This window comes from Rhinolophus ferrumequinum, chromosome 11 (assembly GCF_004115265.2).
Source record: "Rhinolophus ferrumequinum isolate MPI-CBG mRhiFer1 chromosome 11, mRhiFer1_v1.p, whole genome shotgun sequence".
Lineage (NCBI taxonomy): Eukaryota > Metazoa > Chordata > Mammalia > Chiroptera > Rhinolophidae > Rhinolophus > Rhinolophus ferrumequinum.
This window is the reverse complement of record NC_046294.1, coordinates 1,423,790-1,484,737: the sequence shown is the minus strand read 5'-3', so window position 1 is coordinate 1,484,737 and position 60,948 is coordinate 1,423,790. Positions and strand designations below refer to the sequence as shown.

The 60,948-nt window shown below is 60.9% G+C and overlaps 3 protein-coding genes and 2 long non-coding RNA genes across 9 annotated transcripts; 3 read left to right on the top strand and 2 right to left on the bottom strand.

Moving 5' to 3' along the window:
• Window positions 1-8,922: 8,922 nt before the first annotated feature.
• TH (tyrosine hydroxylase) lies at window positions 8,923-15,986 on the top strand. Its single transcript, XM_033119573.1, has 13 exons — window positions 8,923-9,034; window positions 10,414-10,626; window positions 11,482-11,656; window positions 11,975-12,060; window positions 12,296-12,363; window positions 12,619-12,669; window positions 13,004-13,149; window positions 13,243-13,378; window positions 13,614-13,683; window positions 14,139-14,195; window positions 14,379-14,474; window positions 14,728-14,861; window positions 15,626-15,986. The coding sequence occupies exons 1-13, from the start codon at window positions 8,945-8,947 to the stop codon at window positions 15,783-15,785; spliced, it is 1,482 nt and encodes a 493-aa protein (XP_032975464.1). The 5' UTR covers window positions 8,923-8,944; the 3' UTR covers window positions 15,786-15,986.
• On the bottom strand, window positions 9,595-12,021 carry LOC117030023 (uncharacterized). 2 transcript variants are annotated; one of them, XR_004424323.1, is made up of 4 exons: window positions 11,943-12,021; window positions 11,551-11,675; window positions 10,865-11,027; window positions 9,595-9,876 (listed from the first exon to the last, which is right to left on the bottom strand). It is a non-coding gene; the product is annotated as an uncharacterized LOC117030023 (long non-coding RNA). The 2 variants fall into 2 exon arrangements; XR_004424322.1 differs by lacking the exon at window positions 9,595-9,876 and adding an exon at window positions 10,539-10,611.
• Window positions 15,987-16,735: 749 nt separating the features above from the next.
• INS (insulin) lies at window positions 16,736-19,052 on the top strand. The gene is made up of 3 exons (XM_033119578.1): window positions 16,736-16,809; window positions 18,122-18,325; window positions 18,880-19,052. Exons 1-3 carry the CDS (start codon window positions 16,788-16,790, stop codon window positions 19,023-19,025), a joined length of 372 nt encoding a protein of 123 aa, XP_032975469.1. The 5' UTR covers window positions 16,736-16,787; the 3' UTR covers window positions 19,026-19,052.
• Window positions 19,053-29,829: 10,777 nt separating this feature from the next.
• On the top strand, window positions 29,830-44,888 carry IGF2 (insulin like growth factor 2). Of its 4 annotated transcripts, none has more exons than XM_033119574.1 (4): window positions 29,830-29,913; window positions 41,768-41,930; window positions 43,863-44,020; window positions 44,329-44,888. In XM_033119574.1, the coding sequence occupies exons 2-4, from the start codon at window positions 41,774-41,776 to the stop codon at window positions 44,566-44,568; spliced, it is 555 nt and encodes a 184-aa protein (XP_032975465.1). In that variant the 5' UTR covers window positions 29,830-29,913; window positions 41,768-41,773; the 3' UTR covers window positions 44,569-44,888. The 4 variants fall into 4 exon arrangements, with proteins under 4 accessions (XP_032975465.1, XP_032975468.1, XP_032975467.1 ...); XM_033119577.1 differs by lacking the exon at window positions 29,830-29,913 and adding an exon at window positions 36,946-37,143 and having other exon boundaries at window positions 43,872-44,020; XM_033119576.1 differs by lacking the exon at window positions 29,830-29,913 and adding an exon at window positions 38,218-39,049 and having other exon boundaries at window positions 43,872-44,020.
• LOC117030022 (uncharacterized) lies at window positions 44,729-47,790 on the bottom strand. The gene is made up of 2 exons (XR_004424321.1): window positions 45,604-47,790; window positions 44,729-44,899 (listed from the first exon to the last, which is right to left on the bottom strand). It is a non-coding gene; the product is annotated as an uncharacterized LOC117030022 (long non-coding RNA).
• Between the last annotated feature and the right edge of the window lie 13,158 nt (window positions 47,791-60,948).

The following is a 60,948-nucleotide window of genomic DNA, read 5'->3' as shown; positions in this document are numbered from 1 at the left end:
GCGGTGGATGGTGGTGACGGTTTTACAACAATATGAATGTGCTTAGTGCCTGAACTATATACTTCGAGTGGTTAAGATGGGAAATTTTATGTTATTTATGTATATTTTACCACAATTTTAAAAAATAAATAACTATTTTTGAAAATCAATAATATGAAGAGCGGTTGGAATGGGGAGGGTGGGTATAGGGGACATGGCAGGGGACAGCTGAGCCAGCAGAGGCACTGGGGCCATCCTGAGGGACCTAGGAGCTCCCCTGCCCCCGGGGGAAGGGAGCTGGGTGTTGGGGTGCTGAGAAGGGAGGCTGGGCTGGAGCAGGTGGGAGGCCTGTGGGTTCACCCCGTCTTGGACCTTCAGCCCAACTGCCCCCTGAACTTTTCTTTGTTCATTTAATAGCCGCGTGGGGTCCGCCCTGCAGGCACTGGTGCAACAGAAGGGCCGGGCGCTTCCATGAACTCCCTCTATGCTCGTAAAGGAAGCACTTTACTTAGTGAGTCACACAGAGAAATGAAAGTTGCAGCTGTCCAGGGAACAGGGAGGGCCTGGGCCCCCTGCCTGTGTGGTGGTCTCCCCAGGAGGTCAGAGGAGGGGAGCGCTGTGTGGGATTAGGGGCTCTGCCTGGCCCAGGAGCTGGCTGAGGGACCCCGGCCAGAAGGAACCCAAGCCACAGTGAGAGAGCAGGGTCCCCAGCTCGCAGACCCCGGCCACCAGGGACGCCCTGCCTGCATTCTCCTCCCTTCCTTGCTCCATGCCTGGTCCCCTCACTCCCAGCCTGACTACATGGGGTGAGGATCCCCCATTCCCTCTCCCTCCTGGGCAGTTACGTTGCCTCCCCCAGTGGCAGTTTCCCTGAGGCTGCTTTGTTCCAGGCTGCTTTTCTTCCCCTAGGGAAGCAGTGGGACAGAGAGGCAAGGCCCAGAGGACACCCTCACCTGTGTAGGGCTCCCCAGGCTCCCAAATCGGGGGACCTTGCCAGAGTTTGGAACCCTTTCCCAGAGACCTGGGGGTGAGGGGCGTGCACCAGAGTGCCACCATTCTCGCCTCATTTCCCTGCACCCTTGTCCAGTGGTGCGACCACTGGCCTCTCCCTGGAGAGTGCTGGGGTCTCCCTGCCCCCCACTCCTAACTCAGCACTCAGCCTGAGGCTGGTCCCAGTGGCCTCCCAGGTGGGGTTGGAGGCCATGGACGGTTCTCACTAGCATTGTGGGGACCTCCCATGGGTCTCTCTCACCAATTATGAGATTCTCCAGGGGTGGGGCCCTGTCATTTTCAAAGGGCACCCCGGGAAATGCTAGCTGGGTGAATGAATGAAGGGAAGAACGAACAAACGAATGAACGGCTTGCAGGTAGGTGAACGAATGCAGCAGGCCTCTCCTGACCCCCATGGAACCTTCCCTGGGGGGCCAGGTGAGGAGATGGAGCTACAGCCTCACTTTGGGGGCCCAGCTCTTGGGACCAGCCCTAGTAGAGAAACCAAGGCCCCATCCAGCATCCCCAGGAAAACCTGGGCATAGTTCTCAGTCTGTTCCAGGTGGAGACCACGGAGGAGGGAGTCAGCCCAGCGGGGACGAGTTTATTAAAAACAAGCTTGGGATCCAGGCGGCCAGCGAGGTGTCAGCTGAGCTCATCTGGGGCCCCAAAGTCATCAAAAATATGTAATCACAGATGAGCCCTGTTTAAATGTCACGGCAAGCCGGTCGGCAGGGCACAGCCTGGAAATGTCAGCTGGGGGCAGGGGCTCATCTGAGCCCCAGGATTAGCGGAAGGCACCTGGAATGCTTGTGCCATGTCTCCCTCCTGCCTGAGACCTGGGCCAGGCACCTGGGCAGAGTTCAGAGGACTGCAGCTGCCAGGTCTCTCTGGGCTGGGGGTTCTTCTTTTAGCCCCCCAAGTTCCTGAGAAGGATGCCAGCTGCAGGAGTGCGGGGAGGCCCTGCGGGAGGAGGCTGAGAAGCCAGAGCCGGGGGAGCACACCTCAGGGCCAGACCAGGAAGGGAAGGGTGGCAGAGGGTGTGACGAACAGCCCCAGGGAAAATGCTGCTTCCAGAACATCCCAGCGGGGGAGGGGAACTAGCACGGCTCCTCGCTCACTGTCTGATGGCAGCACATACGGTTTCTCTCTGAGCCTCAGTTTCCCCACTTGTACACAAAGGTCCTGCCCTGCACGGTGGGGGTGGGAGGGCAGGGGCGGGGTGACGCTGTCAGACGTGGAGAGCCAGGGCCCGCCAGAAGGTCACCCCCTCTCTGTGCCTTAACTTCTCTCCCTGTACATTGCACTCGGCTCCTGGTGCTCTGGTGTCCAGCTCTGGGCTTACAGAGCCAGAGGGAGCAAAGTGTGTCTCAGGACAGATGGTAGAAAAGAGAGACATTGACGGACTCGCTGTACCCGCAGTGTCACTGAGTCTCCTGCAGGGTCAGAGTGCTTCCTGGGGTCCCTTGTTCCAGCAGGGGTGAAAGTTGCCACCACCATGATGTCCTGAAGACACTGGTGTGGGGCCATGGTGGGACTTTAGAGCAGCTCCCGTGCCTCACTGAACTGACAGCACCCAGGAGGCAGGGGCGGCTCAGCCCTCCCCGCCAAGCGGAAAGACGGTGAGGCGGGCTGGACAGACAGGGTGGGTGGGACCCAAAGGGGCCTTGGTTCTAGCCGGCTGCAGGCAAAGGTGCAGAATCCACTGAGGAGGCCAACTGTGGGCCGGGGTGCAGGTGGCTGGCCCTGCTTGTCTTTTCCAGTGGGCAGGGCCAAGGAGGGCCAGGGAGGCACAGGACGGCTGGGACAGCCATGTGACGTGGAGCCCGGAGCCTCAAGGATCACACACTGTCTGCCCGGATGTTCAGCTGGCATGGTCTGGCCCACACTGAGCAGAGAAAGGCTGTCCCCTCCCGGCTTTTGGCAACTACACCTCTGCTAATGCAACCCAGAACCATATAGTCTCACAATGAGGGGAATGTCAGATGCTGGAAGCCAGGCTGTCCCGTAGGTCGGGAAGGGGGTCTCAGGGTGAGGACAAGAGTCCCGGGAGCTCAGAGCAGTGGCACCTCCCTGTCACAGGGACAGGTGACTGGGACCCAGGCTCGTGGCACCCCGGCTGAGTGGAGGGGGGACTGGTCTTGCAATTAGACCTGATGGCTGTCAAAACACAGCTGCCGTGAGTGACTAATGAGAACTGAATGTCGTTCTTATTGCTTTTCTCCAGGCTAAGTTGTCAGACACTGAGAGAGCCAGGGGAGGGGGCGGTCAGGCTGAGTCACTGGACTGGGGGGAGGCGGGGGTCTGGAGAGGGACCCCAGGAATCAAAAGCACCTGGCAGGAACCCTCAGCCTTGGCCATGTCATTGTGTGAGGGACATGGCGCCAGAGGTCACCCTATGTGTCACCTACCAGGGCCAGTTAGGCCTTCTGAGCCCCGACCGCAAACCACAGGCACACACTTGCACAGACAGGCTCACATACATTCACACATGCTCATGTGCACACTCACACACACGTTCACACGTGCACACACATTTACACACATGTGTATACATGTTCGCACATGTACACACATAGTCACATGCATGTGCACTCACACACTGTACACATGTCTACACACACACACACACACACACATAAACCAATAAAGCGACAGGTGGAGCTCCCAGCCCTGGGCTCTGAACCCGCCATGGCTGCTTTTGGCAATTCCAGCATCTCAGCTCCTGGATCACCATGTCTGGGGTGCGGGTCTCCAGGTGTGGGGTGGCCCTTCCACCCTAAACCTCTGCTCCCTCAGCCTGATGTGAGGTTGTCATTCTGCCTGCTGAAGGCATGTGGGCAGTCAAGGGGATGCTTTGAGATTTGGGGTGCTCGGAGGGTTGGGGACATCTGCCCTTCCCCCAGGTGAACAGCTGGTCATCGGGGGCTACGAGACCTCTCATTGGCCAGGGCGTTCGAGGCCTCTATGTCCTGACCCTCCACCCTGTCCCTTCCTCTGCCTTTCCCCTAACCCCCCGCTGCTTGGTCCTACGGGGCCCTCTGGCCATCTGGTTCCTCTCACCTGGGAGCAACACTCCTGGCCCTTTCCCTTGGTGATTTTGAATCTCTCAGACACTCCCTGCCTCTGGGGCGGATCTGGACCCACGCAGTTGGCCTTGCTGCATGGTCCCTTCCATCTCCGCACAGTGGAGACCAGCCTGGCCTGCCCCATGCCTAGTGCTGGACAGATCCACTGAAAGGACCCGAGGATGGAGGCCCTTGGGGAAGGTGCGGAGAGCTTTACGGAGGTCTGAGAGTGCCAATCTCTGGTGCCCCACTGAGGGGTGAAACGACGAAGCCAGGACCCCTTCCCTGCCCCCCAATGGTGGGCCTCCAGCACTGAGTCAGGGGCCCAGCCTCCCACCAAGGGCAACTCCCACCCACAAGGGGTCAACTCTGGCAGAAAGGGAGCTCAAAGAGAAGGCAAGAAGGAGGTCTGCCTGGAGGAGGGGGCGGCGGCCACCAGGCCTGAGGGTCTGGCAGGATTCAGTCAGGTGAAGGGAGCAAGGAGGCCCCAAGTGAGGGTGGGAGTGGGCGCTCTCTGAGAAGGGGTGGAGGTGGGGGGATGTGGCCCGCTCCACTGTCGCTCTCCTGCAGGTCTGGCTTCCAAACAATTATCCCTGAGTGCAAACCATCGACCGACCGGCGCCGGCCTGGTCTCACTTGTCGATACTCTCTGCCCGCGTTCTCGCCCTGCTGCTGGGCTCCATCCGATGGCCTCGTTAGGGCTAATTGCTCTGACATTTCAGCTATGACAGAGCCACGTGTCAGGGCATCTTGGGCCTTCTTCCAGCTCGGGGGAAGGTGGGTGAGTCCTTCTCCACCCCTCAAATGCTAGGGGCTGCAAGAGAAGGCCTGGGCACCAGGCCTGGGGCAGTCTAGGTGGGGCCTCTGTCCCTTAACCCCCCAGGTGGGGGTGTTCTCTCTGCAGGGCCTATGGAGCACCTCCAGGAAGGGGTGGGAGGGTGGGGGGTGCAGGGCTGGAGGCAGGCCTCACAGCCCCTGCAGCACCCGGTGGGGAACCATGGGCCCAGGGATGGGCGACCCCGGGTGACGTGACGTTCTGAGTGCCTTTAAATCCCCAGACTTGTGCATGTATGTGTCCATACAGGCTTGTCTCCTGGTGAGAGGAGATGCTGGTTCCAGGCTCCGGGCTCAGTGCTCTGGGTTCTGGGGGCTGTGAACAGAAGTGTGGGGTAGACCTGGTCAGGTGGGCTCTGTGTGTGTGTGTGTGTGTGTGTGTGTGTGTGTCTGTGAGACACAGATGTGTGCCTTTCCCAGGACACAACTGGTGACAAAGACCTTCACCCTGCTCGTTACATGGAAGTGACCTCTGACCCCCAGACTGCCGGGGAGCGCCTTCCCTGACTGTATGTGATTTCTGATGGTGGGGCCCTCCTAGGCCCCCCTCTGCAGCTTGTCTCTGGGCCCCTCCCGTGGGCGTGGGTTATGGCAGGACAGGAGGGGCTGGGTTCCCCAGTGGATAAAGACGAAAACCGGGGAGCAGCCCCAAGGACTTGGAATGGGCCCTGCGGCCATGAAGCCAGCAATGAATGTGGCCTGCGCGGCCCTTGCCCCGCACCAGGCGCCCTGTCCCGATACCAGGGGTGGGCATACTGTCATTACGGGCACTGAGTCCCCTGCAGCCCTCCCACGGAAAAGGCTGTTGAGAGAGCCGACTGGACTCAGTACCTCCTAATTACACGGCACGCAGGGCTGTAATTATTCAGTGTGACTGTGAGGGGAGGGGGCGTACCAGGGAGGGGTGCAGGCAAGAGGGTGAGAGGCCGAGTGAGGGAGGTGGGGACTGGGGGATCTGGCCAGGTCTGGTCTCAGCCCAGAGCAGACGTGGGGGAAGGGCTGTGGGAACCCTGGCCGAAGCCCCTCCCCCTAATCACCCCAATGCCCACCCCCCTGGGCCTCTCCTACGCTTCCTACCAAGAACCCATTCCAGGCCAGCCCCCCTTTTGAGGTCCCTGCCCACTCCAGACCGGGGTACGCTGGCAGCATCAGCCCGTTCTATGTCTGTGCTTTCTGCCTGGGGCCCTGGGCCACCTCTATCCCCAGGCACAGACTCTACCCGGCCACTGAAATAACCATGTCTCAGGAATTGGGCAAGACTGGAGGCATGACCCAGAAAGCTCACTCACTCAGTCTTCCCATCTGTGGAATGGGTCCATAAATGCCCCAGCTGTGGAGGCAGACACTGCAGCTCACCCTCTGAGGGTGCCCAGGAGGTCCAGAATGGAGGGGACTCTCGGGTGGGAAGGGGAGATGAGGGGCCAAGTCAGGAGAGGATGCTGGCCAGGCAGACTTGGGGGTCCTCCCCGGACCCCTGGCCATCTGGGGTGGAGAAGGGGCGCAGCACGTGTGGGGGCAAGGCTGGAGGACCAGGGAGCACTTCTGTGCACACAGGGGCCCAGTTCCCTTCCCGGCATGGTCAGCCAGCCCTGGATCATATGGGAAAGGCTCTCCAGGACACACAGACAGATGGGCACGTGAATGGATGGCTGGTTGGTGTGGGGCTGGAGGCCAGAGAGGCCAGCTCACCTCAAAGGGCGTCCACTGGCTTCGGCCTGGTGGGGGTCGCCTGGCCCCAGGAGAGAATTGAGAAAGCTTAGCTCCCACCCAGCTCCCCTCTGGCTCAGGTAGAAAAGGAATTAAAAAACAATATTGTGTCAGCAGGAGACATTTGCGGAAAGATTAAATCCACACGGCAGAGGCCCCCCTCCTCTGCGGTATTTAACGGATATGTCAGCCCCCGGCCCTGTGCCCCCTTTGAGCAAACGGCAGGCCATGGCAGGGCTGGACCCATGTCACTCAGGGTCCTCAGTAGTCCTCCCTGGAGGGGGCGGGTGAGAGCCCAAGGGGGCAGGGCGCCTGTCCAGAGCTTCTGCAGGCCTGGAGGCTGGGCCACCGGCAACCATGGGGACCAGTGGGTCAGCTGCAGCCTGGGGCAGTGGAAGCCCACAGTCTCCCTGTCAGGCCCCTAGTGGAGAGCCCAGCCCCGCCCTCAGTGCTGGGGGTCTCTAGGCAGACAGGGCCCTTTAGGGCCCCATCCCTGTGGAAGACCTCCTCTCGGCCAGGCCCTGGAGGCAGAAGCCACTGAGACCTGTTCTCTAGGGCCCCAGAGTCTAGGAGAGGAGCCAGCCGGGTCTGTACCAGGCACCGGAGGCAGCTGTTCCTGCCTCGGAGTGTTCAGGGGAGGAGGCAAAGCCAGGAGGAGAGCAGAGGAAGGGGAGGCTAGTATCAGGGGCACGGGGGAGCAGGCTTTGAAGAGTGAGTGGTGGCTGAGCTGGGTTCTGTGGGATGTACAGGAGTCACCAGGAGAAACAGGGGGTGAAGAGTGGGGTTTCAAACTGGGTATTCTAAAGCCCCAAACGCTCACGGAGGAGGAAGTGGAAGTGGTTGGGTGAGAAGATGAGCAGGGTAAGTGGGGGATGTGGTTTCCTTCACACTGACAGCGCTCAGGCTCCTCCCAGAGGGCCCGGGGGAGCCACGGAAGGCTGTGGGGCAAGGGGTTGCTGTGGTCAGACCACTTTTGGGGAAGGTCCAAGAGGAGAGTGTGGGGGGCAGCTGTGATTGAGACCGGGCAGTGCCTGGAGCCTGGGCGGGGCCGGGGAGGTAGACTGAGGTGACACGGTGACCAGCCAGGGCTGGACCTGCAGGGCCGAGGGGTAGAGTCCAGGGCTCTGGCTTCTGCTGTGTCCAGTACGTCCCCCTGGGCTGCTGGACACGGAAGCCCGTCTCCAGGGGCTGCACATAGGGCACGCCCGCTCCAGGCCCTGCCCGCTCCCCACACAGCCACTTCCTTGAGGGCTCTGGCCTAGCATCCCTGCTGAACCCATGACACCCAGGGTCCCCTCTGCGAGGGCCTTTGCTCGTGAGAGGAGACCTTTCCCTGTGGGCTTGGAACTGTGGGTGGTGCCACAGCCAGAACGTCCTCAGGCCTTTGCCCAAAGCCATCCCGTCCCCTGGTCTCCTGGGGCGGGGGAGGTGATACCAGCGTGTGAACTCTGCCTGGAACTCAGGAGGAACTCTGGGTGGGCTGTCCTCAAGTGCCCTGGAAGCCCCATTGTGCCAGGGGCCAGCGGAAGCCGGGGCTGGGGGCCTAGTGGGAGCTCCAGTGAGGAGAAGGGGAGCGGGGACCCAGGGCCCTCGGCACTCAGGGATGGGTATGCCCCCCAAAGAAGTGGTCAGAGGGCCTTCAGGGGACGCTGGGGGCTAGCAGTGGGCGGCGAGGGGCTTGGGCTGCAGCCCAGGGCAGCTGGGCCATGCAGCACTGAGATGGGCAATTGTTAGACACATCCCTGTCCCCAGATCCCGTCCCCCTCCACTGGGGACGGATGGGCCCTTCTGGAACATTCTGGGTCCTGCTGGACGTGCCTGGGCATCTGGGCACAGGGGTCTGGGGTGGAGGCGGGTAACACTTCTGCTGACGGCATCTAATGGAAACACACCGAGGGACCCTGTTGGTGAAGTCTTCTAGAAAAGCAGATGGCCTCCCCACATCCAAAGTTGGAGCCTGGGTGTCTCCTTGGCTTCTGACACGTGCTCCAAGGTGCAGGGTGTATCCTATGCCCCCCCGGAGTGCCAATCCTTGCATCACCCCGCTTGGGGCGCGGGGCTGAGGGGTCTCCAGCTGTCCCCAGCCCCGCAGAGCACGCCCGCGGGAGCTGCGATGATTCAGACCGAGGGCCGGCCGCCCCTGCCTGGGTGCCGGCGACAGTGGAGGCAATTAGATTTAATGGGACAGAGCCCTTTCTCCCACGTCGCCCTCCCCGCCTCCCTCAGGCGGCAGCAGGCAGGAGAGGGATGCAAAGGAGGTGGGAGGTGAGGGACCCGGAGGGGCTCTGACGTCAGCTCAGCCTATAAAAGGCTGCCTGGCAGAGGGCTGTGGAGAGGAGCTCCGGACCTCAGACCTCGCCGGCGTCATGCCCACTCCCAACGCCGCCACGCCGCAGGCCAAGGGCTTCCGCAGGGCAGTCTCGGAGCTGGACGCCAAGCAGGCTGAGGCCATCATGGTAAGAGGACAGGCTGGCGCCCGCTCGCCAGAAAGGACTGGAAGCCCAGGGCTGTCCCCAGTCCACAGTGGAGTCCGGGCAGCAAGCACCTCTGCCCAGGCTGGGTGGGCAAACCCTGGGCCTGGGTGTCATCTGGACCCGGTGGCCCTGGTAGCAGCTCATGGTGGGGGTAGCTGATCAAACAGTGGTGCAGGCCCTGATTCTGCTGGGACATGCCAGCCGGAGCCAAAGGGTCATCTGGGCGCTGGGGCGAGTCCCACACATCCTGGCCCACCTACCTGCCCTGCACGCGGGTCCCATGCGTGATTGCCTGTCCCAGTGCACCTGCCCAGCACCCCTGCGCCTCCCGACCACCCAGGACTGTCCCCAGGGTGTTGCCCCTTGGGAGCCCTGCATCGAAGGGGATGTGTGCTGGGCAGACCCACTGGGGCGGCCCCTCCAGGAAACAATAATGGGGAGCTTCTCAGCCCGGAAAGGGGGATTTCAGTTCATCCTCAGGGATGCCCCGGAATCATCCAGCCCCCACACACTTAACACGGGCTTTTGTTTTTAGGCCTTTAATGAGAATGTGGTTTGAGTACTCCAGGAATTTAGCCTGCAGGTACCTCCCTGGGGCCTTATGGGGTCGAGCCCCCTGTGGAGGTCCAGGGGTCCTCCCAGCCTGGGGCTGCGGCCCTGGCTCTGTCCACACCCCGAGGTCGAGTAGGGGCTCCGAGAAGGCCTTCCTGGCACCTGCCCCCCACCATGTTCCAAACCCGAGGCCACCAGAACCTTCTTGGAAGTTCAGCTCCGAGGGATAGGCCCCAGACATGAGCTCCTCCTCCGTCCAGGCCTTGGGGTCTCTGTGTGTGGCAGGGTGAGGGGGTTCGGACATGCTGACCCCAGAGACTCACAGTCTCCAGGACAGGCTGGAGACAAGGGCACCTGTGTCCCGATGGAGAGGAAGTGTGGCCACACGTCTCTGCACCATGGAGAAGGGCCAGGAGGGACCATGAGGACAGGTCACTCTACGGAGAGGCTGGAGAGGGCATGGGGACCAGGTGGGAGCAGCTCCTTGCCAGGCAGCCAGGCACCATGCTCACTGGCCCTCCCTGGGCTCTGGCCGTCATCCATCTGAGGGCCAGGGGGCAGCTCTGAGTCACTGTTCCCTGTCACCTAATCCACTTAGGGCTGGGCCTGGCGACAGGCAGCAGCATCTTGGTGCCATGGTGCAGCCCCCACGGTGTCAGGAGGCCTGGGCTTAGGTTGTGCCCCAGCAGGCCCAGCCAGGCTGGGCATGCAGGCCCCTCCAGAGGATACAGCAGGCGCTCTATGATGCAGCTGACCTGGCCGGTCAGAGTCCCAGAGCCGGGGTGACTGGGGGTACCCTGTGCCCACAGTCCCCACGCTTCATCGGGCGGAGGCAGAGTCTCATCGAGGATGCACGCAAGGAGCGGGAGAAGGCAGAGGCCATGGCCGCCTCCTTGGAGCCTGGGGAGCCCCTGGGGGCCGGGGCGTGCGAGGAGAGGGACGGAAAAGCCCTGCTGACCCTGCTCTTCACGCTGCGGGGCACCAAGTCCTCTTCCCTGTCCCGTGCCCTGAAGGTGTTTGAGGTGAGAGCAGCAGTGGGGGCCCATGGGGGCCGGTGCGGGCGGGAGACACAGAAGCACCGAGAGCCACGAGGGAGGGGTCCCAGGAGCCCTGGCGCCCCCACAGCCCCTCAGCACACCCCTCAGGTTCTTAGGGATTCCCTGAGGCCCCTATCCACTCCCCACGCCCACCATCTTGCATGTGGGGTGACTGAGCATGGCTCCCAACAGGGCAGCTGAGGGCAGGGTCCCTCATACCCACCTGTCCCCATGGGCTCCGGCTGGCTAACGTGGCAGGCTGACTGCAGGGGCTGCTCTGGCCACACCAGGCCAACAGGCAGGAGACCGGCCCCCAGCACAGGTGCCCAAATGACATTACAGCCAGATTCCTCTCAAGCTCCTGCGATGACTGCGTGGCTCCAGAGCTGTGGAGACCAACGCACCCTCGTTGCTGGGTGACAGGAGCTGGTAGTGAAGCAGACCCTTCCTGCCAGCCCCCTGAGTGCTCAGTGTCACTCAGCGGTTGTCTGAGCCTCCTGACCTCACCCCAGTGAGATCCAGGGCCCACCCCCAGCTCTGGGTGTGGCCTGTGGGCCTGGATGAGGCCACCAAGGATGGTGGGACCTTCTAACTAGCGGCTGGGAAGTCAGACTGTGTGGCCACACGACCCACAGACGGCACCACCCAGAACACTGGGTCAAGGGGACCGCTGTGACAACTGCTATTAGACAAACTAGATGAAACCCAATTTCCCAGCTGTAAACCCTTCCCAAGAGGGAGTCTGACCTGGGTCTGGCTGCAAACGTCCAAGGCCAGCTGACCCAGGGCACGTGCTTCACCCCTCCCTCATCTCCCCCCTCACCTGTTCGGCTCCCTAAGACCTTCGAAGCCCAAATCCACCACCTGGAGACCAGGCCCACCCAGAGGCCGCGGGCTGGAGGCCCCCACCTGGAGTACTTTGTGCGCTGCGAGGTGCCCAGTGCCGACCTGCCCTCCCTGCTCAGCTCCGTGCGCCGGGTGGCAGAGGACGTGCGTGGTGCCGGGGAAAACAAGGGTGAGGCTGTTCCTCTGTCCTTGAGAGCAACGCCATGACCTTGAGACATGGGGGTGCAGAGGCTCCCACAGGGGAACCCTGAAGGGACCAGGAAGTCCGGCTGGGGGCATCTCCTCCCTGCTGGCTCCGGACCCCTGTTCTTCTCCACATGTGTCCGGGCCTGGGGAACCTCCGGGGCCACCCCCCCTCTGGCTGTCACAGTCCCCGGCCACCTCCCGCCGCCCCCCAGGCTGTCTGGGGGGGCCCATCCCGGGGTGGGCCACGCCCTCCACAGGCCAGTGCTCACCCAGCTCCCCCTTCCTCCCGTCCTCCATGAAGTCTGGTTCCCAAGGAAAGTTTCCGAGCTGGACAAGTGTCACCACCTGGTCACCAAGTTTGACCCTGACCTGGACTTGGATCACCCGGTGAGCTGGTGCCCCCGCTGACCTCCTGGTCCCCACCCCCCCGGCCTCCTGTGCCTGCGGAGGGGGCGGTGGATGTGGTCCCCCAGGCTGACCCCGGGCGGGGTGTCCGTCCGGCTCCTGGCAGAACCACTGAGGCCTGGCTGGCCACGTTACAAGCCACGTCTGGGATACTGGGAAGGGGAGGGGCTGAGACAGCAGCAGGCCAGCCCCCTGACAGTGTGTCCTCTGCCGTCAGGGCTTCTCGGACCAGGTGTACCGCCAGCGCAGGAAGCTGATTGCCGAAATAGCCTTCCAGTACAAACAGTAAGGACCGCGCTGGGGCCTCAGCCAGGGTCGGATCCCGTCCTGCAGCCTCACACCACACCTGGGAGGGCACAGGGAGGGATGTCTTTGTCATCAATACCACCACCTTCACTTTAACTGTGGTCATCATGTGACCTGGAGTCCCCAAGTCACAGCCAAGGAAATCGAGGCACAGAACGGTTAGGGAACTTGCAGAGACCACACAGCTGGCCAGGCCTCCACACCGTCCCCTGACTGACTCTGATGCCTCCACAGCGGAGACCCTATTCCCCGTGTGGAGTACACAGCCGAGGAAATTGCCACCTGGTGAGACCCTGTGACAGCATCTGGGGAGGGGCAGAGGCCGGGATAAGGAAGGCCCTGGGGACGTGCGCGAGGGTGGTAGCCTCTAGCAGACGAAGAAAAGTGGGGGAGGTAATTCCAGAGGCCCCAGACGTAGGCCTGGAAGGAAAGGCGGCCAGTGGCTGGGTTGTCCCAGGGAGCTGAGGGCTGCTGACCCCCACCTGGTCCCCTGGAATCCCCAAATCACAGGCAAAGGCCCCTCCCAGTGGCCGAGGGCGACAGGCCAGGAGGGGCAGAGCAGAGTGACCACCAGAAGGGGCTACTCCAGGAGGCCTGAGCGCCCGCCCCCTGCCCGCAGGAAGGAAGTGTACACCACTCTCAGGGGCCTCTACGCCACCCACGCCTGCCGGGAGCACCTGGAGGCTTTCGAGCTGCTGGAGCGTTCCTGTGGTTATCAGGCAGACAACATCCCCCAGCTGGAGGACGTCTCCCGCTTCCTGAAGGGTGCGGCCCCCAGACGGGAGGGCTCGGGGATGACCAGCCCTGTGGCCACCCCCCACCTGTCTGGCACGCTGACCACCCCCATGGCCCTTGCAGAGCGCACGGGCTTCCAGCTGCGGCCCGTGGCTGGCCTGCTGTCCGCCCGGGACTTCCTGGCCAGCCTGGCCTTCCGAGTGTTCCAGTGTACCCAGTACATCCGCCATGCCTCCTCGCCCATGCACTCCCCAGAGCCGTGAGTGTGCTGGCCGTTGTGGGCCGCACGCCCAGCCCACCACGCCCAGCCCAGCACACGGCGGCGGTGGAGGAAGCCCACCAACAAGCAGAGGGCCCGGCCCCCAGGGGAGGACTGAGGGAGGGTGCGGGCAGCCTACTGAGGACACCCAGCCCCAGCCCCACCCCTACCCACAGCCCCACCCCCACCCCCACCCACAGCCCCAGCCCCAGCCCGCTGTCCTGCCCCAACACAGGGACTGCTGCCATGAGCTGCTGGGACACGTGCCCATGCTGGCTGACCGCACCTTCGCCCAGTTCTCCCAGGTGTGTCCTCCAGGTCATCGGCCAGGAGCCGGGGGTCAACGGAGGGGCTGTGGCCCCAGGCCTGGGGCTGGTGGGGCTTGACATGCCAGCGAGGGACGCTGCCTGCCCCTGAGCCGATGGGTTCCCAGCACCGTGCCTGCGCCCCTTCAAGGCGAACGGTGTCCGCTTGGGCCCCGGAGACGTCAGGAGAGGACACTGTCGGGAATAGAGGGATGGCTGGGCTCCATCCCGTTTGGGACGACCGCCTTATAAAAAACGATGGGATCCTTTCCCAAGAGTCAGCCCAAGTCACCTTGTGGAGGGGACAAGCTGGGTGGATTCCCGCGGCCTGTGCTGCCACCTGCTGGCCCCCTAGGAACAGCAGAGAGTTGATCCCTGAGGGGCTGCTGACACCCCCAGCGCCCAGGCAAGGGCAGCTGACAACCCCACCCCGTCGCCTTCTCCTCCCCCCACAGGACATCGGCCTGGCATCCTTAGGAGCCTCGGATGAGGAAATTGAGAAGCTGTCCACGGTGGGTTCCCACACTGCGGGGCCGGGAGCAAGGCCACCTGCTGGGCTGAGGCCTCTGCTGCTGTCCAGGGGGTGTCACCCTCCCACTGTGACCGCCCTTGGAGCCTGGCCCTCTCTGCCTGGGTGGGTGGTGCCCTGGGGTGGGGGCAGCGGTCTGTCGCCAACCCTGCGGCTATCCCCCCAGCTGTACTGGTTCACGGTGGAGTTTGGGCTATGCAAGCAGGACGGAGCACTGAAGGCCTATGGCGCTGGGCTGTTGTCCTCCTACGGGGAGCTCCTGGTGAGACCCTCTCTGCAGCAGCCCTCAGTGGGGAGGGTGTCCTCGCCGTGCCTCCTGGATTCAGGCCTCCCAGGAGGCTGGATCAAGGGGCCGGCCAGGAGGGCGGGGAAAGCTTGTCTGGGCCCCATCCCACCCACATGGTACCCAGGCCTCCAGACAGAGGAGGTTGTGAGTCCACACCCGGAGCCACGGTGAAGTGGGGCCACCTGCTCCAGCCCCATGGGCGCTGTGACCCTGTGTGGCCTCCCGCCAGCACTCCCTTTCTGAGGAGCCCGAGATCCGAGCCTTCGACCCCGACGCTGTGGCCGTGCAGCCCTACCAGGACCAGACGTACCAGTCTGTGTACTTCGTGTCTGAGAGTTTCAGCGATGCCAAAGACAAGCTCAGGTGGGCTGCTGCCAGGCCAAGGCTATCCCCACGATGCCCCCAAACGGGGGGAGCCAGTGGGCAGGCTGGGCCTGTGAACCCGTTTCACAGAGGAGAAAACCTGGGTCACAACACCTCTCCCACAACAGCACTCCCCAAAAGTCTGGGAAGGTGGAGACCTGAGGGGCTGGTGGCCGGGTCAAGGCAAGGTGAAGGCCAGGCTTTCAGGAGTCAGAGTCTGACCTTCGTAAGAAGAATGTGTGGGGTTCTTCCCAGCTCCTACCCTCTGGACCGCAGGGTCCATGGGGTGGGATGGAGGAGGGGGTCAGGGGAGGGGAGCCTGGGGGGTCTGCAGGGAGCAGGGAGTTCCCAAGGCTGGGTGCTGGGGGTGCCATGGCCAGGGCCATCCAGGGAAGGAGGGCAGAGCCTGACACACCCTACCTCTGACCTGGGAAAGGGCCTGATTTTCCAGCCAATCTCCTGTCTTCACAGGAGAAACTCAGGTTTAGGGGTGGTATTCCTGGAATGGAAAGGAGGGGAGGGCTGGGTCCCACACACAAACTTGAGGACAGAGCTGTAGCTGGGACTCACTCTCCAGGACCCACGGTGTGGGAAGGCTTCCTGGAGGAGGAGGCCTGGCTGACTGGGCCTCGGGGAGAACGAGGAAGGGATGGGGTGTCCTGGAGGCCGCGACCCTGCCCCAGGCTGCCCCACCTCCTCCCTGTCCCCCCAAAGCCCCGGAGTCCCCACAGGGTGACTGAGGGTCCCTGCTGGCCCCTCCCCAGGAGCTACGCCTCCCGCATCCAGCGCCCCTTCTCTGTGAAGTTCGACCCGTACACGCTAAGCATCGACGTGCTGGACAGTCCCCGCGCCCTCCGTCGCTCCCTGGAGGGCGTCCAGGACGAGCTGCATACCCTCACCCACGCTCTGAGTGCCATCGGCTAGGAGCGCCGGGCACGACCCCGTGGGCCCTCGTGGGCCGGCCCAGGGTCTCCCAGCCCTTCCCCAGCCTCCCCCGACCCCTGCTCACATGGGGGGCTGGGTCACAGCACCCCAAGAGTCCCCCACAGACCCTCCCGACCGAGGGCCCCTGGCACTGCCGCTTCTGAGATCTGCCTGTCCGCGTCTCCCCCCCACGCTGGCCGCCATGCTCTGTGCTGCCTCCTCACAGTCTTAATAAAAGAAAAAAGCCCTGAGCGCCTGCCTGGCATCCGCGTCTGTGCCCCCTGCAGGCCTGGGCCCTCATCCCCCCCCCCCCCCCCCCCGCCCCGCCGCCTTGCTCAGAAGCCTCTCCTTGGCCTCCTCCTCCAGGCCAGATGGGAGCCCCCCCCCCCCCCCCCCCCGGGGCTGGGAGTCAGGGGCTGGGGCAGGGCTCCCCACTGTGCCGATTGGAGGTGTGGTGTCCAAGCTCCACTAGGACAGGGCTCCAGGGGGCCAGCCCGTGAGCAGGTGGAGGCACAGCTGCCTCTAGTCCCCGCTGCCCGCCCCACCCAGAGCAGGACCTGGGAACGTTTCCTAAAACAAGTGCTGATGGAGAGCTCAGTTGAGCTGCTTCCCAGGTGACCCCTCTGGGCCTCAGTCTCCCCAGCAAGGTGGGTGGGGGGCTGGATTCTGCGCTTTGTAAGATGCCCCCAAGCTCACTCGAGGGGTCTGGGCTTGACCTTCCATCAGAGACCCCGCATTGTCTAAGGCTGGTGCCCCTTCCCCACCCTGCCCCGGCCTATGGAGGAGCAGCCTGCCTGCCACCCACTGGGAGCAGCCTGGCTCCTTACTTCCTGCAGGGTGGGGTGCGATGCCAGCCCATCTTCCAGGCCCTGCTCACGCCCTCCAGCCATACCTGCCACTCACCCACCAGGGCCCTGGCTCTAAACTCAGGATGTCCGTCCTGGTAAACTCCTACTCATCCGTCAAGGCCCTCCTGGGTAAAGCCTCCTACCTCAGCCTTCCATGGGAGGTGTCCTTCTATCAGGTGTGCCTCAAGCACCTTCACTGTGTTCGGCCCTCCTGCTCTTGAGTCCCTTCTGCCAGTGAGGCCCCAGCTAGGGGTGTTTCTGAAGGCTGGGAGCCCCACAGAGACACTGGGGAAAGGCTGATGGCCGGCCTTGTCTCCCTCTAGCCCTCCCAGCCCCGGGCCCTGCCTCTCCACCTGGGCCCACCCCCGTCCAGCCTCCTGCCCTGCACATCCCTCTCAAGGGGGCCTCTAGGTCTTCTCTGGTTGCAGAGGCCATGGGGCACCATGACGTCCTGGAAAGAAGTCTCAGCCTGGGTCCCCTGGTGCCAGAGGGTTAGGGGCGGCCAGGGCGGGAGGGCGGTTCCTCCACCCCCTCCATGACTGTCCAGGGGGCTGGGGGGGCGCACCACAGGGGCTTAGCCCGTATGGCAGCTGAGGAGTCGATGGGGTCTTGGGGCCAGGCCTGAAAGGGGTCAGCACTGGGAGATGGGGCTGGTTGGGACACGTGGGGCCGTGTGCACGGAGTCTTGTGGCCAGACCACAGAGAGGCGCTTCTGCCCTCACACTGAAAGTGGGAGTCAGAGGCCAGCCTGGGGGTCTCACGGCTGCTGGGCCCCAAGTCGGGCCCTCCCTGCAGCACCCCAGGAGGCTGTTATGCTGGAGTGGGATGGGGTGGGAGTGGGGCTGTGAGCAAAGAAGAGACGTCCCTCACCGTCCCTCTCCATGGCCCAGACCATCCATGAGGGCCTTGAGGACAGATGACGAACGGTGGCCCAGGGTCCGAGGCTGGGACAGGAAGAGTGCCCCTCGCAGGACGCCCGTCCCCCAGCTCCCAGGACTAATGTGGAAAACACGGCTGTGCTCCCGGGTGTGGGAGACATTTGCCCCCAGCTGCGAGTGGGACAGCTGAGTCATCAGGCCTCGTTAAGACTCTAATGGCCCTGGTGGTCCGAGAGGCGCTGACGACAAGGCGACGTCCCTGGTACCAGGGAAATGATGCAGAAGCTGCAACCTCAGCCCCAGGCCATCTGCCACCCCCGAGGCTCTAGGGGGCTGGCACTGGGTGGGGGGTTATAAAACCGGCAGTGCCCAGCAGCCCCCAGCCCTCCAGACCGGCGGCATTCTGAGGCTGTCAGCAGGCGGTCTGTTCCGGGGTGCTCCGCGTCAGCCTGGGTGGGGGGCTGCCCCACTGGGGTCCAGGGCATCGGGGTCCCAGGCCCAAGCTCTACAGGAAGTGGGCTCCTCCCTTAGAGCACCTGGGCGTGGGTACTGGGTGGGGGTCCCCGGCAGGGCACAGGCCCCATCTGGCTGCAACTCTGCCTGTCCCCAGGTCATCGACACCCAGCCATGGCCCTGTGGATGCGCCTCCTGCCCCTGCTGGCCCTGCTGGCCCTCTGGACACCTGCCCCTGCCCAGGCCTTCGTCAACCAGCACCTGTGCGGCTCCCACCTGGTGGAGGCGTTGTACCTGGTGTGTGGGGAGCGTGGCTTCTTCTACACGCCCAAGGCCCGCCGAGAGGTGGAGGACCCACAGGGTAAGTCTGCTGTGCGGGCCCCCACCCTGCCCCGCTGGCACCGGGGGACAGTCAGGCAGAACTTTGTAAAGGAGATGACATCCCCTTGGTCACATCCCAGAAGTGACCAGCTCCCTGGTCAGTGTCGGCCTCGGGGGCTCAGCCCTGATGACACCCCTGCCCAGCCCCCCCTTCTCACCCCACCTCCTCCTGCTCAAATAAACGACCCCTCCTGCTCGTCCCCTCCTGACAACGGCAGCTCCAGGGGGCATTTCCTGGCGTGGGTCGGGTCCTGGGCGCTGACTGTCTTGGGGTGACATAAGGGTGAGGGCAGTGCGGCGCCCTCAGGGCAGCGGGGCAGGGCCCAGTCCTGGGGGCTGGGGTGGGCTGCGAGGGGTGCGGGGCAAGCCTGGGGACACCTGTTCAGGTTCCCACAATGGCACTGCCTTGGGGGACAGCGGCAGGATGCAGGGGCGGATGCCCTGGGCTCCCGCCCTCCCCAGGGCTGTGCGGGGCTTGAGGGCAGAGGGCCACTGCGTGCCGTTGACTGCCGGTCCCGTGTCTCCTTCGGGCAGCGGGGCAGGTGGAGCTGGGCGGGGGTCCAGGCGCAGGGGGCCTGCAGTCCTTGGCCCTGGAGGGACCCCCGCAGAAGCGAGGCATTGTGGACCAGTGCTGCACGAGCATCTGCTCCCTCTACCAGCTGGAGAACTACTGCAACTAGACGGGGGCCTGCGCCCCTAGCCTTCTGCTCCCTGCACCCCAAGTGATCTAATAAAGTCCTTGAATGAGCTCGGTGCTGTTTTTCTGTATGCCGAGGGCTGGCGAGGCACATGCTGGCTCACCTGCCTGGGCCATGACTGCCGTGGGGGGCCCTCCCCGATTCCCCATTCTCTGTTCTCTCTGCACTGGCCCCTCTGAACTTTCTCTACGCTCACTGGGTGCCCACAGGCAAGTGGCAGTGCCTCCCAGCTGGAGAGCCCTTCTTGGCTGCCAGCGGTCCCCTACCCTGGGGCACGGGAAGGACCCATGGTCCCCTGGCTACTTCAGGGCAGGACAGAGAAGGGCTGTAGGGGTCTCTGTGAGGCAAGGGCCTGGGGGGCTGGCTGGGAGCTGACACCTCTAGCTCAGAAGCCCTGAGCTCTCAGGGCCGCCAGAGAGCTTTTCCAGGAAAGAGAATGAGGCCATTCCAGCAATTTCTCCCCAGTAGCTCGGCTGGGACCTGCTGTTAGGGCTATTTCTGATGGAAGCCCTTGGAGGGAAGAGGCTGGGCAGGGGAGGGTGGTCTTACACAGAGGGGATACAGAGGGGACACAGCGGGGGCACGACAGGCTGCCCATGCTGGGTCTTTCTCAGTGTCCCCAGCCCCCAGCACAGATCCAGCCAGAGGACCCCACTGGCGCCCTGAAGGAATCAGGGGAGGTTGGACAGCACCCCTGAGCTGGGGGACAGACTCGGGCTGTCGTAGGCAGTGGGCAGGGACTGGGGGCCAGTGCTCAGTGCATCCTGGCTGTGACCCCCTAAACGCTGCCGCCCACAGGATCAGGGATGGGGCCAGGTCTCCCCACTGCCCCTCACTATGCAGCCCCACACCCAGCGGTCACGCTCAGAAGTGCCATCAGGGCCTGAGGACTAGGTCACTGAGGTCCAGGTCTTCAGGGATCCTGACACTGCTCCTTGTCAGCAACCACCACAGCCCAGGGTGGCTCCATCAGGCACCCCACCTAGGCTACCAGCTGGCACGCCAGAGAGCCCAGGACTGCCAGGGCTGGCCACGGCCTGGGAGGTCAGAGGGTGACCCTGGCCACACCAAGGTCGGGCCAGCCTGCCGGCAGCCCAGGCCAAACCAATCTGCACCTTCCCTGAAGGTTCCACCCAGGCCTGGGCCCCGATGGCTGCAGACCACTCAGGGTGGCCTGGGAGTCAGAAGCAGCCCCTCCTGCTGGGGGCCCAGCCGCCTGAGCCGGCTTCCTGATGGCCCCATGGCCCCCCTCCCAGGTCGCTCCCACCGTGACCACATCGACACCCCACCGAAGGCGATGTTTCAGGCCCCCAGCTGGCCCCGCCCCTGGAGCGGAGGCCAGGGCTGAGCAGGTGGGTGGACGGCCGGACACTGGACCCGGAAAAGGAGGAGGAGGAAGAGGCTGGGGTCAGCGGGGATTGCCTGTGGGCACATCCAGGCGTGCCCATCAGCCCCAGTAGAGAAAGGGGTGTCTGCAGGAGTTGAGGTACGTGAGCGCCCACTGGCCGGGCCAGGTGCAGCTGGGATGGGAAGCGGGCTGGCTGGGGTCAGGCTGCCCGTGGGGCCGCCGCTGGTCCAGCCTCGGTCCTGGCAGGCCTGTTCACCAGCGAGATCCCGGGGAGGACCCAGGGGCTTTTCTCCCCTCGTGCCAGCAAAGTCCGTGGAGGCGGAGCAGGAGCCCTTTGGGGTCCAAGGGCACGTGGGCCATCCCAGCTTGCAGGACTCATAGTGTGGCTGGGCCAGAGTGGTGCCAGGGACTTCTCCACACCCAAGAAACTCGGTCACGATATGACACCACCCTCGGCTCCCTGCCTGGACTGGGGGCCTGCCTCCCCTCCCCCCAAGACCCTAGACCCTCCACCTGTGCCTCTCCCGCCGGTCCCTTGGACCCCATGACCCCCATGGCTCTTCTTGAAAACGGCGGGTGGGAGACTCCATGCTCCTGGCACAGATGAGGCAGGGAGAGTGGCTGCCCAAGGTCACCGGTGGCAGAGGTGAGGTCAGACCCTAGGCTCTGAACCCCAGATGCCTGACTTCCTGGAGCCTCTAGGTCACCCACAGGCCTTGGCCCTACTGTCTGTCCAGGCCCGTGCTCCGCCCCTTCTGGGAATCAGGAGGACAGTCCTCCTGTGTCCTCAGACCCTGCCTGCCCTTGGAACTGGGTTGCACTTGCCCATGGGGGCTGGCAGTGGCTGTCAACCGTGTCCATCCTTGTGTGTCCCCCTGGCATGGGGAGTGGGGGTCCAAGTGTCCCCCAGCCAAGGGCAGTGGGAGGTGGAGGAACAGCTGCTTCCAAAGGCCCCCTGACCCTGCTGGGTCCCCAAAAGGCTGGGATCTCACAGGGGACATCACCGAGTGCCGCCCCATGCACATATCCCACTTGCTTACATTCACGCCTCTCCCACCGTCGCACGTACCCCGTGGGGTGGGCGCTGTTGCACCCGTGCTGCTACTGGGGAGGCTGAGGCCAGGGTCCGGGTCTGTCCCTCTGGTGCCCACACACCGAGAGCATACTGCCAGTGTGGACACTCTGCTCCTGGCACGGGGGGACTGGCATCCGCACCGGGCAGATTGTGCAGTATTTGCCTTCTGCTGGCAGTAAATATTTACCATCCTCACTGTTCTCCTGGCCTGAACAGACCCTGAGGGGCACGGGAGGCGGACGCAGGGATGCCGGGTCCGGCCCCCCCGCCCTGGAGGGCCTGGTGCCTGAGGGGTGCCGGCTGGGGGAGAGGGAGTTCGACGAGGAAGCAGGGGCCTAAGCTGCTGGAAAAGGGCCCCCGGCAGGGCTAAGGCTTCAGGTGTCTGTCCAACTAGGCTGTGAAGAGGGGACACCTGTGTCCCCTTCTTGGGGAGTCTGTCCCCAGACCCAGGCAGGGCTGGGACCCCAGTGCATGGCAGCTTTGCTGGGTGGGCACTTGGTCACATACGGAAAGGTGGCCAGAGTGGCTATTTACAGATGAGACCAGCAGAGGGCATGAGAACCCCAGTTTTGTTGCACTCCCCTTGCTCTGGAGCGGCTATTCTGGGAGGTGGCCTCTCTGCAGGGTCTGCTGCCCACCTGCCAGCACTCACAAGGGGTTCTGGGGATGCCTGAGGGGCTGACCACTCTGGATTCTGGAAGCTTAGGAAGGAGAGAGGCTGTCCAAGGTCTCAGCCCCCCAGTCAAGCCCCACCCAGCCTCTCACGGGCCCAGGCTTTTTGGGGGAGCAGCTGGACAAACGTGCTGGGTCCCCAACAGCCTGGGAAAGTCCCCAGTGATAACCTGACACACAGGCCCCCAGAATCAGAGACCTGGGAGAGCCTTAGGGGTGACTTCCCCCAGCATCCCCACATTATGGCTGAGCAAACCGAGGCAGGAGAAGGGCCAGGCACCCAGGCCCCACCGGAGGCTTTGCTGAGGTTCCCCAGGGCCCCGGGGAAACTGAGGCTGGGGGATAGTTGTCACTGTCAGGCCAGGAGGTCCCTTACTCTGCCTGTAGCCACCTCAGCCACTCAAGCCAGAAGGCTCGAATGAGGGGGTGCGGCTAGGGGGACGGGGACCCCAGGCCCAGGAGGCCTCAGGCAGGGGTTCAGCTGGATCAGTTAGTTCTTTCCCATGTCCACCCCCATCTGCCCACCTCCCCAACCAGTGCGGACAGGCGAGAGGTCAATTCTAGAAAGAATGTGTGGGGGTCCAGCGACTGCAAAGACAGCAAACCAGGTGGTGGGGCGCCGGCCCCCTGCTCCGTACCCCCTCCCTGGCGTTATTGTTTCTGGCTGACGTGCAGGAACAGCGAGGCAGATTCCTTCGAAAGTGGAGATCCATGGAGGGCCTCCCGTCGTACCCTGCGGCCCAGTCAGGCTGTGCTGGCTCCGAGCACCCGGCCGGCCTACAGCCCTCGGGGCCTCAGCTCACCTTCTGCCCCGGGGGGCCTGCCAGCCGCACCCCACCTCAGTTCAGACTGCCCATCTCCTGCCCATCTGCTGCTTTTGGGGGACCCCACCCCAGACCTGCAGACCCCCGGATGATTTCCAGGGTTCCATGGACAGGCCCCTGAGGCTGTCCCCAGAAGCTGGGCTTGGGCTGTTCCCAAGGCTCAACCCTCACCCCCACCCTCCGGGCACTGGTCCCCCTGTGGACCAGGCTGCTGAGCCATCAGAACCTGGGGGCCACATTCCACCGGCCTCACGCTGACGCCCTTCCCAGCCCATCTGTGTTTTTGGAAAACAGAGCTGGCGCCCAGCAGCCCGGCCAGCATGTGGCCACTCACGCTGCGACCCAAAGCACACACTTCTGTTCTTCAAAGTCCATCCTCACTTCAGAACTGGCCCGGTGCCAACCTGGCCTCACTCAGGGCCACCTGCCTGCCCCTCCCACACCCAAGGCCCACTTCTGGGGACCTTGGAAATGCCCTCCGCTCTCTGGGCCTCAGGTTCTGGGGGTCAGTCCATACGGAGGCAAGAATGCAGCTGGAGGAGACGAACCTGGGGAACATGCAGCCCTGGTCGTCACCGGCAATACCTGGCCCTCCCTGGCCCTCTGTGGCCTCCCTGGCCCTCTGTGGCCCTCCTGGGCCCTTCCTGGCACCCTCTTGAGGTCTGACACGCTCAGCCTGTCCAAGACAGCTTCAAGGGGCAGGGATGAGGAGACAGTGGAAGGTGGGCTTCCTTCCTCGAGACCTGGAGAGTGGGATGGCCCTGTCACCCGCAGGGGGTGCTTCCCTAACCCCAGCTCAGCTGTGGGGAAGGAGGGAGCAGAGAGGCCTGGCTCTAGGTGGGAGGGAGAGCTGCCTGAGACACAGGGAGGGAGGGCAGGGGCACCCCCAACCTCAGCTCCAGCTGCACAATCAGCTCAGATCAGAAGAGGCCAGACGGGCAAGCTGGGAGGCTTCCTGGAGGAGACGCCTTGATCTTGAGAGCGAGTCCACACTGGGCTGTCACTACTAGGGATAAAAACCCACCCAGGGATGGCTATGGGTCAAGCCCATGCTCTCCTCTCTGGAGTCATATGGCTACTGTGCCCGCACAGAGCTGGCGTCCCCGAGGCCTTTCCCCATGGCTGGGCATGAGCCGGCTCCAGCCAAAAGGAAGGGGAAGGCTGAGGCCTGGAGAACACAGGGACTGATTTCTGTGGGTGCCTCATCTCCCCACAGCCCCCCGGCATGTGGGGCCAGCTGGAGTGTCCATCCCACAACAGCACGGGGCTGAAGGGTGGGAGCTGGTGGACCAGGTATGCGCGGCTTATGTTCTGGCTCTGCTCATGGCTGTGTGGTCTTGGGAAAGGTACTTAACCTCTCTGGGCCCAGTTTCCTCATCCATCAAAGGAGATCCTTCTGCTTAGCTGCTGAGAAGGTCTTGCACTGGACGCGTGAGGTGGAGTCCCTCACCCTGGGCGGGGTCCCACCCCGCCACACTCACAGCTCCTTTCCCAAGAGGACAAGCTGGGTGGTCTCAGACTTCACTGTCACTGTACAGAGTCCCGTCCTCCATGAGCCACCTGAGGTGTCAGGGAAGACCAAGGGCGGGCTGTCTGGGCTCGGCTGCGTCTCGCTTCATCTCTGGCACGTGACTTCCCCTCTCCGGGCCTGAGTGCCGTGGGGACAGCCCTGAGGGACTGGTTTTCCTCTAAGAGTCACAGGCAAGAGGAAGCTGAGGGGTCTCCCATGGCAGCAGTCCCCACAGCTACCAGGTGTGGCCCATGGGTGTGGGAGCAGCTCCCCAGGGGGAGGAGGCCCAGGGCAGGGTCATGGAGGACTCACATCTTGGAATGGATGGAAAAGAGAAGGAGGCTGCAGAGCAGGGTCAGGAAGAGAGGGTGCCAGGCCAGTGCACCACTTGGGGGTTCCCTGTGCCCGAGGCCTCTCACAGGAGAGGGGCCTTGGCAGCTCTTTGAACCCCAGCCCATCAACCAAGGAAACTGGGGCAGCACCACCTCCCTGCCCGGCCAGCCTCCCGCTTCCTGACTCCAGAGCCCTCCCCGTGGCAACTGACCTGCAGGAGATGGAGGGGATGCTATGGGCAGGTGTCCCAGGACAGCCAGGGCCTGTGGCTGAGCCGCCCACCTGGGCTGCGTTTCCACACAGCCCAGGAAAGAACGTTCTAGTGCCCACGGTGAGGGGCAAGTGTGCCTTCTCAAGGGGAGTGTGTCACCACGGACGCTGACAGCACTGACTTGGTGGCAGTCCCCTCATCCTTGGCTCCCATGGACCAGGACATGGAACTCATGGCACCGAGGCCCGGGGGTCCCTCGGCACAGCTGGCACCTGAACTGGGTCAGCCTCCAGGGCTCCCCAGCCCATTCCTCTCCTGTGTCCGCTGCTCAGCCGTGTGGGACCCACGCAGGAGGGCCTCGCCACCTTTGCCACCATGTGCTGCCGTGGCCTGTTGGCTGCTCACCCATAGCGTACCCGATAGTGTGGGGCTCTCCGGACCGGGGTTCTGTGTCACCTCTTCCTCTTCTCACAAACCCCAGATTTGGTAAAGCGGCCCAACCTTTGTTATCCTAAGGGCAATATTAATTTATAGGAAAGCCAGGCGCTTTCCAAGGCCGCGGCTGCACTTCTCCAAGTGGCCACAAGGTGTCAGGCTCGGGCTAGATTTGAAGAGCTTTGCTGGCTAGCAGCGTCCAGAGCAAGACCCACTCCACCTTTGCTGTCCGGGGGTCCCTGCCTACCTCAGGACGGGGTTCCAACATTCTTCCCCTGAGACCCTCAGTAATATCTGATTTTATTCGGGTACAAACATAATACAGTCCCTCTAAGTCTCAGAAAACAATGGAAGCTTCAGGAAAGTGCCTGGTGTGACTTGTGGCTTTGGGCATTCATCCTTGCCACACCCAGGTGAGGTGGGAGTCCCCAGCGGGAAGAATTCCCTTAGGCCTCCCACTACCGACTTTGTAACGCCAGGATGGAGGCAGATGAGGGCCTCAGATCCGAGTGCAAAGGTGCACAGACCACATATACACTGACACTGCGGGGGGGGGGGGGGAGGTCTCTCTTTGTAGGGAGAAATGTGCTTGCCTTGATCCCCTTCAGGCCCTCTCCTCAGAGTGCCCCGAATTTCAGCACAGACGACCTTTGGGCTTGGCCACTGTAATTCTGGAAGTGGCCACCAGGTGTCAGCATGAGGCCACTTAAGCAACCAAGTGGAGGCAATTGGTGCTGGGGATTCTTGGGGGTTCTCCAGTTCTCCCCTGCTAAGTGAGGACCTGGTCAGAACCCCAGGACACGACGATCCTCTCCCAAGTTGACATGCAGGGAGGTGATGAGCTTTTTGTTATGAGGTGTCCCTGACCCCTGCACCCCCAATTTGTCCCTTTTGTGTTCTCTTCCCTACCCTGTATCCCCTATAGGCCATGTGTCCCTCTCCATGAGAAATAAACGGAGGGCAGTGCTGAGGGTCACAGCCCTCACCCTCCCAGTGCCTCCCGTCCAGCCTCTTGGCACCATGCGTTAGTCCCCCATGGGTCTGCCACACCCTGACCTGCTTCCCTGCTCCCCTTTCTTTGCTCAAACACTCTGGGCTCCAAGATTCTGATGGAATAAAATATCTGTGTGTGGGAGCGAGCCCTTCTGGGAACCCAGACCAGGGCATAGCTCAGATTCAAGCCTCCATTGGGGGAGTGGGGAGCTCTACGTTTCCAGGAGTTTGACCTGTGGATTTGAAGGGCTACCTCCCTTTCTGCCCCTTAGCTGCCCACCTTCTCAATTTGAGGACACCCTCTTCAGTTGGCCTTTCCTGCAACTCTCTTCTCTGGCCTGGGCTCAACCCTTCACCCTCCCTAGCCCCACCTGCAGCTTGAGAAGTCCCTGCCGAGTCTCCCGATAGAGACCTGGCAGTAGCTCCTTGTGACATCTGGGCATCTTGCAGCAGACACCAGGGGACAGCATAGGCTGTGAAGCCTGCAAGCCACAGAGCCCAAAGCACAGCCAAAGCCAGCATGAGCAAGCGGTTGCAGCACCCCAGGCGGTGTGTCCTAGACCTGACTCAGGCCCATTAGCATCCCTCACGCCTCCCCACCCATGAGCCCAGTGAGGTCCTCCACCTGCCCTCCTCCCACAGAGTGCTGCGGCTCTGGGGCATCCTATTTGGCACAGTCACCCTCAAGGCTGCCTTTCACCCCCACCAAAGGCCCTGTTCTCCCCCGCCAAATGCCCTATCCTTTCAGCCAAGGAAGGAAGTTCAGGTGAGGGCTAGAAAGACAAAGGGAGAGGGGAGAATATAGGCTGGTAACCTGAGTAAGGTAAAAATCCTGGCGTGCAGGGGCACAGGGAGTGGGGACTGGTGACGGTCTGCGAAGTGTACATGTCTTTGCCTCTTGGTGCGTCTTTGTCCTGCCTCCTGCTATCCCTGCAGGCTGGGGGAGAAGCTTAAATTCCCAGTAAGATTTAGTCAGTTCAGGGGGCACTTCTGCCTGGGCCGTGCCCCACCTGCTGAGAGCTCTGAGTCACGTGCCTTACCTGGGTTCAGCTGGGCTCGAAAAGCTGTGAGCCCAGCTCGTCCCACCTGGAGTGGCAGTGAGCAGGACGCTGCTGCTTGCTGACCACTGCATGCCACTTGCTGCAGTACCGAGTGCCTAGCACCTCACCTATAGTGTAGGGACCCTGTCAGGTGCGACTGGTGGAGGGAGAAAACCCCCAGGTGAGTCCCCTGCCTCTGGGAGGAGGAAGGACATGACTGCACGCAGCTGCCGCTGCATTGGGACCACCTGAAGGATGATTTTTCTGACCACCCTTTGAATCTGGTTCTTACCCCCCTTGTGCCCACCCCCATTTTACCCGTGCCACGCCCACCCACATTCCAGGGTGTCGAGTGACTGCCAAGTGTCAATCTAGTGAAGCCCCTCCCACTCTCCACCCATTCCACTTAGTCCCACCTTCTAGCTAGCGGGATTGCTTCCGGCTTGTGCCCACGCCCACAAGCCCCTTTCTGCTGGGTCAGAGGCGGGCCAAATCTCCACCCCCACCCCCCAATGCACTGTGCCCAGGCGTGGGAAGGTGCCACAGCCAGCGGTCCCAGCACCACCGAGTTGGTGCAAAGCTACCCAAATTTGGAGGGGCTTGAGGAAAGGCGTGGAGGGGACGAGGAGGTGAGGGGCACCGCTATAATTTCAGTGGGCACTTGAGCAGGTGTCGTGGTCAGCGGCGGACAGGCTCTCCCACTTCTAGGGCCCGTTATGCACACTCTAAAAGTGCCCTTCATCTCTCCAGCCTCGGCCTCGTCTGCCTCCTCCTCTCCCACGTCAACCCGGCTGGAGGGCCTGGGCACCACAGCCCGAGCACCCCCTGCTTTGGCGGCGACTGCTAATATTGGCCCGGCCAGCGGACCATCCACCGGGCAGTCTGAGCAGAGAGCCGTGGGCACCAGTGACTCCCCGGTCCTCTTTATCCATCGTCCGGGAGCTTCGGGGACAACGCAGCGACTAGAGCACAGGTGACTGAGCTTCCCTCCTTCGTGCTGACCTGAGTGTTCAGGTGTGGGTGGGCCGGGGGCTCGGGGCAGCTAACGGGACCGGGTTTCTGCAAGAGGGGGAGAACGTCTGCAGCCCCATGGCCCTGGCGAGCTTCCTCAGAGTAGCCTCAGTTTAGAAGGGGACAGGAAAGACAGGTGGCGAGGGGACGCCTGTGGGGCTACACAGAGCCACAGAGGCTTTGCAAGGAAAATCGGTTTTCCTTCACGGATCCTCCGGGCAACAGGGGCGGGCAGGGCTGGAGGATAGGGCTGCCCTTCCCAGCAGGAGTGCACAGCTGTCTTTGCAAATGTAAAAGACACGGTTTTTCTGTGTAATAAATTTCGTTTTGCTACATGCCTCCCCCTGCCGCCCACCCCCAAACCGAAGACAAACAGGAGACATGGTGCAGAGGGGCCAGGGGCCCGAGATCTTGAAGCAGTTGTTTTATACCATTCCAAAAGTCAAGCCTCCCTCTGCCCTACCCCCTGCACCTCCCGACCAAAATCCCACCATGCAACTGGAAAGGAGAGACAGGACGCTGGAGGGGCAGTGCCCCTGATACCCACAGCAGGACTTGTGAAGTCAGGCTTCTTTCTCCCTTCCTGACAGTGTGCCCCCTGCCCACAGAGCTGAGCACTGAGCAGGGCGGCGTCCCCAGACGCGTGAAGTTTTTCTCCCCTCCACCCAGGGTCTCAGACTCTGCTGTCCACCCAGCCCAGCATGGTGTCTGTGGGGAGGGGTCCATCTCCCCAGAGAAGCCCACTGTCCCTCTGCCCTCAGTTGCCTTCCCCCGTGCAGAGCTGTGTCCTTTGCTTGGTGTCTGCCCCCCTCCTTGCTTCCATCCAAGGTGGGAATGTGGGAGTGGACGGTCGTTACAGTGTGTGCTGTGATCCCCCAGGGCAGGTCCAGTGTGGGCAACCCCCACACCCATGCCCAGGAAGGCACCTTCCTCCATGGGCACCTTCTCAGGCCCGGCGGCTAGGAAGCCCAGCTGTAGGTGAACTGGGGGGCCACTTGCCCTTCCCTTGTATGTGGCAAATGGAGGACTCGGCAGCTAGAGGGCCAGGCAGGGGAGCCGCCACCACAACCCTGACAAGGTGACCCATAGGCTCCCCCACTGAATAGCCAGGGGAGGAGAGGCTCTGGCTTGGAGGGCATTTGTTTGAAAAGAGATCATCTTTAGAACGATTTTGTTTCCCCCAGGGGCCGACGAGTCACTGCTGAGCTCCTGGAGGAGGAGGTGGGTTTGAGCCCCCAGCTCCAGGGCCCTGTGTCACAGCTCCCTCCGCCCGCTGCCCAGCACAAGCCGAATCCTGGGCCCACAGACACCAGAGCTGCCCGTGAGCCCAGCCCAGAGGTGAGCTGCTGCGGCCTGTGGCCCAGGCGGTCCCCACGCCTTCAGGACTGAGGCTGCTGGTCCGCTCCAGCCCCACAGAGGTGAGTGTCTGCACCCCAGGCAGGGCCCAGGCATCTGGGCACAGCTCTCTAGGGGTGCAGCTCTGTGCAGGGCCTGCCTCCTTCAGTGCTCAGCGCCCCTGGCAGTTTTAGTCCCAATCCCTGTTTTACAAGGAGCCGAGGCTCGGTGAGGCTGGGGGTGTTTTCTGAGTCACACAGCTGGTGTCTGGGATTCAGGTGGTCGCTCCAGGCCTCGGGTCTCAGGTAGCAACGAGGTCCTCTGCAGGGCGCTCCTGGTAGAAGAAGGCCAGAGGGGGCAGGGAGCAGCCCAGGGGAGAGGGCAGGGGTCAAGGTGAGGACAGCATGGAGGAAGGAGGAAGAAAGAGGAGGGGGAGAAGGAAAACTAAGTGAGGGAGGAGTCAGGAGACCCCAGGAAAGCTGGGCTCAGCTGGGCACCCTGAGCCCTCCTCCCTGCCCTGCCCGGGGCTGCTGGCTGTGGGGCCTCACACCAGTGTCTTGACCTCTCTGAGTTCCCATTTGTCAGTCAGACTTGGGAAGAGCAGAGAGATAATGACCACAGGGAAAGACACCCCGGCCCCCAGGGGGCCTTACAAGCGTGCTGTCATGATCCTATTGTGTTGGAAGCTGGCGGGGCTTCCTGTGTGTGAGTGGGGGTTGGGGGGTCACTAGAAAGGCCTGGGGAACAGAGCCACCTCAGGCACTTCTGGAGCAAGCTGGGCGGTGACAGAGCGCGCTGGTCAGGTACTGGCATGGGGCACAGGCAGACCGCTCAGCCGCAGGGTCCTGGGGAGCGGTGGGAGTGAGGGCGGCTGGGTCCTCATGACTGACTCCAAAGCCACAGGGGTCACCGTTCAGAGCCTGCAGGGGATCCACCCAGCAGGTGACCCCCTTCCAGGCCGGTTTGCCCATCTGAGAGAGGAGCCAAGAACGTTCCTCTAAAGGGGTCTTTAGTTCAGACACCGAATCAGCCGGTACAGTGGTGGCCTTGCCTGGGTCCTTCCCGCGTGTGTGGCTGCAGCCCCCACCCCGACCCGTACGTACTGTTGGCTTTTGGTTTGTTGACCAGTGGCTGGCAGTGCCTGTGCCTTGGGTGGCTTGTGCCGTTGGGTCCCCCTCCGGTCCTGGCGGTTCCGGCTGGCCCTCCCAGAGCCAAGAACGTGGTCCGGGCCTCTACAGTGGACGGCGGCCTGCGGGGGCTGAGGGTGGGGTGCTCAGGGACCCTCAGAGATGGAGCAGGGTCTGTGAGTGCTGGGCTGGGTCCCAGGGTGAGGGCAGCTGCTAGGTGGGAGCCAAAGTGGAGAGGGCACCAGGGAGTGAGCCAGGCCCACTGCTGGCTGTGGAGCAGGGAGCCGGAGGGCAGGCTTGCTGGGGTGAGTCGGTCATGTGGGGTGCTTATTCTTTTCCGAATCTGGGTTTGCGGTTGAGAGGAGAGGCCAGCACTGCCACCGTGTGGGGGTAGGGCATGGGGACGGTGGCCCTGGGGGCTGGAGCTCCGGAGGCCAAGCTCTGCACAGGAGACCCCAGTCCCCAACATACTCGGGTGCTGGCAAGTCCCTTCCTGCTGTGGGGGGCCGGAAGTCGGGGAGTCCGGGGCTGCTGGTCCTGGCTGGGGGTGGCCAGTGCCCTTTATGAGCTCTACGGTGACCCGGATTTGCTCAGGGCAAGCCTGCCCCTTCAGCCATACTTTTGACTAAATAAGGCAAGGGTTCTTGGGTAGCCCCGCAAGGGAGGAAAACCACGTCTGTCACCCATGCTGCGCCCCCCCCACCCCGGGCCCTGACAGCTCAGCCTGACACCCCAACATGGCCTCAGCTTTCCTACCTCCAAGGTCCAGGATCCATCTCCAAGCACCAGGCAGAGGCTTCGCCGGGGCAAGCGCCTGTGTGGGGCAGAAAGCAGGGGAGGGGCCCCCAAATGGGCCCCTGGTGTGGCTGTTCCCCCCTCCCCCGCACCCTTGAGGAGCTGGAGATCCCACCGTCTGAAGTGGCTCACTCATCCCAGTGTCCCACCCACCGCTGGCCTGGGAAGCAGGCCTGGCAGAAAGGTGGAGGGCCCAGAGCAGGGCCAAGGGGAGCCCGTCTGTTGTGAGCAGCCGCCCCACGCGGTCAAGGCTTTCCGGTCTGCTCTGGGCTCCAGGGGACCCGGCTCCTGAGACAGGCGCGATTTTCATGCTCCCCACCCCGCAATGTACAAGTGGCCATGGAGTGGCCAGTACCTTGTACACAGCCAGGCGTCTGTGCTGGAGGCTCCCTCCTCTCCCTCCGTCTGTCCTATAGGCACACCAAAAGGCCCCAATGCCGGGCCTGGCGACAGGGGGAGGGGCGGTGATGGGGGGACAGGCCAGATGTTCTTGGAATGGGACATGGGGGTGATTGATGTGGACTGGAATTTGAAGGGGAACATTCCCCACGTGCCTTGGGCTCTGGGTGGAAAATGGGCTGTTTTTCATGGGGGCAGGGGTGGTCTCCTTGTCTTGCCAAGCTAAAGTGAAAGGGCTGCCTCTGCCCAGCCCGAGTCCCCACACCTGTCCAATGGCATTAACCCCCACCTTCCCAGAGTGTCAGGCTTTGAGCTGCCCCACTTAAAGCAGGGGTGACAGTGGGGACAAGCGATGGCCACTGGACTGGCCCCAGGACCTCCACCATTCTGCTACACCCCCCACCCCACCCCCAGAGCCTCCTCTCTGGCAGCTTCCCCCCCAAGATCTTCCTGGGATCACAGCCCCACACCCCCAACACTGCCCAATTCTGCGGGGTGACCCTGTTCCCACCAGCTGCACCTCTGGTCTAGTTGGGTTCAGCATTTGCATTTATGGAAATGGACTTGCCCAGCCAGGCTAGGGAGGCCTTTCCTGAAAATTCCCAGAAAAGGAAAGGAGCCCCCTGGCACCCCAGCCACCTCTGTGTACTCCTGCCCCCCGTCTTCTCTTCTTCTCCCCCATTGCCTTTTCTCTGTCTCGCATTACCCAAACAAAATTGGTTTCACTGTAGTTTGGGGACTGGGCAAGGCCCAGGCTGCGCTCGCGGAGCGCGGGGGCGGCTGGGGTGGCCGCCGGGGGTGCTCCCGGGTCCCCAAGCCGAGCTGGGGACGAGCCTGCCCGCGGCGGCAGTCGGGCCGCGGCTTCGCCTAGGCTCGCAGCGCGGGAGCGCGTGGGGCGCGGCGGCAGCGGGGAGCCCGCGGGCCTCCTCCGAGGCGGCCGCGCAGGGAGCAGGGACCCCAGAGCGCCCGGGGAGCAGCGCCCCTGTCGCTGCCTCAAGGCTCTCGGGTTTCTCCCTCCACCCCATGCCCGCTGAGCCTCCGCCGCAGAAACGCAAACGCTCTCGGTGTTGAGAAGGCAAAAGAAAGGGACAGTATTGCCCTGGGCGCACGCCCTGGGAGCCCCGTGCTCCCAGCCCGCGCCGCCCGCGCTTGCGTCCCGGGGAGGGCGCCCCTGCTCCGCGCGTCCCAGACGCGGTGGATCCCCAGCGACGCGCGGCTTCCCCGGCCCTCGGGAGCCTGGCCTCTCGAATGCAGACCCATCTTCGTGGTCGCAACCCACCCAGCAACTTCCCCACTCCCCCACAAAAGGCGGACAGGATTTTTTTTTTTCCCTGGGATCCTTCAAGTTACCGGCTTCCTCCCAGGTCCCCAGAACTCATTCAGCATTTTCCCAGGTCACAAGAATTTTCTTGGACATTAATTTCTGGGGACCTCAAAACACGTCAAGCCCCCACTGGCTTCCCCAGATTTACACTAGTGGCCCTGGGTCCCCAGACTCACTGGGCGTTTCCTCCCAGGCCCTTAACAGTTTTACACACCCCCTCCCGGCCCCACAGATCAACACAGCACCGGTCCAGATCCCCTACAATTTAAACATTAACCCCTTTCTTTGGTCATGCTGACCAATTTGCCTGGCTCCCCAGAATGTTTTTCTGGCACTCAGACGTCTGTCCCCAAACATTCAGTGGAGTTTTCTTGTGTCCCCACAATTCTGGACATTAACCACGGGGTCTCCCAAGCTCCTGTCCCTATTCTGACTCCCCCACACTGAAGCCCTGTTCTCCTGGCTCCCCACAGGGGACATTATCCACTGAGTTCCACAAAATCATTGGCCCCAACCTGGGTTCCCTAAAATTTACACAAAGAATACCAGGTCCCCCTAACACACTAAGCAAATTTCCCAGAACCCTCAGAACCCTTTGGTAGAGAGGCTTCCTAAGCCTTTACTAAGGTTTAGGCATCCGCAAAGCACACCAAGGCCTTTTCTGAATCACAGTCTGCATTGTGATTTCCTGAGTGCCACAAAATTGAGAGGGTGATTTCTGATCCCCAAAACTCGTTGAGCTTTTTTTTTTTTCCTGTGGGCCATGAAGATTTGGGGCATTCATTTCTGTAACTCGCCGAGCTTCTGTCCACTACTCACCTTCCTTCACATTTAGACACTGTCTGTCACCCAAGCCCCAAAAGTGCACCGAGCAGTTACCCGAGATGCATTTAGTTGTCACCGTGGATTCTGCAGGTCCCCCCCCCCCCATGGTCTTGCAGGTCCCCTGGGCCACGCTGCACACAAAACAAACCCTTGCACAGAGCCTGTGCATGTTACACTGGGCTCTGTGCAGTGTCCCCAGTAAACAAATGTTCTAGATATTTTCTCTGCACCATAACATTTTGAAGATTAAAAAAATCCTCTGGGTCCCCCGAGCTTACTGACAAGAACCCGGGTTTTCCAAAATGCAGACGCTGATCCCAAATCCTGGGACATCACCGGGCCCTTTTTCTGATCCCCGATACTTGGACTTGCTGAGTTCTCTGAAATATTAGGCATTGCCCTCCAGACCCCCCCAAACGCATTTAGTGTTACACTTGGGTCACAGAAAGGCACTGACTTCTTGAGCTCCAAAGCACCCCATGCACCCACTGAGTCACCCCAAATTTAAACAACATTTTTTGGGTCCCTCACACACTAACTCTCTCTAGATCACCAATTTTGGACACTGATTCTCCAGGCCCCACGACTTAGGAACTCTTAATCCTTTTCCCCTAAAAGTTAGATACTGACCCCCGATTCTCCTGAGGACTCAGCAACTTCCCTGGAGCCGCAGATTCAAAAATTATTTTCCTAGGGCCTCAAAATTGGGATACTGTCTCCCAGCCCTCCAAAATAAATTAAGATTTATTTTTTTCCTCCACAAAACAATTGAGTTTTTTTTTTGAATATTGATTTATGGGTCCCCTGAGTTTATGATCCTTGCCCCAAGTCCCCCTAAATTTAGGAAGGTTTCCATGCCCCCCAAAGTAAAACTGCCCAAGGACTAAAAAATATCCCAGATCCTAGAAATCCCAGGCAATACAGGCCTGTGTCCTACAAGCTTTCTCGCCACAAACCAGGAGCCCTGAAATTTAGCTGTCAGTCTCCACTGGACAATTTCCAGGGATCCCCAAAACTTGGGCCAAATTTTACTAGGGTTCCCCTAATGCAGACAGTGCCCAGGAAAACAGGGTATTTCTTCCTGGTCACCAAAAATAAAGTTACAGTAATGAAATCAATTTTAAAAAATGAACCACAAAGGCCGCTGGTTTTCTGCATTCCCTAAATGTACTAATAACATCCCAGGTTCCCCCCAAATTTAGACCTTGTTTCTTGAGTCTCTAAAGGACATTCAGAATTTTCCCCGAAGCCACAACAATTATGAAAGTGGCTTCCCTTGAGCGCTGCAAGCGTCCAGGCCATGAACTTGCATTTCTAAAGTGTGGAAATTAATCCCCACTTTACTCCACCACGTGGAGATTTTGCCGAGATCCCCTAAATGTGTCCATTGTTTTCTTCCCTCAATTTTAGACAATGTGCCTCTTGGGTTCTCCCGTTTCATGTAGGGAATTTTTCTTTGGTCACCCAAAAACCTACCTCCCCACAAATCGATCCGGGGCTCCCCCAAATACGCTGAGCAAGATGCTGGGTTTCCCACATTTTAGACTGAGATTCCTCACCCCCTCATTGCACGGAGCAATTTCCCCTGATCCCCCAAACTCGGACTCTATTTTTCTGGACTTTCGAATTTAGTCGTTAATCACAGTCCCCACATCACGGGGCTTCCCCTGGGTCCCCTCCTTCCAGACACTCATTCTCCTGGCCTGCAAATCAAAGCTCTGACTTGTGTCCCCGATTTCTGGGCATTGCTCCCGGCCGCCCTCTGCAGCCCCCCAGTCCCGCGCACTGCGGGCACTGCTCTCTGGTCTCTCTGTGTCTCCTACGAAGTCCCCGGAGCCCCTCGGATTTGAGAAATTTCTGTGTCCCCAAACACACTTGGCCCGGCAGCGTATCCGCCAGGACGTGGCAGAACTTCTCCCGCGTCCAGGAAAACGACTGGGCATTGCCCCCAGTTTCCCCCAAATTTGGGCATTGTCCCCGGGTCTTCCAACGGGCTGGGCGTTGCCCCCGGACATTGGGGACTGCCCCCGGGGTCTCGCTCACCTTCAGCTGCGTCCACCGCCTGCCGCAGAGAGCTCGCTCCTGTCTCGGCTCCTAGCGCGCCCGCGAACACCTCGTCCAGCCTCGCGGTGAGCTCCCCGTTGCCTCCGCGCTCCGGCCCGGCTCCTGGTCCGCACCCACCGCCGTCTCGCCGGGGCTGGCGCTCGCCTCGGGCGGCCGCCGGGGAAACCAGCGCGGGGTGCGGGAGCCCGCTACCGGCTTGCCGCTGGGCGGCCGCGATCTCTGAGGCTGGGCGCCCCGAAACCAGCGCCGCTTTTGTTTGCTTTTTGCAAAGATCGTAATTGTGGGAAAAACGCCTTGGCGGCCCCGAAGCTGGGCGGGCAGGGCGCTGGGTCCGAGGGACGCCGAGGAGAAGCGCACCCCGGCTCGCGTGGCGCTGCGCGGCGCCTCCAGCCGGCTGGGCAGAGGACTCGGGGAGGTGCGCGCGGAGCACGGGCGAGGTGATTGATGGCGGAGCAAGGGGGCGAGCCCGGCGCGGGCTTCCGCAGCCGGCGGCCCCTTCCCCTGGAAGAGGCCCTGGCGGCCAGGGCTCCGGGGAGCGGGCGGGGCGCGGGGGGCCTATGCGTGGTTTTGAGTTGGTGCAAGTCACGACTTCTTACATCGTCCAAACTCTCCAGGAGATGGTTTCCCCAGACCCCCAAATTATCGTGGTGGCCCCCGGGGCTGAACCCGAGTCTACGCAAGTCCAACGCACTGAGGACGGGGAAACCATTATCCGGATATTTTGGGTGGGCCCCAAAGGCGAACTGCTTAGACGCACCCCGGTGAGCTCGGTCTTGCAGGTAGGATTTGAGCGATGTTTCCCGCTCTGCTTTTCTCTTGCCGGGCAGCCACAGCCTCGGCAAGGCCCCACGCCTGCCGAGGCCGGCCCTCCCCACGGACCGCACCTGGCGGCCGCCTCAGCTACTCCTGAGTTCCCGCGCGGCACCGGGGGGCGCTCGGGATCTGGCTGCGGCACGAGGCGCTGCGGCACGAGGTGCTGCGCCTGCTCGGGCAGGTGTCGGCTGCGCGCCCCGCGCGCGCCCAGGGATTCCCCCCTCCCCCGCAGTTCCCAGTGGTACTAGGGGACCCCCGACTCACGCCAAGACACCTGCGCCCTTACTCTGACGGGCGCCCCCGCCACGTAGCTGCCTGGCGGGAAGCGAGGACCCCTGCCACCAGTAGGGTCTGGGACACCACCCTGTTCTCCCCGCGTCCCCCTTGCACGAGTGCAGGGATCCCTGGCACCCCGGAACCCGAGAGGGGGCCCCCAAACACTTTAGAACAGCTATTTGGGATTTCTTGCACATTCTGCTATTCCCTGCCCCCAATCCAATCTCGCCTCCGCGCACCCCACGGCCCCCCCACACCGCCGCCCCCCGGGGCCCCGGGGCCCCAAAGCCCGCGCCCCCTCCCCCTGGCTCGAGTTGCGGGGGCGGTCCGAGGGCGGGGCGAGGGCCCGGCGGGCGCCCATTGGCGCGGGCTCAAGGCCAGCGGGGCCCGAGCGGGCGCCGCGCCGCGGGGTGGCGCGGCTATAAGAGCCGGGCGTTGGCGCCCGCAGTTCGCCTGCTCTCCGGCGGAGCTGCGTGAGGCCAGGCCGGCCCCCGGCCCCCCCTTCCGGCCGCCCCCGCCTCCTGGCCCACGCCCGCCCGCGCTCGGCCCGCCAGCGCCTCCACCGGGCTGGCGGCCCCGCGTCGACGCCGTCCGCCACGCTGCTGACTCCCGTCTCGGGCGCCGTCGGCGGGGTCGCGCTCCGCCGGGCCTGCGGAACCCCCGCCGCCTCCTCTTCTATCTACCTCAACGCCCATCCCGCTTCGCCCGAGGAGGCGGTCCCCCCCGCAGGCAGTCCGGCTTGCAGGCCGCCGGCGTTGTCATCCCCCACCCCCGCGCTACCCCCCCAGCCCTCCCCGGTGCGCAGCCTGGCCGCTCCCACTCCTCGCTGTGTCCCGAGCGGCTCCAGCGCTGCCACTGCTGCCCCCCCGAGACCCGGGCTTGCGACGGCCGAGGGCTCCGTCGGCCCAAACCGAGCTGGGTGCCCACGGTCCGGGTGACGCCTCCGCTCCGCCCCCCTCAGCACCGTCCCCGGCCCCCGACGTTGCACCCTTCCCTCGCTTCTCTGTGCTGCCCTCTCCCCCTCTCCGGCCTCTGGTCCCGGCCCCTCGCTCTCTTTTCTTCCGCAACCTTCCCTTTGCTCCCTCCCGTCCCCCCCAGCTCCTTGCCTCCGACTCCCTCCCCCCTCCACGCCCGCCCTCTCTCCTTAGCCGTCCCAAAGTGGATTAATTATACGCTTTCTGTTTCTCTCTGTGCTGTTCTGTCCCGCTGTGAGCCTGCCCGCCTCTCGCTGTCCTCTCTTTCTCTCACCCTCTCTTTGGCCCCCCCCTTTCACGTTCACTCTGTGTCTCTCACTATCTCTGCCCCCCTCTATCCTTGATACAACAGCTGACCTCATTTCCCGATACCCTTTCCCCCCCTAAAAGTACAACATCTGGCCCGCCCCAGCCCGCAGACAGCCCGTCCTCCCCAAACAATCAGACGATTCCTACCCCCCCAAAAAAAAGCCATCCCCCCGTTCTGCCCCGTCGCACATTCGGCCCCCGCGACTCGGCCAGAGCGGCGCTGGCAGAGGAGTGTCCGGCAGGAGGGCCAACGCCCGCTGTTCGGTTTGCAATACGCAGCAGGGAGGTGGGCGGCAGCTGTGCCGGCTTCCAGGTAAGCGTCGTGAGGGCCGGCGAGGCTGGCGGGGGCGGGGGCTGGCCCGGGCGGGGTAGGGGCTGAGGGACCGCTTCCCTGTTGCGAACCCCGCGCGCTCTCCCTTGCGCCGCGGAGGGGGCGGGGTAGGGGCTTCGGGAAATGCCAAGAGAGGTGTGAGCTGTCTGCAAAGGCGACTTCCTGGTCGGGTTTTTGGGTGCAGGGGGGTGTTGCTGAAAGTTTGTGATTTGTGCCGTGCGGGGGGCGGGGCCGTCCCCCCAGGGTGCTGGGTAATGAGGAGGGGCGCAAGTCTCAGAAACCCACCCTGGTATGTTGACTCTGTGCCAGCAAGAGGGAGAGAGGAAAACTAGGTGGGCGGGGCCAGGATGGAGCGAGGGGGGCCGAGTTGGCAAAAGAACCGTGCCAGACGCCACATTTGCAATATCCCCCCCTGCAGCTCCCCTTTCTCTGTCCCCAACAATTCTAAGCAGGAATCTGGGGAGAGGGGCTGCTCCGGGGCTCAGAAGGGCAGGACTGCACAGCCCAGAGGGGGTAACAGCCCCTGCCCCGGGGGCAGATGGAAGTTTCCACAGAAGGAGGTGGAAAGCAGCCCCCACCCTTGCCCCCCATTGCCCTGTGCGGACTTGGGCTGAAAGTACAGGATGAGCGCCCCCCGCCCCCCCATGGTACTCCGCTCAGGGATGGTCCAGGGCTAGTGGTTGGGGGTGCAGGAAAGAAGGGACTGGCTGGAAGGGGGCGGGAGCAAAGGGGCGGAGGGAGTGGTCAGTGGGGAGAGGGGTGGGGGGTAGGGTGGAGCCGGGGCTGGGAGGAGCCGGCTCAGACATAAAAGCTGAGGCACTGACCAGCCTGGGAACTGGACATTAGCTTCTCCTGCGAGGCGGCCTTCCAGCCTTCTCCTCCACCTTCTCCAGCCCCAGGAGCCTCCTGTCCAGCTGCAGGTAACCGGCCTTTGAGCGAGAAGCCCACTGCCCTCCCGCTCTGCTGATCGCCTCGGCCCTCAGCCCCTCGGCTGCTGCCCCTGGGCCCCTGCGTCCTGCCTCTGGCACCGCCGTCCACGCTTCCCTCGCCCCTGCCCTCCTTGGGCAGTCTCGCTCACCTGGCCTGCAGTGCCGCATGCCTCTTGTCCAGTTCTCTGCTCTCTGCTGGTGCCCTGGACTGGACCCCACACTAGAGAAGCCGGGCTTGTAGAGGATGGAGCCGCTGCTCGGACGCGCCGAGTCACGAGCTGGCCAAATCCGTTGTTAGTCTGAAGGGGCGGCAGTGAGGGCAGCAGGGAGGCGAGCTGGGGTCCAGGCCAGGGCAGCAGGTGAGCGAGGTGACACCCTAGACCCTTCTGTGGAGCTGGCCACAGCTCTTTAGTGAGCTGAAGCAAGATTGTCCCTTCTTGTCCCCTCATCTCCTGCTTGATTTATTGCATCACAAATCCCCTGGGCCAGCGGGCAGCAGCCTCACTCCAGGCTGGGAGGCCATGCTCCTCGCTGCCCCTGTGCCCACCGGGTGCCGAGCCTGGGGCCTGGGAGGGGCACATTGGGCAGCCTGTCCGGTCCTTTGCTTGAATAGCATCAGGGTGCCAATCAGCTCAGAAGCACTGGGCCATGACTGTCCCCCCCAGAAGGGGCTTGTACTGGGCCTGCAGAGGGCAGGCTGGGGCTGCCTTCCCCGGGGGCTTCCCTCTTCTGGAAGGGGCAGGGCAGCTTGCTGTGTCGAAAGAGAAGCTGAAGCCCCTCTCTCAAACCCCCCCAGCTCCTTAAGGGACCAGTGAACCCTTGCCCCAGGCCTACAGCCACATGGCTTCTGTGTGTGTGTGTGGGGGGTGTGTCCTAAGATGTGCCCCTCCTTCCACATTGGGCACTAAGGGACTTGGTATCTGGCCTCAAGTTGGCCTAACCTGTTCTCTTCAGCTTTCCTGGGTGGGGTTTGGTACCCCAAACTGGGAGAGGGCCTGGGGTTCCCCGAGGGACTCTGAGGTCTCTGGCCCTGGGAGGTGGGATATCAAGCCTGGAGAGGAGGCTTTTGACTTCTCTGCCTGTGTCGGGGTGCCCAGGGCAGACTGGAAGTGGGACACTGAGTGGTTCAGGAGAACAAGGCCCCTGGGAGTGTGGGTGGCACCGCTGCGCTAACCATTGCATCCTTAACCTGAGCTGTGCTCAGCCACAGACTGCGAGGGTAGCAGAGGGAGTGGGGGAGGGGGAGGCGTGGGGCTGGCCCAGCAGGACCCCCCAGCTGCTTTGGGAGGTGGGGGCTGGTCCTCGGGGATGCGCATACTCTGTGGTGGGGTGTGGCTGTCTGCCATCCTGGCTGGTGCTGGGAGACCCGAGGAGTGGTCACTGCCCGGTGCTGGCCCCGCCCTCATGACATCATAGGATGGAGGCCAGGTCCAGTGTCCAGCACTGGTCCCTGTAGTTCTGGCTGAGCCCCTGCAGTAATGACAACAGGGACAGTCCTCCCTGTGTGAAATGACTCGCCAGCACTGGGTGCCAAAGGTGTGCTTCCCGCCCCGTGAGCGGTGCAAGGGCCATCTCAGCAGTTCAGATGCTTTTTTCTTAATTAGAATGATAACGGAGGAGAAAGCCATGCTTTGAAATTGTCACTGAACTTTAAGTGTGAAACGGGCTGGGCTTGTGTCCCCAGAGGAAGCTGGCTTTGGTCCCCCAGGGGACACCCTAGCTGGCAGATCCGGGGGGGGGGGGGCTGACAGCCTCTTCTCTCGCCCCCCAGACCCCGATGGAGCTCCCGGTGGGGAAGTCGATGCTGGTGCTCCTCACTTTCTTGGCCTTCGCCTCGTGCTGCTTTGCTGCTTACCGCCCCAGTGAGACCCTGTGCGGCGGGGAGCTGGTGGACACCCTCCAGTTTGTCTGTGGGGACCGCGGCTTTTACTTCAGTAAGTAGCTCGGAAGGGCTGCGGGGCGAGGGCCATACACAGCAGGTGCTCAGTAAATGCTGGAGTCCTCCTTCCCTGCCCTCAGGCAGAGCCCCCAGGACTGGTGGCGTGGGGGCTGGGGGAGGGAGGTCTCTCGAACGTGGCCGACCCTTGGCTCCTGCCCTAAGACTTGAAAGTGCAGTTGGGACCTTGAAGTCCACCTTTATTGGGCACATGCAGTGTGCCTGGGTGACACTCACACCCCCTGATTTTCCTACTTCAAGTGGGGGCCAGACCATAGCAGGTGGGGCTGGGGTGGGCTTCCAGAAGGGGAGAGGCAGCCTCTCCCTGACCTGCCTGTGGGCAGGGCTGCGGGCACTGGAGTTCCCCCACAGGGTTAGGGGCTGCCTGACCATTCGGTAATGGGCCCGTATTCATGATGACCGGATTTGAAATTTGATCACATGGAGTGACAACCAGTGGGAATAAAACTGCATGTTGCTGGCGGGTGCGAGTGGGCGCTTAGCTCCACCTGGGGGTACAGGGGAAGAGATGAGTTCCCCCCATCCCAATGCCACCGGGGTTATGGCGTTCTGAGACATACGCCTGAGGGGTGGGCCACAGTGCGGGGTGCCCCCTGCTGGCCCAAGTGCTTTGGCTGCTCCCCGGCTTCTCTCTTGATTTCTATCTTGGGGCTTCCCCTCACCCCTGTGCCCTGTGCCCTGTACAGCAGGGTGGGATCCCCAGTTAGAGGTGACCTGTCTCTCGGGTGTGGGCCCTTGCCCTCGCCTCCTAGCAAGCTGGGCCTCAGTTTCTTTACCTGTAAAAGGGACCAGGAACTGGGGAGTAGTCCCAGCCTCACCTGAGAGTGGAGTGTGTGCTTCCCCCAGGCTCAGCCACCTTTCACAGGAGTCCAGACACCCCTCAGGGCCAGGCAGGGGTGGGGGACATGGCTAGAGCAAGTCGGTGAGGGCCATAAAGGTCACACCTGGCCCTTCCTATGGCATCTTCTTCTGCAGCCTCTACTTACCCACCCTGTGAAATGGGCGCACAAAAGCCAGTCTTGGCATCTCTAAGCTACTCTTTGAAAAGCATTCCTGCTTATCGAGCTTCTGAAGCTCCTGCCTGCCTGGCCTGACCTGTGCCCTCTCTCCTTTGCCTCGTTTGGGGGCAGGAAGTGGCTCCCCACTCTAGGGTCCAGGGCTAGCCGACCCTCTCCCAGGGAGTGACTTCCCTGAATGGGGGGCTGGGCTGAGCCCCCACCCATAGGACCCTATGACAGAACCCCTTACTAGGGGCTCCTCTCCCTCCACCCACCAACGGCACCTGCCCTTGGCACCCTGGGGTGAAGCTCTGGGTGCTTTCCCTTGCAGCCGAGACTTGGAGCCCGCGGTGGAGACGAGGGGGAGGACGGGAGGAAAGGAGGGCGTGGTTTCTTGCAGGTCCTCACTCCTCTCCTCCCGTCTTCTTCTTCCTCCTCCCATTCCTACCTGTCTCGGCTCCTGCTTAGTTCAGGGTGGCACTTGTGTCCCAGCCTGGCCTTCAGGACAGGACCCTGTGGTCCCATAATGTGGGGCCCAGACCCCTCGCTGGGTGGCCCCTGAGCCAGGTTCACACCCCACACATTTTGCAAACTGCACTGGGTCTTGGGACTCGGAGGCTGTGTCCATTTTCAACCCGAGGAGGAAGGTGCCAAGAGGCCAGGGGGCTGGTCCTGGAGTATGCTGTCCCCACTGACCATACTCTCCTGTTCAGTTCACCCTCCTCTCACCTCTCGCCATTCCATGCCACCAAGCTGGCTGTCCCTGTAGGGTGACTGAGCATCCCGCTGGGGCGTGTCCCTGGGGGGGGCGGGGAGTGGGGGTCAGTGGGCTGCCTAAAGAGCCCCGGTCTGGGGAGGAACATCCGCCGGCAGGTGCCCAGTGCTAAAGGGCCCTCTCCTTCCTCCTGTGGGACTTCCAGGCAGACCGGCCAGCCGTGTGAACCGCCGCAGCCGTGGCATCGTGGAAGAGTGCTGCTTCCGCAGCTGCGACCTGGCCCTTCTGGAGACCTACTGCGCCACCCCCGCCAAGTCCGAGAGGGACGTGTCGACCCCTCCGACCGTGCTTCCGGTAAGACAGCCGGCCACTGCTGGGGAGATCCAGGGCTCCGGGGCCCCTCCCTTCTCTCTGGCTGTCACCTCTGGGCCAGGGGACCAGAGGCAGCCAGCTCCTTAGTCTGAACTGCAGCTAGAGAGTAATCCCCATGTTGGCCCTTTGTGCCCCACTGGGGACGTTGGCCAGAAGCTGAGTTATGGACATGTCAGCGGGCACGATGACAGGTTTCTGTATGAGCTCCTCAGGTCACCGAGAGGTGCGCAGGCTGGCTGGGGGCTGGCACTGGGGAGCTGGGCAGCCTCTGACTGGCCCTCCCCTCCCAGGACAACTTCCCCAGATACCCCGTGGGCAAGTTCTTCCATTACGGCACCTGGATGCAGTCTGCCCAACGCCTGCGCAGAGGCCTGCCTGCCCTCCTGCGTGTCCGCCGGGGCCGCGTGCTCGCCAGGGAGCTTGAAGCCTTTAGAGAGGCCACGCGTCACCGGCCCCTGATGGCCCTATCCACCCACGACCCTGCCGCCCACGGGGGTGCCTCTCCAGAGGTGTCCAGCAATCGGAAGTGAGCCAAATTGTCGGTCGTAATTCTGCGAAATGGCCCCATCCTCCTCGTGCTCTCCTCTTGACCAGGGACCTTTCCACCAGGTCCTCCTCTGAAGCCTCTCTGTGCCGTCCTTCCCAGAGGACCCCCCACCCCACCCCCATGCCCCAACCTCCCCACGTCAGGCTACTCTCCTCGGCTCCCTCCATCGAGCCGAGGGAATCATAGCAAAAAACGAATTGGCTTTAAATGTCCCCCAAATTATCACTTCAAATTAACCCCCCCAAATTACACAACAAAAATTAGAAAACACGAGCCCTTAAATCACACACACACACACACACACACACACACCCCTTAAAACTGATTGGCTTTTTAGAAACACCAGAAAAGCAAATTACCATTAAACCCCCCCCAAAAAAAAAATCAATTGGCTGAAAAATATACTAAAAAAATAATCGGCTTAAAAGCAATTGGCAAAGTAAAAGAATTCGGCTTCCCCTCCCCTCCTTCTCTTCCCATTTGGACCTCAAGTCAAATTGGCCATGGGCTTGAGTCCCTGACCATCTAGGAGAAAGGAGGGGACCCCAAAATTTTCAGGTGGGCACGTCATTGCTTCTCGGTCACCTCTCTGCTCATGCAAGACTCTTGGGCACTTTCAGTATGAACTGGCTTTGTGACAACAGCAGCCACCCTGACTTGCCCTCCGCTCGGGCTCCCACCACCTTGTCACCGTGGAGCTGGTTGGGGGGCCAGTGAGACCCAAGGAGGGGAACTGGAACCTGAAAACTGAAACTTGTATAAGTGACATTTAATTGGCACGAACCCCCATGTACCCTGAAGTCCATCCTCCAAAACCCCACACATTCTAAAGACTTACTCATTCGTCCTCACCTAAAAGCACACATACACGCACCCTCACACACACTCATCCTCACACACACACACACCACACACACACACACACCACATACACTCACACACACACACACCACATACACTCACACACCACACACATTCAGCCTCACACACCCTCACACACACCCCCATCCTCTCTCACACACACACACACACACACACACGGATGGATGAAAACAATGAGAATAACCAAAGAACCCCGTGTTACGCAGATCAGACCATGTTCCATCCCAAATTCTCTCAGTGAGGTTTTCATGTTCCTTCGTTCTCCTCCCATCCCCTGGGACCTGCCCTAGGTGGGGAGTGGGTGTGTCTCAGGCCAGGCCTGGCGGTTCCATCTTTCTGAGATGAGGGAGGTGCCCCTTCCTTCTCAGCAGTGTCCCCATGCCCCCCACAGTGTGAGCCCGATGCCCCCAGAGCCACCATCAGTGCACCCCGCCACCGTGCGAGTGAGCAGCAGGTGTGGCCAGACTGGAGGTGGCTGTAGCAAGCAAGACGTGCCCGACCCGAGTAGCCTGACCCCTACATGCCCCCCAGAAACATCGGGGGCCTTGCCCCCTGGGGCATGCCTGGGATCATCTTTGCCGGCCCCCAAGGGGTCTCTCAGAAATGGGGCGCCCCGGAAGCTGGCAAAGATGATGGGGAGTGTGGGAAGTCTGGCGGTTGGAGGGGTGGGTGGGGGGCAGTGGGGGCTGGGTGGGGGGATACTCGGGGGTAGGAAGTGGCCCGGTGAGGTTTTGGTACAAAAGTCAGGAGAGAGTGTTGAGGAGACTTGCAGAGTTACAGACACAAATCAGAACCCAAATTGACGCCAATTGATCTATTCCCCTCTAATTCGTTTCTCCTGGGGCTTGTTTCTTTTTTTTTTTTTTGACCCCCCTCCTTAGCTTCTCATGCGTTCAGCCACCAAATTAACATATCCCACCCCAGTAACAGGGGAGCAGTGACCAAAGCAAAAGCACATGAAGCAGCCTTCCACCATCTCTCTGTCCTGCTCCCCGCCATTTATCACCCTGCGTTTGATTTTGTTTTGATCTGTCCCTGTCGCTTGGGTTGAGTCGAGAGTGGAGCCTCCGTGGGGTGCTGGCCACCGCCCCCCACGGAGAAGTCCCCGGGGAATGGGGAAGGCCGCTGCCTAGCCTGGCTTCCGGGGACAGTGGCTGGTCCCCGGAGGTCCTGAGGGGTGGAGGAGGGCTGGGGTGGCGTCTCCCCAGGTGTCAGGAAGGTGCTCGGAGGCCACGAGGATGGGGCCCCCAGCTGGCCCATGGCCGCTGGGGGGGAAGGGGCTGCAGGTGTTTGAGTAGTGACTCCATCGGGCTGGAGCAAGTGGCCGCCTTCCGCGCATTTGGGGACCTCTCCCCCGACCCCTCGGTGACACCTTGCCCACCTCCTCAGCACCCTGTCTTGTCCCCAAGAGGCTCTAGCTCTGTGGGGTCTCTTGGGGTCTAGACGGGGTGAGGTCAGGTAGTAGGGGAGGTCAGGAGGGAGCCCGCAGAGCAGGAGAGCTGTGGGTTGATCCTTCAACCGGGGTTGCCAGGGCCCTGAGGTCTGTGGGTCTGGTGATACCGGCCAGCCACCATCTATCTCGGTGCCTAGGGCTGCCACAGGGATCCAGGCGGCTGGGAGGTTTACCTCCCCCCACTTCTGCCCCCAGCGCAGCCCCCCTGCAGGCAGCCCGACTAGCAGTCTAGAGGCCCAAGGCTTCTGGGCCCTGGCGACAGGACTGGCATGACCCTGGGGGCGGTCCATGCCAGCCCGCCCTTGGCACAGAGGGTCCCTCGGCAGGCGCCCGGGGAATGGGTCATTCGGAACATTGGACAGAAACCCAAAGAGCCAAATTGTCATAATTGGAGAACCCAGACAGATTGGCCTGAGATCCAAAAGGACTTCGAGGCACCCCAAATTGCCTGCCCATTCAGCCGGACGCCCATCCCACCCAGTGTTAACCTTTGCCTCGCCGGGGTGGGCGCTCTGGGGGCGTCTGCCGACGCTCCTCTGTGTCTCCAGTGAGCAGCTCTCCGTGGGTCACCAGCCACCCGACCCGGCTCCCAGCCGACCTCCTGTGCCCCTGCTTGTGGCTTTCCATCTAGTCTTCTCCCCAGTCCCCTCCCAAAAGTCTTCAGCGGGACCCCCTCTTGGGCCCCTCTCTGCACCATCACCTGAAGACTCCCCACGCGCGGACACCCACTGCCACCCTGCCGCTGTCAAGCCCATCTCGCAGCGGCCGTGTTCGCCTCGATTCAACTCCTTTAACATGCTGTTTCTGGCAAAACCACTGCGTGGGTTTTGTCTTTAACCTTCAACGCTCGCAATCCCAATAAAATATTCAAATGTATTTTATTCTGAGTGCTCTGCTCTTTTACCTGGGTGTGGGGGGAGGGGGGGAGGGAGGGAAGCCCTGGAGAGCTGGACGCCTGCTCTGCCTCTCAGCACACAGTGAAATGAGAACCCCTGAAGTCTGCACACTCCCAGCTGTGACAGTGGCCACGCACGGGCCGGGGACTCGGGGACAATCTCAGGCACCAAAGCCTCAAAGACAGCACGCCATGGGGCCAAGCCCATGTGGGTGGGGGGCGCTTTCCTGGGGACCACTGATGGGAAGCAAAGTGCCCTGCTGCCAACTCCAGGGAGCCCTCCCAGCCGTGGGCAGCTGGGTACCGGGCAGGTTCTAGAAACTGTAGCTTGCTGGAAATAGGGTGTCATGTCACCTGCGTGCCCACCTGCCCTGCACACGTTCGCCCTCCCCCCCCAGACTGAGGCCGCGGCAGATGTCACCGGAAAGCCCCTGCCCTGCTCAGCCCTGAGCCTCTGGGCCTGACTGCTCTGACTTCTGGTCTTTAGGGTCCCTGACTTGGAAAGGCTGGCATCCAAGATGCTTAAAGTGGGACCTGGTCCCTGCTCCCACCCCATCCCCTGGTTCTGAGAGAGGGGCAGCTGGGGTGGGGCCTGAGGAAATGGAGGTGGCATTGGCTGGGCTGTGACTTCTGAAGCCAGTCCTCTGGGGTCTGCAGTGGTATCCACAGGAGCAGCTGTGCTCATGGGGGACCAGTTCATGCAGAGGGTGGGGGGCTGCCTGGAGAAGGTGGCCTCAGCCTTGAAGTGTGAGAGGGCTGAGAGGGTGGGAAAGACAGAGTTGGGGGCTTGTGCAGCTCTTGGAGCAGGCCCGGGCCTGACAGGGGCGAGGCTGGGGGCCAAAGGGGTAGAAGGCCCAGGTCCCCCTCAGTATCGGCCCCCACACCCCAGTGAGCAGCTCGGAGACACTTCCAGGGGGTGGGTCTGGGCCCAGCTAAGGACCCGCTGCCTACCCTTCAGACCAGATTGGAGCCTCTCCCACCAGGACCTGCCCCCGAAGGTCCACTGCAGCCCTGCCCAGTGCCCCCCGCCCCCGCCCAGGATACCTGGGATGCTGGGTTCAGGGTCTTCCTTTCTCCCATCTCTGGGCAACCCATGCCCTTTTCAGCACCCCACCCTGCCCAGGACTTCCCCTTGCAGCCTCCTCCCTCGCTGCAGCCCACCCCCCCTGCACCCCTGCCCGCACCCTGTTTTCCCCAAGACCCCCATGGTCTCCCCTGCCCCTGCAGCCCTGGGCACCGCTGGCCCCTTTCCCAGCTTTCCTTGGTTAGTCTGGACCCCTGCCCCGGAGCTGCTGCGGCCCCCACCCCACTCAGCTTGGCCCAGCTGCCCTGGGACCGCCCAGTCCCTCTTCCCTCCCCTCCGCCTGCTCTGTAAACTCTCAGCTCACCAGCAGACTCGCTTCATTCATTCGTTCATTCATCCGTTCACACACGTGGATGAGCTCCCCCAGGTGCAGCCCCTGAGCCTGTGCACCACAGGCTGTCATGGTGGGAAATATCAGGGGTGTGTTTTTAAGTGGCATGGGGCCTAGGGAGAAAGTGACATTGGAGTGCAGGCCTGAAGGAGGTGAGGGGGCATAGGGGTCTCCTGGAAGGGGGGAACGAAGCGGGACCTGGGAGTTTGGGGCTGCATCTGGAGAAGGGGGCCAGTGTGGGAGGGGAGGCCACGCCATCCATTCATTCCACAGACTTAGGGACTCAGATGGTGACGGGCTGAATGCTGTCCCCCCACGGGACGTGCGCACGTCCTAATGCCTGGAACCTGTTGGGGAAAGGGGGTTTGCGGATTGATTCAGTGCAGGATCCCTAGATATCATCCTGGATTTAGGCTGGGCCTGAACCCAATGACCGGGTCCCTATGAGAGAAGAGAAGAGGAAAGGACACACAGAGGAGAAGCCACGTGGTGACAGAGGCAGACACTGGAGGGCTGTGGCCACAAGCCCAGGAAGGGCCGCCTGGAGCCCCCAGCAGCTGGACAGGGCAGGAACGACCGTCCCTTGGAGCCTTAAGTGGGAGCTCGGCCCTGGGACAGCTGGATGTCCAAGTCCTGACCTTCAGGCCGGGGAGAGGATGGATTCTGTTGTTTTAAGCTGCCCAGTTCGTGGTCATTTAGGAAACTGACTACGTGAAGATACAGCTGCTCGGCCCCGGTCCCTGTTCCAGGTGCTGAGGACTCGGCCGTGAGCAGAGCAGGTGGCCATGCCCGGTCCGTGATCTGCCACCCTGGGCCTGGTCACAGCACCTCCTGCCCACAAGGTTCTCATCTGTCTGCAATGCTGACCTCCATCCACACCTAGCCCAGGGGGCCTTTCAAAACATGAGGCCAGGTTCCACCTCTGCTGTTCACTTCCCTGGAGACAGCAAAGTCCTCACGAGGACGATGAAGCCACCCTGGCCTGCCTCGCCCCGCCCCTGGGTCTGGCTGGACACGCGTGTTCCTGCCTCAGGCCTTTGCGTGGCTGCCCTGGCCTGGACCACTTTCTCTGCAGGTTGCCTGGCTTGTGTCCTCATTGCTTTAAACTCTTTGCTGAAGTGAACCCAGCTCCGTGGAGCCTGCCCTGAGCACCCTCCCACAAGGGCAGTCCCCATTTGCATGTCCCCCAGCTACTCCCCACGAGGACAGGACGAGGGGAGGGCAGAGGGTGACACAGGCTCTGGCCGTGAGTGCCTGGATAGAGAGGTGCCGTTTGCTAAGCCGGAGACGCCGACTTCCTTCCCGGGCTGCTGACACCCCTTGGGTCTCCGTCTGGCTTTTTCACCCAAGCTGCCAAACGGTGCAGCTGTGGCCTGCTGAGCTCCCTGGGACCTCCTGCAGGCCCCTGATGCGGTAGTGTGCTCACGCCCACCTCCCCCCCACACCTGCCCCGCGGTCCTCTGCCCTCCCCACCCCAATGTTCAGTTGCTCCACAAGACCCACAGACCCCACCAGTCACTGGACTCTGCTGCCAGCCGGCCTCCAGGCTCACTCCTCTGGCCACTCTCCACATGGGACCAGATGAGCTTGCTCTGCCAGCACACAGCCCACCACACTCCCTCCCCTTAGGGCCTTCCGTGGCTCCCATGGGCTCTGGGTGAAGCACAAACCCCAGGCTAGGCTTTCCTGGATTCTTCAGCATCTGGTACCCCCAGTTCCTCTGTAGTACTGTGGTCCTCCCCTCCCACCCGCCACCCCCCGTACCCCCTTCACATAAGTGGCTGCTCTCTCTCCTGGGCACTGGCATCTGCTCTTCTTCTGGAAACCCCACACACGCTCCCTCGCTTGTGCAGTCCTGGCAGCCCCACCCCCGACCTCTGGTCTCAGGAGCCTCCCCTTCCAGGTAGACAGTGCTCTGTCCCAGACACACTGCTCAGCACAGGTGCACTGCCAGGTCCCCCAAAGCTCTCTGGTGCTCCCGTGCAGAGCTGGCCAGGGAGAAGGCCCTGAAGGGGACCTTCCAGAGGCCTCCCCACCTTGGCACGCTCACCTGGCCCAGGTCCCCAGGACCTCATCCCTCACAACCTGTGTCCACCTGCCCAACTAGTCCTGGCCCCCGGGGTCGCCCGTCCTCCCAGCTGCCCAGGCCTGGCACCCAGCTGGCACCTCTGCACAGGTGTGGCTGGGGTGGGGGTGGCACCGACCAAGGGGCCCCCCGGGAGGCCTGGCATTTACCTGCCCAGCCCCTGGCCCGGGCAGTCGGCAGCCTCAGGCCTGTCCCCTCCCAGCCCAGCCGGCTCAGGCCTCAGCCGTCCAAAAACCACAGAGAAAATGCCTGTTTGTGCCAGCTGTGCCGAAAGCAAAACAGTTTGTGGTTTGTGACCCAAATTTTTTGCCTTTTTTTCAGAACATAACAAAGCTCAAGACAGCTCCCTCCCCCAGCCCCCACCCCCCAGGCAGACAGAAATGATCTGTTTACACTGGCTCAGAATGATCCACCCGAGCCGAGCCGGCCTCTCCCCCAGGCCGTGCCCTCCGCTCTGGGCGGCCCCGGAGGAAGGGGGTGCCGGCCTGGCCAAGGGGGAGAAAGGAAGAGACACAGGCTGGGGTGGGGGCTGCTCCCTCAACCTGGTCTCCTGGTTGGTGACCAGGAGTGCCCTTGGAGCTGGGAGTGCTGGGGGGCCATCTGTCTAGCTGGAGTGGGGATTCCACAGGGCCCTGGACAGGGGAGGAGGGAGGAGACGGTGCCCCCAGCTGCTCCCTTCAGGGGAGTCCCCACTGAGTCTGCCCTCAACCCCACAGCCCCCACCCTTTTATGAAGACATAGCAGTTACAAGACTCGGGTCTCTCCCCTGTACTACACCCCGTCCTCTCCACTCCCCCCTGAAACCCAAGGCCTGTGCCCGTAGCTCAGCTCAGCCGGGGAGCCCGCCAGGAGTGGGCACATCTGTGCGTTGGGGGCTGGCACCCAGAATGGACTGACAGGTGTGAGGCTTGCAGTCCCAGCCTGGATTGGGGGGGAGCAAGGCGGGCTCCTCCTCCAGGCCCAGAGTGGCCAGGCACTTGCCGGAACCGAGTGGTGGGGACAGGTGGGGCGCCAGGTGCCCTGGCCAGGAGGAAGAACAAAGCCCTTTTCCATTCAGACCATCCCGAGGCCCTGGCCCCCCACTGTGGCACGCAGTGGTCCTGGCCGGCCCTCCTGGGACCCCTTTGACCAGATTCCGTGTTCGTCTCCTCCTCTGCCCTCTGCCTCCTCCCTGCATGGCTCCTTTCTTCATCCCTGTGCTGGTCCTGCCGTGCGGTGCTGGGGAGCAGAGCCTAGGAAGGGATTCCTGCAGGGCTGGAAGGGCATTCTGGGCAGAGGGAACAGCATGGCTGCCTTCGGACAGACTTGCTATTTTGCATGACAAAGCACAGGTGTGGCGACATGCACAGGGACACAAAGGCACCTGGTGGCCGGAGCCCAAAGGGCCCTGAGTGCTCAGCCAAGCAGCTGGATTTGACCTTGATAGAGCTCTGGGCTGCAAGGAAGGACTTGCAAGGGGAGACTGAGCTGCTCAGATGGGAGTTCTAGAAAGGCAGTGTATGTGCGGGTGGTGCTGGAGCCTGAGGTTAGGAGGTTTGTCAGTGTGTACAGCAGGCGGGGGAGGCATGCCAGCGGGGAAGGGTTTGGGGTGGCCCAGTGTCCCCACATGCATGCTCTGGTAGGTGGGAAGCTTCTCACCCCTTCCCCAACCCCGAAGTGGGCAGGTCTGGCTCCCAGTGGTGGGGCGGGGGTAGGGGGGTAGGGGCTCATCCTGCCCCAGGCCCTGGAGACATCCGGTTCTGCTCCCTGCTGAGCTGGCAGCCCCCACCCCTAGCCTGGCCAGAGCATCATTTTGGGAAGGTCTGGCCTCGTACCTCTGCTTCCCCTCCCCTCCTTGCCATCTCTGGCCTCCCCTCGATCAGGAACAGATGTGCCTCTGAGCAGGAATTCTAGCTATTTGGTTAACCAGTCACTGGCGGGAGCTCCTGATAAGGGGATTTGGTTCTCAGTGAAGCCTGTGAGGGGAAGAGTGAGGACAAGTGGTGCCCACCCCCACCACCCTCATGCCCAGGGCTGGGGGCATGCCCCACCAGGGGTCCCCAGCAGGTGGGGGTGGCCCGAGGCTGCCTGTGGCCGCCCGCTCCCTGGACCTGGATATGGAGCTTGACCGGTGCCGAGGCAGCACCCCCCAGCACTTGTATGTCCAGTGCGTCCAAGCTGAGTGCAGGAACCCTCACTGCCTCCGGCCAGCGACCTGTCCTTCCTTCATTTACCCAGGAAACGTTTGTGCAAGGCCCGTGCAGCCACTGAGGGCCCATGGAGCTCCACTGAGGCCGTGGAGCCACAGACATGAAAAAGGTCATTCCTGCCCTTGGTGTATCAGTGAAGGAGGGGACTGTGCATCAATTCAAGAGTGACGCAGACAGCAGGAGTGAGGGGCTGCCCAGGCAGCACCGTTCCGAAGTCCTTCCTGACCCAGGAGGGCCAGGGTGGACCAGCCCTGCTGGGAGCTTGGGGGTGACACAACCCAGAATTAGTCACTTAGATCTCCCACTCTGGGTCCCTGGTTCCCCAGGTCTCAGCACAGCATCTTGTCTCACTTTATTCTCTTCATGGTGTGAGTCTGCTGGGCCCGTTTCAAACCTCTGCTTGGTCTTTCAGCACTTAAGCACTTGGCTTACGTCTCCCAGCCATGGATTCCAATACCTCTACCATACCTGATACAGGGCAGAGATTCAGTGTGGGCTGTGTGAATGGATAGACGGATGGGTGGACAGACGGGTAGGTGTACAGACAGGTGCATGGATAGCTGCGTATATGCATGTAATACATATGTGGAGATGCACGTGTGTAGGTATGAGTGAATGGATAGATGGGTAGGTGTATGGATGTATGGTGGGTGGGTGGGGGAGTGGATAGATGGATGGATACGCACATGGGGGCAAGCCAGCTGCAGGTGCACACATTATCTACCAGTGTTCTCACCTGAGAGAGTCCCAGTGGGGGATGAGGGAGGAGAGCAAGGGGACTGACATCTATTGAATGCTTATTCTCATAGAAAGTCAATGTGCTGATTCAGGTTGTACTATATCCTCCTTTTGAGTCCAGTATACAATGAGAGTTAAACTACATTTGTTGATTAAATGGAATTCAGAGTCTTAGGTGATTCGATATCTGGAAATTGCCTCAAGAAGACCTAGGATGGGCCAGCCCGGTGGCTCAGGCGGTTGGAGCTCCATGCTCCTAACTCCAAAGGCTGCCGGTTCGATTCCCACATGGGCCAGTGGGCTCTCAACCACAAGGTTGCCAGTTCAACTCCTCGAGTCCCGCAAGGGATGGTGGGCTCCGCCCCCTGCAACTAAGATTGAACACGGCACCTTGAACTGAGCTGCCGCTGAGCTCCCAGATGGCTCAGTTGGTTGGAGTGCATCCTCTCAACCACAAGGTTGCCGGTTCAACTCCTGCAAGGGATGGTTGGCTGTGCCCCCTGCAACTAGCAGCGGCAACTGGACCTGGAGCTGAGCTGCACCCTCCACAACTAAGACTGAAAGGACAACAACTTGACTTGGAAAACAGGCCTGGAAGTACACACTGTTCACCAATAAAGTCCTGTTCCCCTTCCCCAATAAAAAAATCTAAAAAAAAAAAAAAAAGACCTAGGAAACCTGAACATGTTGATGCACAGGCTGCTGACTGAGTGTGATACAATCCTACCCTAGAAAAAGCACAGGGCCCAGACAGTTTTATGGGCAACTTCTTTTAAGGGTCAAGACCATTCCTGTACTACATGAAATGTTTCCAGTACAGAAGATGGACAAAATCTCAATTCATTTTCTGCGTAATATAACCCTGATACCAAAGCCCAATCATGATAGCAGGAAGGAAGATAGATGCAAACATTGTAAATAAAAGAATTAGCAAATCAAATCCAGGAGTGTATTGAATTAAAGTAACAATACACCATGACCAAGTAGAGTTCATTTCCAGGAATGCAAGGATGACTCAACATTAAGAAATCCATTAAGATCATCCTGTTAATAGGGCCAAAACAAGAAAAAAAAATGATAATATTGATACGTGTCAGAAACATATTTAATGAAATCAAACATGCACTTCCCGTTATAAAACATGCTTAATAGACTAGGAATAAAAAGAAACTGTCTTAACACAAGGGGACATAGGTGCTGCTCACCCCATTCTGTTATCTCATCACCCTCCGAGGGGACTTTTTTCGACACCATTGACATTTCTGTAGCCAAATTCAGTGGACAATTTTCTCTTCATCAGACTTGGCCCCTCAGGAGCATTTGCTGCTGCTAACCCACCCCCACCTCAGCCTGAAACTTCTCTTGGTTCCCCTTTCCATTTTAAGTTTCTAACTTAAAATGTCCAGCTCTCCTGCAGACAACTACAAACCCTGGACAACAAACACACTAACAAAAAACTACCCAAAGGCTCTAGACAGTTAGCAGAAGCAGGTTGTTTTGGAAAGGGCAGTCACAGCATGGTGGGGCATCTGAATTCCCAACAGAAACCCTGCCATCTTTCTGGCCAGAGGAACCAGGAAAAAGAGACTCAGGCACTCAAGGTCTCTGGAGAGTGAGATGGAGATCCTGGAAAGAGCCAGAGAAGGCGCTGTCCCAAATTTTATGTATAAACACTGCCCACGTTTCCGGTGCAGGGCAATCTGAAAGCAGTCTGAATTGATATTTGAGCCTCTTGTCATCACAGGCAAGACAGTTTGCAGTTAGGACTGAATTGAGTTCATTGCCAGCTGAACCAAATACAACACGTTCCAAGTCTCCACAACGTAATGTTCTCAATGTCCGGGGGCTACAATCCAAAATCACATGAGAGGAACACTTGTGTCCCTCTCCAGGGAAAAGACAGTTCACTGAGCCCAACTCTGAGGTGGTTCCGTTGTTGGGAGGATCAGAGGAGCTATGATAACTGTGCCTGTGAAGATAAAGGAAAACACATTCTCAATGAATGCAAAGACAGGAGATCTCAGCAGACAAACAGAAAATATTAAACATACCTAAATGGATATTTAGAACTGAAAAAATACAATATGTAATATGAAAATTACTGGATGACATGAATAGCAGAACGGAGATGACAAAGAAAGGGTCTGTGAACTGGAAGATAGGTCAATAGAAGTTACCTAATGTGAAGAAGACAGACAGAAAATAAAATGTTTTTAAAAGAACAGAGACTCAAAGTTATAAGGATGGTATTAAAAGATTCAGTATCTGAGTCATGGGGATCCCACTAGAGTAGGAGAGAAAATGGGGGAGAAAAATATTGAAGAAATAATGACTAAAATCTTCCCAAATTGATTAAAAATATAAATTTCCAGATTCGAGACGTTCAGCAAAACCTACATAGGGTCAATTTGAAGAACATCATGCCTAGGCTCATCAAAGCCAAATTGATGAAAATAAAAATTGAAAACGACAATCCTGAAAGGAGAAAGCAGCACATTATATAACAGGAAATGATAATTGCATCCTCGCCACGGACTGCTCACCAGAAGCCGTGGAGGCCGGCGGACAGTGGAACAGTGTCTTTCAAGGCCCCAAGTGTGCTTTCTTCTTGGCTGTTGTGGCCACTGGACCCAGTTTCCCTGTTGGTTCTTTTGGTCTCCTTTCCTTACATGTTAGTGTGCTTTGCCCTGACTTGGACATCTTCTCTACTCCCCTTCCTTGGACTTCTGCCCTTGGGAGAGGGCCCCCATTCTCACAGCTTAGGGATTCCGCACGTCCTGAAAACCCCCAAATGTGCACTCTGGTTCCATTCCCCGAGGTCAGGAGCATGGATCCATGTCTGCTCCACGTACCCACCAGCAACGGAGCTCTTCACATTACAAACATGACTTTCTTCCAGGGTTCCCATCTCAAGAAACCACCATCTCAGCCACTCCGTGGCCTGAACACAAATTCTAGGTGTCAGAAACCCCCATCTCTCTAAGCTTGCACATCTGAGGCATCCGAGGCCTGGCCAACCTGACCCTTTACAAGGCAACCTCCACCGAGAAGTTTCCAGGGATTGGGGGCCCCTGCAATCTCCCCGTTGTATGTATGTGCTATCATTTAATCCTCGGAGGTGGAGCCTGTTCCCCCATTTTACAGATGGTCACCAACTGCTCCCGAGTGCCCCGCGTGAGGCATTGTGTTGGGCATTGCACTGTAGGCAGACAACTTGCCTGCCCTGCGGAGCTCCCTGTCTGGAGGGAGAGACTGACAACTAACAAGGCGTTTAACGAGTCGATTACATAATTACGGGCTGCGGAGAATGACAGGGCTCACAGGGCTGCCAATTCCACCCCCCCAGGCTCCTGAGGCCGGGGCAGGACCCGTTTGTGGGCCAGGCCCTTCCAGGCCATCCCAGACTCAGCTCACAGACACTCCTCCCTCCCCTGCCAGGTGTAGGGGTGGGGCAGTTTCCCTCTCTTCCTGTCCCCTGGCCTGGGCAGCTTGGAAAGGTGCTCGAGAGACAAGAGTATCCGTGGTGCTGACCCGAGGTCGGGAGGACAGCTTTCCCTAGGCCGAAAGGTTCCAGGCACCAACTCTGGACCCCACTTTCGGTCTGCCTGTAACCCCAGGACAATCCTATGAGATTCTGTGTGAACTCAACCCCCGCTGGGTCCAGCCTCACTTTCAATTTTGCGTGATGTCCCCACCACGGACACAGACACAGAGGAGAACAGAACCTGTTGATGACCCTCCACCCCCAGCCCCAGCCCTCCTGGGCTTCTCATTGTCATCACACTTCCCAAGCTCAGCAGAGGACAGGGGCCAGGACTGGTCCTTGAGCCCTGCATCCACGCCCTCCTGCAGGCTCCGACATCCCAGGAGCCTGCTCTGTGCCCTTTTCTCCTCCCACTCCAGCCTCTCCTAGGTTGTGGGCCCAGGAATTACTGCCAGGAGCTTGCAGGAGTGGGTGCACATGGAGGGAGGTATGTGACCTTGTGCCCAGGCTCCCTTCTCTGTGTCACAGCACAGGCAGGTCTCCTCTGCTGGGCCTGCTGCTTGAGGCAGGAGGATGGAAGGAATGGCAAAAATTGTGTGATGCTTCCACCGGGCAGGGACACGTGTCAGGCCCCAAGGTGTGGGCCAGCTTGGGACCAAGTCTGTTCTCTCAGCTGGATCGAGGCCCTCCCACCAGGGGATGGGCTTCCACCTGGATGCAGAGCCCCACGTGCTGAGGGGTCTGGGAGGTGCCCTGCAGCTCTGTGACAAGGGTCAGGCTCTGCTTGTACTCGTCCTGCGGGGCTGGGAATATTGCCTGGGCACTGCCCTGGGGCACACGACCCCCTTTCCGGCCAGGGTCTCCCCTGTGAAAGCACAAGCCTGCAGCCTCCCAGGAGAGGCAGGCCTGGGGACTCAGGCCCCTTAATCCTAGTAATTCCTGCCACCGCGAGTCCCATGGAAACGCCTCACACAGGCTGGGGTGTCAGGCCTAATTCCTTGTGACATTCTAGGAAGTTCATTACGGAGTGTTGTGCATGAGGAGAAAGCTGGGGCAGGGCCCATGGAGGAGCCGCACGCTCTCACCACACTCTGCTTGTAATCAGCGGGTCACCAGGGGGTCAAGAGAATTCCCAGAACCAAAGGAGGCTGGCCACTCCAGGTCTGGGGAAAGGAGCTCTCTGGGCGGCCATGCGCTGTGGAAAGGAGCTCAGGAGGCACTTCCAGCCCGGACCACGGGGAGGTAAACAGATATGCGATCATCCTGTGTCCCCAAGAAGGTCACACCTTAGTCAGGAGAGTCAGGGGGCGACAGGAACACATGGGGTGACGAAGGATGGGCCATGGGGCTCCAGGAAGTGGGTTCCTTTCAGTGGGGCTGGTCAGGGTGGGCTCCCTGGAAGCGGAGAGACTCAGAGAAAGCCTTAGCTGCAGGAGAACTGAATCAGGAGGAGGGAGAAGGGACAGAGAAGAAGGCAAGTCTACAGGGGCTGGGACAGCTGTCATACCAGGACTCTTGATAAAAGAGAAGTTTGGTTGGGTTTCGGGGCCGGGGTGGGGCTGGGGTGAGGGTTTCCCAGAACGTGGGGTTCCACTCTGAGAAGCTGAGACCTAGGCCCAAGGCCAGTTTCACTTCAGAATGTCCCTGATGAAGCAGAAAGCTTCATTCCTTCCATGAAATCTCGACCCTGGAGTGCGAGGAGCGGGGCCGCACACAGAAGGACCACAGTGTCCCCGAGTGACAGCTGGCCGCGTGCACAAGTGACTGATAGACACACGCTGGTGGTTTTCTCGGAGGAGGATGAACCAATGCTGTTACCTGAAGGAAAACGGCCATAGATTTTGTGGTCGGTGATCACAGGTGACGTTTCAAGCGAACAGCAGAACTGGGACATTTGCACCTGCCGCCTTGGACGCACCGCCTCCCGAGCCTCAAGGACCTTACTGATGAGCCAGTGGTGAGGAAAATGAACGTGAATTTTTGATCATGGTTGCGATACGTGTAGCCTTCGGAAGGTCTCTGTAACGGGCGGGTCGGTGTTTTCCGGATGACCAGTGTGAGGTGTTCCAGAATCACTCCCAGGAAACCTTCCTCTCAAAGTGCAAGATGGACCAGAGGACTTTTCCTCCAGCAAACCTTCTGTCTGCAATAACTTTAGGTTGACAAAGTGCAAAGATATGAGGTCCGACAATTAAGTTCACGAACTCACCCTAAAAAAAGTGCTACACACCTCACTGCTGAATATCACAATGGTCACCTTCGAAGGACTCCCCTTGGGAAACTATGCACCAACGCCAGCGCCTAGTCCACCCTTCAAACCAATTTTAGAACTCTTTTTCTGGAATGGCCATCAGAGCTGTCGTCGTATTACCCTTGATGTCCTGAATGTCATCAAAATGTCTTCCTTTCAATATTTCCTTTATCTTCAGGTGAAGAAAGAAGTCATTGGGGGCCAGATCAGGTGAGTAGGGAGGGTGTTCCAATACAGTGATTTGTTTACTGGCTAAAAACTCCCTCACAGACAGTGCAGTGTGAGCTGGTGCATTGTCGTGATGCCAGAGCCATGAATTGTTGGGGAAAAGTTCAGGTCGTCTAACTTTTTCACGCAGCCTTTTCAGCACTTCCAAACAGTAAACTTGTTAACTGTCCAGCTGGTACAAATTCATAATGAATAATCCCTCTGATAGCAAGAAAAGGTTACCACGTAGTTGCAACAAGTTCGCAGACTTAATTGTCAGACCGCGTAGTGTGGAGAGTTCCCGAATCCCCTCACCCAGTCGCCCCCAGTGTTAAGATCTGGAACCACTGTGACAAGGTTGTGACAGTTATGAGGTTCACATAAGCCCGTGACTCAGCTCCAGGCTTCACTTGGAGCTCACCAGTATCCTCTTTGCGTTCCCAACCCAGGGCACTGCGTCACGTTTCTGTGTCCTATCTCCTTGTCTCCGAGACCGGTGGGTTTTACCATGACAGCCCCCGAAGGTTCATTGATTTGGCTTCAGCCCCTACATCACATGTCACTTCTAACAAAACACCGCTTGTCGCGTTTGTCTGTAGTATGAAGGAGGAAATCCACACGCGTCTGCGAATGTCACTAAAATGCTTCTCTTCCCGATGACACACCTGTAGTCTCGGATGTCCGTCCACCAAAGGCCGTGTCGCAATGGGCGGAGCGCAGGAGCTGTGTTCCCACCAGCCAGAGATTTGCAAACGATAAAGCA

What these genes read in the sequence shown, in the direction of transcription:
- TH (XM_033119573.1), top strand. Translation starts at nt 8,945, where the DNA reads ATGCCCACTCCCAACGCCGCCACGCCGCAGGCCAAGGGCTTCCGCAGG. An exon ending in GCCGAGGAAATTGCCACCTG is followed by an intron (nt 12,670 to 13,003) that starts GTGAGACCCTGT and finishes CCCTGCCCGCAG; the next exon opens with GAAGGAAGTGTACACCACTC. An exon ending in AAATTGAGAAGCTGTCCACG is followed by an intron (nt 14,196 to 14,378) that starts GTGGGTTCCCAC and finishes CTATCCCCCCAG; the next exon opens with CTGTACTGGTTCACGGTGGA.
- INS (XM_033119578.1), top strand. Translation starts at nt 16,788, where the DNA reads ATGGGAGGTGTCCTTCTATCAG. An exon ending in GGGAGGTGTCCTTCTATCAG is followed by an intron (nt 16,810 to 18,121) that starts GTGTGCCTCAAG and finishes GCCTGTCCCCAG; the next exon opens with GTCATCGACACCCAGCCATG. An exon ending in AGAGGTGGAGGACCCACAGG is followed by an intron (nt 18,326 to 18,879) that starts GTAAGTCTGCTG and finishes TCCTTCGGGCAG; the next exon opens with CGGGGCAGGTGGAGCTGGGC.
- IGF2 (XM_033119577.1), top strand. Translation starts at nt 36,982, where the DNA reads ATGGTTTCCCCAGACCCCCAAATTATCGTGGTGGCCCCCGGGGCTGAA. An exon ending in CGGTGAGCTCGGTCTTGCAG is followed by an intron (nt 37,144 to 41,767) that starts GTAGGATTTGAG and finishes CTCGCCCCCCAG; the next exon opens with ACCCCGATGGAGCTCCCGGT. An exon ending in CCCCTCCGACCGTGCTTCCG is followed by an intron (nt 44,021 to 44,328) that starts GTAAGACAGCCG and finishes CTCCCCTCCCAG; the next exon opens with GACAACTTCCCCAGATACCC.